The sequence below is a fragment of the Solanum stenotomum genome, chromosome 4 (assembly GCF_019186545.1).
Source record: "Solanum stenotomum isolate F172 chromosome 4, ASM1918654v1, whole genome shotgun sequence".
Lineage (NCBI taxonomy): Eukaryota > Viridiplantae > Streptophyta > Magnoliopsida > Solanales > Solanaceae > Solanum > Solanum stenotomum.
Window position 1 is genome coordinate 4,935,796 of NC_064285.1, and position 68,212 is coordinate 5,004,007.

Genomic DNA, 68,212 nt, shown 5'->3' on the forward strand with positions numbered 1-68,212 from the left:
CCGGTGCCGGTGAAATCTTCGGAGAAGCTGCCGGAGATGCTCCCGGTGCTTGTGCGAAAGCAGATCCAGCGATAAACGCCAACATTAGAGCAATAATCACCTTTGAGTATGCCATTATAGTTTTTACGAATGGGATTTTCGAGTGAGAAAAGTGGACTAAGCACAAACAGAGGAAATGGAAATTTGAGTTGTGGATACTTTTGATTTTGAAGAAAAGGAGAGGAGAAGAGTGTATTTATGGGTGGAAAAATGAAGATTTAGATTAGTAGTAAGTCGGTTTAGAATTGAAAATAGCACTCGTAATTAGTAGTTGACAACTCAACCACAGAAGATGTGACTGAGTCCAAGCTGGTTACATTTTTGTTTGCGTGTGAAGAGATATAAATTATTCTAACAAAAAATTGTTTGAATATTTCTTTGTACAACTACTTTTCAAATTTGATTTCTTATAAAATTTTGAATCTATACTATTAGCAAAAAATATGGTTTCCGTTATGACTGGTTTTCTTTTCTTTAAAATTGAAGGGATAAAATTGGGTACATATTATCTTCTTTAAATTTTACTTATAAATTATAGAGTTAAAAGTTAAAAATATATTTAAATTATCTGTATTTTTGAGTTTCACACCGTCAATATTTGGATTGTGAGAAACACACATGAAATATCACTTACAATGAGATAACGCGATTTATTCAAGATTAGTTAAAATGGTGTATATATGTTACTTACTCCCTCCGTCCCTTTTTAGTTGTCCACTTTAGAAATGACACACAGATTAAGGCAACAATGATTAGCACAGTGAAGTTACAATTTTACCCTTATGACAATTTTTCACTTCAAAATTACAACCACTTATTTGAATTCAAGTGAAATAAATTGGAGGGAAACAACATACACTTTTACAATTTTCAAGAAGTGTAAATAAGGGTATAATAGGAAAAAATTTGTTGTTCTTTCTTGATTTGTCAAAATGGACAACTAAATAGGGACAACTAAAAAAGGAAATATGGACAAGTAAATAGGGACGGAGGGAGTATTACCAATTAGTGGACGGCATAACACTTATTGATGAGACACGAGAACAAAGTTTATGATAGATTGGAGGTTTGAAGACAAATTTTGGAGTCCAAAACATTCAAGTTGAGCATGACCAAAAATGAAATATGGAGAAAAAATTCAGTGTTGCGTTGGATGAAGCTGACATAGAAGTAAGACTTGCCACATGGACTATTTCTAAGAGAGAAAATTTTAAGTATCTTGGGTTCGTAATTCAAGGAAATAGGGACATCAATGATGATATCACACATCGCATTTGGGGTGATATTGATGAAATGGAGGCTTGTCTCTGAGTCGTTTTACAAAGTGATGGTTAAACCGTCCTTTTCGTATAGGGTGGAATGCTTACCAGTCAAATTTACATGTTTAGGAGATACATGTTGTGGAAATGTGAATGTTGAGATAAATGTATGGATATACTAGGAGTGACAAGATTAGTAATAAGGTTATCCAAAAAAAGGTGAGAGTACCCTATGTGGCACAAGCACTACTAAGATAAATTAGACTGTAGACATTGAAATTTTGTAGGACTCTACAAGACGTGTTCAATTTGAGATGGAACTCTACAAGGTGTGTTTAATTCCAATTAGAATTCTAGGAGGCTACTCAACCTTAAACTTCGGTTCATGTCTATATAAAGAGTACTATACTTTCTTGAAAAGGCATCTCAAATATTTCACAAACTCATGAAATATTCATAAAGAGATCAAATCCAAATCATCTTAATTCGAGAAATACGCCACTAACGGTCCTCGAATTATGAATATCAAGTCCAAATCATCATAGTTTGAGAAATATGCCACTAATGGCTTTCAAATTATGTAGATCAAGTCCAAATCATCCTAGATCGAGAAATACGCCACAAACAACCCTCGAATCAATGAATAAATATCTTATGAGAGAAGATCAAGAGATCAACAGAATTATACCCGCAATCTTGATGAATAAAATTATGTTTCTTCATTTTTTTTGTAATTGCAATTTATTTTTTGTCACTTTAAAATTTGTTGCAAACATAATCATACGAAGAGGAGGATGCGGAAACACCCACCAAATAAGGCGATGCAAGAAAGCCCAAAAAAAGTTGAAAAAAATAAGATAATTAGACAAGACATGATACAACTTTATATTACCAACCACATCTAGATAGAAAGGAATAAAAAGCGCGTAGGCTAGAGTTTGTCTTGTCTTACTTTTGTTATCTATTGTCATACTCATATATTGTGTATTATATTTCGTTTATCATACTATTTTATTTTATTGTTGTTATCATAAGTTCTTTTGGTTATATTTATTGTTGTTGTTAATAAATTCCTCGTCGCTGAAAGAGGAATAAACAGAGACGATCATCACTCGCATAGTTGCATTATATGCTTGCTTAATTCAAACAAAACAAAGTCCAAAGAGGAAATCATAATCACATTGCTCTCCATAAATAAATAAAGAATTCCGTAATAGTATTCAACAATAACAATATATAATACAAATAAATCAGCTACCCTAACTCCATCAATTCCGGCGAATGAAAAATATTTCACAGATCAGAGATTTAGAGCATCAAAGCAGCAGCAAAGACAGCTACAACAGCAAATCCGGCAACTGCGACTCTGTTCAAGGAAGCAGAGTTAGGAGATTCAGTAGGAGAACCTCCGGGAGCGGCAGCAATGGATGGAGGAGAAGCAGCACCGGAAGGAGACGACGCCGGAGTCTCGACAGTTGGTGGAGCTGGTGGAGATGCCGATGGAGAAGATGCAGTAGTAGGAGCATTTGCAGGGGCAACGATAGGTGGTGTTGATGTTGTAGGAGGAGGAGTCGCCACCGGTGCCGGAGAACTCTTCGGAGAAGCTGCCGGAGATGCTCCTGGTGCTTGTGCGAAAGCAGATCCGGCGACGAATGCTAACATTAGAGCAATAATCACCTTTGAGTATGCCATTATAGTTTTTAAGAATGAGATTTTTGAGTGAGAAAAGTGGAAGTAGCACAAACAGAGCCTTAGAGGAAATGGAAATGTGAGTTGATTGTGATAAATTGAGAAAGAAAAGAATGTATTTATAGGAGTGAAATATGGGGAGTCGGTTTAGCAAAAAAAGGTAAAGTGATTTAATTATAATTATTAGTTGACAACTCAAGGACGGAGGAAGAAAACAGGAAATGTGACTTGAGTTTCCAGCTGGTTGTATGTATTTTTTCTTAGCGTGTAAGAGATAATTTTTTCTAGAAAAATAAAATTGTTTGAATGTTTCTTTTGCAAGTAGTACTTTTTATTATTCTATTTCATTTTTTAAAAATTAAACTATTTAAGTTTGTTCGGAAATTATGCATTTGAAATCTTCAATTTTTTGAAATGAAATTTATATATTTATAAAATAAAAAAAAAAAAAAGATTAATAAAAAACTTACCATAAAAATTGACTTATATGAATTTCAAGATCCGAAATATATTACAAACGAACGAAAATATTTGAAATTTATCTTTATAAACTCTTCTAAAAAGCATTTTGAATATTTTTTCGGAAAAAGAATCTAAAGGACAGAATTTTAATTATTGGCAAACATTATGGTTACCGTTATGATTGGCACGTTCTAGTCTGGCTAGCGGCTATTCGTTTATGCGTTGGCCACCTAAAAAAGGAGATGGAAGATGTTCAGATAGCTAGCTTGTAAAATATGTAAACTATCTAAAATATTTTGATATATTTTTTAGTTTAATTTTAAGATTCAATTTAATAACGCGTTAAGATAAATCATACAAAAAAGGAAATATTAATTTATCATGATAAAATGTTAACTATAGGAATTAGGAAATATTGCACTCATGGTTAGGATTTAAATTCTTATGAATTCAGTCTTTTAATATTGAACTCACTAAAGGTTATCTATTATACAATGTCAACCACTTCTTGATAAAATGTTGGGTAAATTACATAAATCTCATAGTTTTAATATGAAATTACAATTTATCCCTAATAAATTTCTAATTTAATTAATTTCTTAAAAATTAAAAATTAAAAAAATTGGATACAATAATTGAAGCTCGGATACATTAATTACTGTCTCGGATACATTAAAAAATAGCTCGGATATATAATATGTAGCTCAGATACATTAAATACTGGCTCGAATACATTAGTATGTAGCTCGAATACATTAAAAACTAGCTCGGATACATAATATGTAGCTCGAATACATTAAATATTGGCTCGGATACATTAAAGAAATAAGAGATTTTAGAAATTTTTAAAAGTAATACGGGATAATGGAAATAAGTAAAACAAAAAATGTGTATTTCTGTAATTTGTCCTAAAATGTTAGGAAGAATCAATTGTTGGACCACCAAGTTCCTAACTTATGCAGGAAGGGAGTTGCTAATCAAGTCCGTCTTGTTCATACAAGTGTATTGGTCACATTAAGATGAAAGTTTTATTTTTAAGTTAAATAAGATGAAAATTTTATTTTTAAGTTAAATAAGATGAGAATTTTATTTTTAAGCTAAATAAAATGGAAGTTTTATTTTTAAGTTAAATAAGATGAAAATTTAATTTTAAAAACAAATGGCACAATCATGAAAATGTACACACAAAATTTTTTAAGCTAAATAAGATGAAAAATTTATTTTTAAAAATGAATAACTAAAATTTTCAAAGAAAAAATAAAATAAAATAAAATAATATATATATATATATATATATATATTTTGTAAATAAACAACTTATTCTTAAAAATTAAGCAATGAATATAAGTTCGAATATGATAAACCAAACAAGCAATAAAAACTAATTTCAGTATAACTAATCACATCATAACTTATCCCAATATAATGTATTTCAATAAAATAAATTCCAGCATAACTTGAATTCAAATCAAACGGCACCTTAACATTATAGGTGGTTCAAATCTATTATTTAGTTAAATTTTAATATTTTTTTACATACAAATTTACACTTTAAATTGAAAGTTATGGATTTAATACATCCCTGCCTGATTATTTATGATTTATCAAAACATGTTTAAACCAATCGAATCAAGCAACAACAACAACAACAACAACAACCCAGTGAAATCCCACTAGGTGGGGTCTGGGGAGGGTAAATAGTACGCAGACCTTGCCACTACCTCGTGGAGGTAGAAAGGCTGTTTCCAAGAGACCCTCAGCTCAAGAGCATCAGATCTAAGTGACAGGACCAATCGAATCAAGCAATACCAAAAATTGATTATTAAATTATTAAATAAAGCTGTAGACTCTTATATAGATTTATAATCATTTTAAATAATTAGATCACTTTTAAATTTTATAAAAACAATACAAATAATATTTAACTATATTATATAAATTTATGTGTAAAATATATCACAATAACAAATATTTAATGTAGTTTATAAGTGGAGTGAGCATAATCTAGGTAATTAAAGTGAAGAATTATGGTAAATACTAGTATAGAAGATATGATAAAATATTTTTTAAAAGTAACTACACCAAAAAAAATTGTGATAATCAAAGTACAAAATACTAACATGAATTGTTGTGTGCACTGTGGGAGTGTTTCACCTTAATCAGAGGTTTCAAATTCAAGCCTGGGTATGGAGAAAATTATGTTGGGAGCGCCACCCCCGAATGGGCTCTGCATAGCGCGATTCAAAATTAGTCGAATCTTCAATGTGAGCTCCGGACACCAGATGGAAAATCAAAACCAAAAAAAAATATTGTTCTCGTATGATTTAAATCTTTATTATTTTAGTACACATTTTTTGAGCTCCATATTCATTAATATCATCGAACCAAAAGTTAGAAATATAGGAATGGTATTCATAAATGTGAAAGTACTTGCCTAATTTCATAGTCATTCGATGCTCTTTATTTTCAAAATAAAATAAAATTCGGAATTTGAGAACTCTCAATAAATAATATAAAAATTCCCGTAATAATATTTAACAATAAAAATATATAGTACAAATAAATCAACAGCAGAACTCAAAACTCAAAAAGAATTGGTAACAAAAACAGTGGAAAACAAACCCTAACTAATCAATTCCGGCGAATGCAAATGCCAAATATCTCACAGATCAGAGATTTAGAGCATCAAAGCAGCAGCAAAGACAGCTGCAACAGCAGATCCGGCGACGGCGACTCTGTTCAAGGAAGCAGAGTTAGGAGATTCGGTAGGAGAACCTCCGGGAGCGGCGGCGATGGATGGAGGAGAAGCAGCACCGGAAGGAGACGACGACGGAGTCTCGGCAGTTGGTGGAGCTGGTGGAGATGCTAATGGAGAATCGGATGGAGAAGATGCAGTAGTGGGAGGATTTGCAGGGGCAACGATAGGTGGTGTTGATGTAGTAGGAGGAGGAGTCGCCACTGGTGGTGATGCTACCGGTGCCGGAGAACTCTTCGGAGAAGCTGCCGGAGATGCTCCTGGTGCCTGTGCGAAAGCAGATCCGGCGACAAACGCCAACATTAGAGCAATAATCACCTTTGAGTATGCCATTTTAGCTTTAAGGAGAAAGGAAAGTGGAAGAAGCACAAGGAGGTTTAAGGGGTGGAGGAAATGGAAATATGAGTTGTGATTACTTTTGATTTTTGAAAAATGGGGAAGGAAAAGAGTGTATTTATAGGAGGGAAATGTGGGAAAAAATATTTTTTTTTATTTTAGTGAAGTCAGTTTAAACCAAGTAACGGAGTGATAAGTATTTTTTTCTCCTTAATTAGAGATCAAGTTAATTTTTAATTTTAGTGAAGTCGGTTTAAACCAAGTGATGGAGTGATAAAATATTTTTTCCTCCTTAATTAGAGATCTTACATTCAAGTCCTCAAGAGTACAGGATCACTTCTATTACGGAGTGATTTATCCTCCAATATGAAATATTTCAAGATAAATTTAAATTTAATCTAATTTTAATATAAATATTAGATATAAGATGAGAATTGTAAAAAAAATGAATTAAAAATAAAAAATAATATTTGAAATAAGAGTGTGGATTAACAATTAGTTGGCAACTCAACGACGGAATAATAAGAAAAAAGGGGATACGATTGAGTCCAGAGTCCCCAGCTGGTTTGATTACTTTTGTTTGAATGTTTCTCATATTACTTTTTAATAATACCATCCTCCATCACCCGGTTCAATTTATGTAATGTAGTTTAATTTAATATAATTTAAAAAATATAAAAGATTATAATTTAAAATGAGGACAGAATTTTAATTATTGGCAAACACTATGGTTACCGTTATGATTGGCACGTTCTGGTCTAGCGACTGGGAATTTAAAAATTCGTATATGTGTTTGGCCACCTAAAAAGCAGAGGTACCCTGGATTAAGAGAATGGAAAATTTTATTCATTTTTAAAACTTTTTAAAAAAATTGTTTTTTTAATTTTGACTTAAGGCAAAGTTTATTGAATCATGTAATTTTAGAAAAATTACATATAATATATTAAAATATCTTTAAATTTATTATTTTTAAATATGTCACGTGAAAGTTAGAACTAAAGAGTTGTCAAATAAAGAAAAAAATTCCTACATGTTTTAAAAATAAATTTAAAAGGAAAGCAAAACAAACAAATTAAAACAAAGATAAGGGTATGTGCGCACTTAATTATACTATCTCCATTTCAAACTAAGTGATATTTTTAGTCTGACCATACTTTAAAGAAATTACTCATTCCTAAAAGAGTTAGAGGTGTTTTTACTAACTTATCTCTAATTAAATGTCTTGATAAAAGAAGTAGTTCTTCAATAATGTAAAATTCATAAATTAAAACAAGAATAATTTCAAAAAAATAAGATTAATTCCTTCTTAAAAACCTAAAACAATTTATCCCGAAACAAAATGTTAAAGGTTAAAATACAATTTCTTCCTGATCAGAGGGAGTATCAATTTATTACTCTTCCATTTCATATTAGTTGTCATTTTTCATTCACACACTCTTTAAGAAATCATAACCTCAATCCTTTTAATGCTATCAATATTATTTACTTTCAAACAATTAATTTCGAGTAGAGTTAACAATTAATATGCCACAAAATATATGTTATTTTTCGCTTTTTGCTTTTTAAAATTCAAATAACATTTAAGATGTATTTCCACTATATTATATAATATTTCTCATATAATTGTTGAATATTTAAGTTTTTTAATTTGAGAAAGAGATTCACTCTCACCAATGATGACTTCCAACGGGAAACTACAGAACATTGATTCATGTGCTGTATAAATTAGTGTTGTTTATTAAACCTAATTATTATGATAACCTATTTTTTAAAATGTAATTAATAATTTATTGTGGGGTTGTTCTAGCTTTGCTTTTCCAAATTCAAGTGACATGTTAAGACTTTTCAATTGTTGAACAACTAAAATAGGTTGTAATTTTGATTGCCAGCCTTGGAAAAATTAACGTTTCTTTATCATACATGAGATATATTATCCTATAATGTGATCATGTAAACGACATTCTATATATATTTATGCTTTGAAAGTAGGAGGCGGATTTAGTTTTTAAATTATGATTCACGTGCATTTGATTGAGTAGAACTTTTACTTAGGAGTTCGGAATATGAAGAAAGTAAACACATGAAAAAGTTGAAAGGAGTTCAACAAATATTATATATACATAATTTTTTTTTTTAACTAAATGTAAATAATGTAATTTTTCATTTAAAGAACTCCCTCGATCTTATCTGGCTCTGCCACCGATTGAGTTGTTATTATATATCTTAAAGTAACAAGAATCAGTTTTCACTTAATACTTTCTTTTTTCACCGTTCAAGTAATAAATGAAGATTAGAATAGTATACTAAAATGCTAATTAATTATGATTATTATTTGTTCCATACATTTGACTTGAATAAGTGTTTTCGTAGATTACAACACAAGAATCAGATCTTAGATGGCAAGGAAACTCGAAATAAAAATAATCAATAGTGAAATTATATTTACTCAACTTCATTCATACTTCAAATTATACTCTTCATCACATGGGTAGAGAAAATATATTGGGTTACATTATTCTTTTTTTTGCCTAATTTTTTCACTTTCTCTCTGTCTTCCCTTTTTTTTAATATAAAAATAAATAAATAAAATTGTCCGTACTTAGGGAACTAGTGAATTCATCATTTTCTTTTTTAAAAAAATGAAATAAAGCGCAAGAGATCGCTTGGTGGAAGGTACTCATAAGAGAAAATAATAGTGATTATTAGCTTTGTTGTTATTGCTTTTGTTTGGTAGTGTTATTACCTTATTCAATATTTGAGGTTCCAATTTATGTTATGTTGTATGATTTGACCTGAAGCTTAAGAAAGAACTATTTATATTTTAAAATTTGTAATCTAAAAATTAAATAAATTATAGTAAATATTTATGTAATTATAAATTATTTCGATGAAATAAATATTTTAATGGAACACTTGTGGATTGGCATTGTCAGGCTCACATTACCTACCATTTTGTCTTTACTTCTCTTATTATAAGCTCCCATGCATTTACATGTGTGATTATCAAAGTTGCATACGAAGTCTTTATGTTTCCGTTGGTACAAATATTTTTTTTTAATTTACTTGTACGATGTTATTTAACTATTTAACGCTTAAATAAATATTTTTTAAAAACTTTTGTGATCTTAGGGGTCGTTTTTTGGTGTAATAGAGAAAAGGAGTTAGTCTCGGGATAAATTTTAAGTATTTTGTATTTTCTTGTTTGGTTGTAAAATTTTGGGATAAATTATCTCATGATCATGAATTAGTATCGAGATAAGTCATTTCTCATATTGGGTGGTATGGTAATTACGAGATAATTTAATATGAAATAAAATAGGTAAATGACAAATATATCCCTTTAAACCCTTTTTATACATAATTTTTCACATTTATGTATATTTACATTATTTTTAATACCATGTATAATAATATTCACTACTCCTTATTTTTATGATAGTTATTCATATTTTTCTATAAGAAAATTACACAACATATACATATAGTTTTTATTTATAAATTTATTTGACTAATTCTTATGTTTAAAATATATTTTGATTTCTCATAAATCTTTTTATCTTTAACAAATTTAAGAGGAGAGTTCTATTTTTAAGCTAAATAAGAAAAAAAGTTTTATTTTTAAATACATATGGTACTTATCATGAGAATACATAAACAAAATATTTAAGCTAAATAAAATAAAAGTTTTATTTTTAAAAATGAAAAACTGAAGCCTGCAAAGAGAATATAAAAAACTAAATAAAGCGAATGATAATTTTATAAATAAACAACTTGTTCTTAAAATTTATCAATATATATATATTTTGAATACAACAAATCAAACACTCAATAAGAAATTATCCAAACACGAATTATCTCATCATAACTAATCTTAACATAACTAATCTCAACATAACTTATTTTATTATAACTTATATTCAAACCAAACGATCTCTTAAAGTAAAAGTATATTGATATTAAAATATTATTTAATTTTATAATATTAAATATGTTATGTGAAAGTTACAAGTAAAAAAGTAGTGTTGTCAATCTCATAGCGTTATGAAAATTTCATGAATAAGATTAGTCACCCAACTTCTCAACAGCACTCTCGAAACCTACAAAATTTTGTCTTCTAGAACCTCTAAGAGTTTGTTTTTTCTTTTTAATAAAAAAATAAAATTATTTCCCCATTTGAAATTAAGTGGACCAAAATTTAAATTTATATTGCATATGACTAATTAAAAAAGAAATTAACCTTCGCTATTAAAATCTAGTTTTTCTATTTCTAAGATTAGAATTAGGGTTCGCTCGATACAAATCATAAATATAAAAAATAAACAAGCTTTTCTATTTATTTTCTTTATGTTCGGGGTAGGTAAGTAAAATTATTATTTTAAAAATGTGTATATAATTTAATTAAATATTATGTGAGGTGGGGGTGGGGAGGTGGACATGGAATGTAGACACAATTAACGTGGAATGTAATTTATCAATATATATTATTTTGAATACAACAAATCAAACACTCAATAAGAAATTATCCAAATACGAGTTATCTCATCATAACTAATCTCAACATAACTTATTATATTATACCTCATATTCAAATCAAACAATTCCTTAAAGTCAAAGTATATTGATATTAAAATATTATTTAATTTTATAATATTAAATATGTTATGTGAAAATTACAAGTAAAAAAGTAGTGTGTGTCAATCTCATAACGTTATGAAAATCTCATGAATAAGCTAAGTCACCTAACTTCTCAACAGTACTCTCGAAACCTACAAAATTTTGTCTTTCTTGAAAAGAGCCTCTAATATTTTTTTTAATAAAAAAAATAAAATTATTTCCCTATTTGAAATTAAAGTGGACCAATTAATTTAAATTTATATTGCATATGACTAATTAAAGAAGAAATTAACCTTCGCTATTAAAAATCTAGTTTTTCTATTTCTAAGATTAGAATTAGGGTTCGCAAGATACAAATCATAAATATAAAAAAATAAACAAGTTTTTTCATTTATTTTCTTTATGTTCAAGGTAGGTAAGTAAAATTATTATTTTAAAAATATTTGTATATAATTTAACTAAATATTATGTGAGGTGAGGGTGGGGAGGTGGACATGGAAGGTAGACACAATTAATGTGGAATGTAATTAATAGAACTTGTTTCATTTGATAAGTTATTTTCTTTATTTTAAAGAATTTATTTTTTACCGAAAAATATTTTTCAAAACATGTAACCAACTGAATATGGATAAATAATATATTTAATTTAATATTTTAAAATTGTATGGCTAGAATATCAAAATGTATAGACGTGCTTCCATGAGTTTTAAGAAAACGCGGATTAAGACAAATTCAATGTCTAAATATTCAAATATTGAATGTTGAATTTAACAAACGTCTTACGCCGCGTGGGTCCGATGTGTGTTATTTTCATTTATTTTCTCCTTTTATTGTATAGAATATTATTATTATTTTATTGATGAAGATTCAATTCTCCTTATGCTAATTTGTTTTTTATTAGGGCTATGTATCGGTAGATTTAGTTTGATATTGAAGCTTATCGATTTTACTTATCGGTTATCAGTTTGTAGACATGCCAACTTATCATAGAATCATTAAGATATTGTATTATTGATTTATTGGTTATCGATTGCAATCGATTCAGTATCGATCGGTTTAACCTTTAAGATTTTACAAACAAAAAAAATAATTATTGAAATTCACTTAGAAACAAGGTGACAAACCAAATGAAACATGCACATGAGTTGAGAGATTGCATTTTGCTAAAAAATAAACGCTGTCACATTATAGAATAACCTCGAGTTTGAGACAACTAGAAATAAAAGTATGAAACTAAACTATAAGTCAAGGACATTATATACAAAAATGTATAAATATAATTATTTTAATGACTATCGGGTTATTGGTTAGCTTGTTAAGAAAAAACTTCAAATCATTAAAAACCGACAACTCAATAATAATAAAAATCAAAATCGTTATTGAAATTGCTAAACCAATAACCTATTATATCAATAAATCAATAACTTTTTTCCAATTCATGTTATCAATTTCTCTACTTCTATTGGACCAACAACAAACTCTATTAATCGTTTCTAAATCCTTTTTCCTTTATATGTTTATAAGATTTTTCAATACAAACACAAAATACATGAAAAAGTTACTGAATTCCTGAGAACCTATAACGGGGATCCTCCCTAGCTACCTTCTAATGTTAAAAATTAAAATAAAAAAAGTCAATACTTTCAAGAAACTTGTTTTCTACTACTTCAAGTTTGAACATTTCCTCATTTTCCATACGAAAGTCGAAACACAGCTAAGTAAGCTTCATTCAACTTTTTTGGCTTGACTTGTATTTGCTTTCCATTCACTTGTAAGGTTTCCTCAAGTCAGAGAACCCTTGGGTCGATTTAGGAGTTTAAGTTTATGAATTTCGAATCATATTTTTTTACTTACTTGATTATAGTAATGTACACATATTAAGCGAATTTTTCCTATAATCTCGAGCTTGGTAAATAAGGCCGTGAAAAATTCTTTTATCCTAGCCTTATTGTGATAAGGGGAGTCACTCTTACGTTCTCTCTCTTTGGGTAACACAAATAAAGGGGTTGGCTATAACATATACCAAATCCTGAAACTTCAATTTGTAACTACGATTATAAAACATTTACCAAATTCCACAAAAAGTGAGACTCATGATTAAAAACGAATTTTGCATAAAGAAAGCAAGTTCAGAAATATATATCTAACTCTCTCTCTTTCTCTCTCTCTCTCTCTATATATATAATAATGTTTGAGTTGAAAATCATGATTTCAACCCGATCACTTGTGGAAACTTTCTTACATCAGGGCAAAGCTAGAGGGCATGCAAGGGAGCCAATAGATATACAAGACCAATTTTCTTTTTAATGTGAATACAAGTAATATATATTGGATCCTTTTTGACTTTTACGTGTGTTTGTCTTTTAAATTCCCTTAGTAAAAATTCTGGCTTCGCCAAAGAACTTAACATATTGAAATATGAGCAATATCTTATTGGTTGATGCACTTGAAAGGGAAATAAGGTCCTAATCCGTTTATTTCTTGCAGCCACATAAGCTAAAACTTTAGAAAAGACATAATATATAAACTCACATCTATGTCCTTCAATTTTGGGTGTGCTCAAATAGATATTTAAATTTGTATAAAATTGAATAACTAGACACACACATCCTGTTAACTTATGATATTCTGAATAATGACAAGTTGAATTCATATCGCAGGGAATCAAGAGAACGAAACACGAAAATCTAAAGGATCGCACCAATCAAGGAATAGATTGAACTCACAATCTGCAACAACCATGGAAATGGATCAACACACAATCAATCTAAAAGATTGATTCAATCATCCATCATTCAAAAAAGGAAAACAACACCAGGCAATCGATCAGGACAACAAGCAATTCACACTGAGTAATCTGCACAACAATCAGGAAAGAGAGATCAACTTGGATGGCAAGGGATCTCCAATCAATCTGCACAATACTTGGGAACGAGCAAATCTGTCCAGATTGCGGATATAAACCAAGATGCAAGGAAAGAGACAGCTCCTTAATTCATTAAGGAAAGAGTATATTCTGAAGATTACTGATAGCAGACAAGATTCAAGGAGATCATTAGACAAAGGAAGAAATTGATTTAGTCATGCACATGATATGGACATGACTCAGCAAATCAATTTAGATAAATCAAGGAATCAATCATGGATCCTTGATTCAAACTCCCTTGGGTTTCCGTAAAGGAGCATTCCTCCTCTCCTATAAAATCCCCTCTAGGCCTTAGTTGTGAAGTACGCACTTCACTTGAACTTATATTGTAATCTTCTTTTATCTTTCATAAAACTTTGTACACACTTGAGTGAACAATTGAAAAGAAAAGAGAAAGAAAGATCTGAGTGTAGGTTATACAGGTAGAGATTGTGTCAAAGAAGAAGGTCTGATTTGCATATCAGACTGGTCCTGTCTCTCAACTGGAACATTCTGCAACACCCAAGTTCTCAACAAGCTCTAAAGGAAACCCTTGAAACCCAAGGGGACTGGACTAGGCACCACATCGGTGTTCCAAACCAGTATAAAAACTATTTGTGTTATTTACTTACTGCAATATTTATTACTCCCTCTGTCCCAATTTATATGACTCACTTTCCTTTTTAGTCAGTCCCAAAAAGAATGACACATTTCTATATAAAGTAACAATTTAACTATAAAATATCTATTTTACCCTTAATGAAATGATTTACAGCCACACAAATTTCTATCATTCATTTTGGACCACAAGTTTTAAAAGTCTTCCTTTCTTTCTTAAACTTTGTGCCGAATCAAAGTACCTCATATAAAATGGGACGGAGGGAGTACTGTTTATCTATTCTACTAACGTGCAGGTGAGTCGACTGACCATTACAGGAAGTTGACTGAAGGAAATTTTAATTCACCCCCCCTCTTGACTTTCACGTCCTTCATGACAATACGTGTGAGATACACATAAACTAATTTGTATTATATCATGTCAGACATGTGTGTCTACTTGTTCAATTTTATACAAATTAAAACATCACCCCAAAGTTGGAGAATATAGATGTCAGCTGATGTCAAATTGAAGAGCACATTCATCTATTATGTATATTACCTTCTCAAACAAAAAGAAGTTTTGAATTATTGCCAAACTAACCTACTATCACCAGGAAGTAAGAACTTCAATATAGAAAAATGTACATGAATTAGAAGAGTGGAGGGCGAAAAATCTCCTTTATTTACCTCAAAATCTTCCCAAGTTGTGAGCAAGACAACAAAAAGGATTCTATATAGTCGACGAACCATCAACAATTAGCATGCTTTTCAAATTCCATAATGCACCTGGGAAATATCCCTATTTCACTGAAAAAATTGCAGAAGCTGCAGAGGCCTCGGCGATTAAATGAACAGGTTGACGAGCCTGCAGGCAAGCACCTATCTCGAAAGGGCGCAGGTCAGATCCATCATATAGAAGATTCGCACCAGGGTGAATCAATTCTTTACTGTGAGTATCATCTTGATCAACTCTAGTAGTTTTTGAAGGCAGTTCCTCAGCCTCGTAAATAGAAGGCAGGGCATATGATCTGCAAGTTCATTTTAGAAACCATGATATACATTAATTTAGAAAACGGAAACTTTTTGAGATAATAACTATTAGCTGAGTGACTATCTGAGAAATCAACTTTTGAAAGTCTTGGTTGACACCACAAAATTTGATCAGGACATACCTCAGAATGTAGCCATCAAAACTGAGAACTTCTGTACGACATCTTTGTCGATTAGCAAGTTTCAGCCTCTGGCTTTTGCTAGTGGGACAAGAAATGGGAGAAGAAGGATTAGCCAGGGGGTTCCACCTTCTACTCGCATAGGTCATAAGATGCCGGGATGCTGCATCTTTAGATTGTTCTTTCTGGTAAAGGAGTTTTGCGGTTGGACCATTGGCTTGATACTCAGCACAAACGTCTCGTAGTCTCCTTCTTAAGTCTTGCATTTCATTATGATGCTCTGTGAATAAATCCGTTTGGAGTAGCTGCGACGAGACTACTCTCTTACATATATTATTGCACAATTTTGGACTAAACAGTGGGATACCGAATTCTACGCTTAGTGGAACCCATTCATACATCTCATGATCATCAGGTGCAAGGTTTTCCAAGATTCTACCTTTGTGAAGTCTTAATAGACGAATATAACCAACGGTCCAAAAGCTCATTTTGTTTCCTAAACCAGATAATAATGAGTTCAAATTCAACATCTCTTTGTTGGACAATCCTAATTCCTCTCCTATCTGAGGTGTTGAACCGTCCGAGTTTTTCAAGGGCAAGGGGACATCCAAAGTAACAACTCTTCCAGCCTCATCAAGATCATATCTGCTGAGTGGCTGTACAAGAACAGCTGAATGATTGAGAAGTGAATTTACACAATGTAAAAGTATACTTCCTTTCACTAAGTTCCCTTCTGACTTCTTCCCCGAACCTCCAATAGAAGATCCATCCCATGACCATACAAGTGCTTTCTCACAACCAGCTAATGGTGCAGGAAGCATTCTTAAACATTGGCCTTTCATTAGAACAACAGAGAGAGGTCCACTAGCCATAGCAGAATATAGCACCAACTTCATCCAAGGTGTCATAGACAAGGGTGAGGGCGGTCCAAAATGAGCAGGGCCTTTAGCTCCTGGCAAAACTGAAGGAGGAATGGGAACCATGGATACGACAATATCATAGTCACGCTGAAATAGACGATCTAAAGTAGCCGGTGATAGAGCAGCCAAGCTTTCAATACGGAGAATATCCACACGATGATTCTTCTGTTTCTTTAAACCTTTCGCGATGTCTAAATCTTCAGTACATACCGACTTCTCATCAGTCTTAGTATATATATTATCACTGGAAGAATTACCAGATAGATGCTTTCTGTCATCAGTGCATTCCTTGGGTGTTCCAGAATGTACCGAATTCTCATCATTTATCCCAAACTCATTTGTAGCAGAATCTCCCGAGTTTTCAGTAACAGAAACGTCCATCAAGGAAGTAGTATCATCACTTGCACGAGAAATAATAGTGGTCTTTTTGACTTCTTCAGCTTGAACCCCTCCTGATGTTAGACATTCCAGAACATGCCGAAGGCTAAATGCATGATTCGCAAACTCCTGCAGTTCGCCTTCAAATACTGCCCCCTCAAGTGTGCTCAAATCACTACAAAGATCTGCAATGCTAGCATGACCTAGTTTTCCAGCTTCATATAACGTCACCGCATGAGATTTCAGACCTGAAGAAGAAAAGGGATGCTTCAAAGCACTATTGGGAAAGGATCACATAATATCCTAACAGCTGAATGGGATATGCGGTATACCATATAACGTTCAAACATATTACAATGACGAACAAGAAAGAAAGTAGCCTTTTTAAAGTAATCACTGTAAAACTTTTTTTCACGCAAGTATAAGGCGATACTTAGTAAGTCTTAATGTTCATTTGGTAGTGGACTTGAAAAAGTTAGAAAAGAAGCTATACCTGGTGATACAGATCCCATCATAAGATACGAAGTAATATTAGCATCAACAAGGAAAGCAATTCGACCATAACCAGACCCCGAGATATTATTTTCTGCCCATGGAATTTCTCCATGCTGCAAAGCATTGCTATCAGTGGATGCATTTGCAAAGACCAAGCTAGCATTTGAACCATCTTCCTCGTCGCTGAGGAGACATTTAGGTGACCCCGGGACATTAGAATCTTGAAGAATAGAAGATGGATCGATTAGTTTGATAGCCCATCCCAATCGGCAAGCAAAAGAAGCAGCATCTTGCAATTGAGAAAGATCAGCTTGTAATGTTGTCGATAACTCAGCAACAGTTGAATTCTCACTTGAAACCACAAAAACAGCATACAGCAACCTGGATAATGAGGTTTACATATTATATCTTGACCACAATCGATACAAGAAAAGGGCAGACCGGTGAACTAAGCTCCCACTATGCACGGGTCCGGGGAAGGGCAGGACCACAAGGGTCTATTATACGCAGTTTTACCCTACATTTCTGCAAGAGATTGTTTCCATAGGTTGAACTCGTGACTTCCTAGTCACATGGCAATAACTTTACCAGTTACCCCGAGACTCCCTTCTATTGACCACAATCTATATAATAAAGAAATATAATATGATAACTCCTTTGTTTAAGAGAAATGCCTTACTCCTCAATGGGATCTTCATAAGACTGCTCTCGGTTTGAAACGAACCCTTCAAGCCTGGAAACTGTAATAGACTAATAGTGTGTATCAACACCATAATGTCTCAAATAAAAAGATTTAACAGAAAGCAAAAGTGTGCAATAAGGCCAGAAGTCTTTTTGATATATGTAAAGTCAAGACAATTTTTATGTTAGATGAACATGTTATAGCAAATAGCTAGCTAGTTATTTTGAAAATGAAGACGTGGACAGAGCGTAAGAACGAAGACTAATATCCATTATGTTCCAAGTATAACTACTAGATGATGATGATCAAATATGATTATCAGCTTTCATTGAAATGAGAATGAACATCGTCAAGCCAAGAATGACTAATCAAGATAAGAAAAACTTGATAGTTAAAACTGTCTTAAAAAGTAAAAGATTAAACAAGTAACAAAAACACTTCTAAACCATATCTGAACTTACGAATTACCTTTAAAGCGATCATCAGCATAGACAGGAACATCAAAATACACTAGTCCATGTCGATGTAGACATCTTATAATTTCAGGATTAAAAAGAATGAAAGAATTTGCTTCCTCACAGATTTTATCTATTGTTGCCATTTCTTCTTCTGTCAATTTCTGTGAGAAGGAGAACAAAGAGCAGGAGATAAACCTCTCAATCACAAAGGAAGCGAAATGTTACGTTTTATGGAGTAATGTAATGTCTATGCCAACTTGCCTTAAATTCTTCCATAGTAAAGTTGACTAGACAAACTGCCCACCATGGCTCAATAACAAAGTCCACTGGCTGTGTGGGCAACAGTTCTTTCGCTATTGATTTGTTCAGTTTCCACATAATTTTCTGCCAAGCTCCAAAATTATGAAAATTAAGTTAGATAAACAACAAAAGAATTCACTCATCCCAACACGAGCAATCGAGCTTAGCATGCTGATCAGATTGTGGATATATCTCCAAGTTGGATGCTAACTACTTCGAATAAAGAGCCAAAGATGTAGAGCAATTTAGAAACTAAAGGAACACCAGTAGCATGATGTTCAACTAGCACATTACACTTGCTTGATGCTTCTATAGACAAGAATTGTATACTCCCTCCATCCCAATTATTTGTTTGTTTGGTTTTGACTTGACACAGAGTTTTAAGCAGAACTGTGACTCGACAAGAATTAGTATCAGTCATTTCGAAGAGCTGGTATATCCCACCTAAGAAAGTTCCTTCTTCACTAATTGACCGGTAATATTGAGAGATTTTCACATATTCAATGTTGGCATTAAATTTGCACACAGCACGTTTAGGCCATGTAAACCAAGATTAGGAGAGTAAGTTACATGGTACTGCATAGAAGCATCTGATGTGCGTAGAAGCAAATTTTCTATTCCAACTGTAAGTGAAATTGATCCCTTGGACCATGACTAAAGAGTTGCACAAACTATTATCTTATATATATCATAACATGTATTAGAACAGTGTAGCAGTTAGCATAACTTTTTTCCGTACAATACCTTAGACTTGCACTTATTCATGATATCGATAAATTCATTTCTTCCAACTCCAGTGAGCCGTAAGGCATCAGCAGCACTAAAATTCGGGATGCTGTCATAAGGTTGCTCTGCATTCATTATAGCAGAAAGTCAATAAACTAATTGAGAGAAGAAAGAAAGAAATGAGGACATGTAGCAATCCATACAAATTATGACGCTGAAACAGTGATCAAACACGGAGAACTTAGCCATTTGGACAATTTGGAAAAGATATACATTTATTTCTTAAGTGAAACAAACTCTAACTTTTAAGTGAAGAACATTAGAAACACAATCCACTCAAGCGATAGTATCAGAATTATCTGTGCTAAGACTTTTCTGTTTCAATAAAAGGAAAAACATGGACATTCTTAACGAGCAAATATTGCCTATTACCATTTTTCATGACCTCAAATAACATGTCGCAGTAGTATTTGAAAGGAGACATCCTCATGACACGGCAAAAATAATCCGCTAGGTGATATGGGAAGAGCTGCAGCCACAAATTAAACATAGTACGTTATCAACTGAATTTTGTTACTTGTTAGACATTCATATCAATTCCAAGGTACAAGTCTCACTTATCTGTCATGTGAAATAAATAAATGGAATATAACAATGCATCGGACGAAGAATCAAAACACGAAATATCCATTCTTATTGATAACATAGAAAAAGTAAATAAGCATATATATATTAGTTGATAAAACCTTTCTTTCCTCCTTGTCGATATCTTTTAGAAACGTAGCAGCATAATTGTAAGCAAATTATGCTGCTTGCAGATAAAAACATTTGTATTACAAAATATCTGAAATGATTTTCAAGCAATACTCACCGCTAAATTCCTTCGTAGATAACGCAACATTTCTTCATAGTATTCACCTTCTTTGCAAACTTTACTAGCAAAACAAGTGTTCCACTGGAGTCTCTTTTTTATGCAATGTTCAATTATCCTACATAAACACTAGTTAGTGGAAAATAGAAACCATAGGTTAACTTGAATGAATAATCATGAGCAGAGAAAAGATTCATACTGAAATATTACATTAGCAGTCATTTTTGGAGGATGCAACAACATAAATCACAATCACATAAAAGGTCACTCTAATAATGTGAGCTCACCAAATAACTAAAAACCGGAACCTTGTACACATATTGACTACGTTCATAGTTGTAGAACATCTCGGGAAATACAAAATATACCATGCCAAGTTCTAGTAATAGATGTGTGATATAAAACTAGGAACAGATCAAAGGTTCAATTACACATTTAATTTTCTTAATAGAATGCAATCTTTTATACTAGTACGCCATTTTGATGGAGAAAAGCAATAGGTTGTGTCTCTAGTTTAACCGAAGAATTTGAGCATTCAATCTAAATCCTTAAGGGGGGAGGTGATTAGGCAGGACATGATGCAACTTCAGCTACCAAAGGACATGACACTTGACAGAAGGGTGTGGAGGTCGAGTATGAGGGTAGATGATTAGTAGGTTGCCGAATTTGTATTTTTTTCTATCCATAGTGTTTATTCTTATATCTATAGTACTATACCTGTTAGTTTATCTTATCATCTTACGGCTGTTGATGTTGCTCCCTTTTCATCTCTTTTTAAGCCGCGAGTCTATAAAAAATAGCCTCTCTACCTTAAGGTGATCTGCGTGCACTCTACCTCCCAGACCCCACCTGTTGGGATTATACTGAGTATGTTGTTGTTGTAATCTAAAACTTAAGGTACATATGAAGTGGTGACCTTCATATACCCTATGTTGGACATTATACAACTCAACCATTGCACAAGTAGTATTTTACTAAAACATAACAAAACAAACCTTTTATGCCATTCTTCTTTGGAATTTAGAGCGGCTTGAAGCCGCTTTGGGAGATCCTCCCAGTTGTTTTCTTCTTTGATTGATTTTACTATCAGCTGTTCTTCAACATTTGCCAGTACGTGCATCATTTTAATTCCTCGCACGCTATGCAAGTACTAGTACCTGGAAGATATATATATTCAATTGAATCTCCTTCATCGGTAAATTATAAAATGCAAAAAGAGCTAAAAACATTTTTTCTATTATATATAAACTCTCGACACATGGGAAAAATCTTAATGTAGTAGTGATCACAAAGGAGGTTCAAATGTCGTTTTAGATCATAGGTTGAAATTCCAAATATGAAATTTCGGAATACATTTCTGATTCCGCTACTGATTAATTAATTAAAGACGGTAACTTACTGGTCAATAGAGGCGAATACAGTTTAAATTTCTGATTCCACCACAACAATGCATCAAATCATATTCAGAAATTTTAAGAAAGATTTTGGTTTAGAGAATTCTGTGAAATCAAAATTGAGAAAAAAAAAATGAAGATCCGAGAAGGAGGGAAGCTTTGAATTTACCAAAATGGGACTCATTCTTTTCCTTTTTGCTCGATGTGGTCGTTAGTTGGAGTTAGATTATAACAGTAAAATGTAATATGATGATCCCAATGAATGTTGGTCATTTTTTAAGTAGGAAATTCGCATACCTGATTGTTAAAGTATGTTTTGATAAAGTAGTTGATATTTTAAGTAAAAAATTTGTACATCTTATCTTTAGCTTAAATATGAAACTCAAAAAATGAATTACTATATATGCATAATTAGACATCTAAACTTATTTTTATAATGTTAATTGAACACTTCAACTTACAAAAATAATTCAAATGTAACTCTACGGAATACATTGAAGAGTTGGAATATTTAGTTGTTAATTACATGAGACTAAGGGGTGGTGGATCTAAAAAAGGTCCAACTTTGAATATAAATTACTTGCCAATTGTGGCTTATAAATTTGAATATTATTCATGTATTATGCCTTGAACTTATACTAATCAATATTCACGTGAATTCCAGTCTTCTTCCCCTTTTTCTTCCAATCGAAATCCTTCTCATGTCCAACATGCTCTATTCCTACGCTGAAATTTGGTGAACCGATATAATTACACAAATATTTTTATCATATTTATTAATTTTTCTTATAGTTTGAAATAATTATATTTTATCTAACTATTTAATAATTTTATACCTGATTTCAAATCAGATACATCTAGATAAATATTTTTTGCTACCAGATACACTGAAATAAGGAGAGATGCGAGCGAGAAAAAAAGGGAGATGAGTTAGATTTGTTTATGTATCAGAGATACATGCGAATCCACTAGATACACACCAGATATGTATCTGTTGTGATTCACATGTATTTGGGATACCAGCTACGCGAGTGAGATATGAGAGTGGTGAGCGAGATGGGAGGAAGGCAAGCCAAATTTTTCTATGTATCACAGATACATGTGAATCAACTTGGATACAATGTATCTAGAATAAATTGCACATCCTATATGTATCCTGAGATACATGTATTTAGACGCATCTGGATGCACCAAAATATGGTAAGATTCATAATACTGCAAACTAGTGTGTATCTAAGTAATTTACTCCTGAACTAGTGGGATTTCTGTAAGTTATCCCTGAAATTTCATTTATTAAAGTTCAAATATTATAAAGTAATTGACTTAAATTTAAATTCACATAAGTGACTAACAAGGGTTGTGGTGGAGTGGTAAGTACTCTTTCATTCTAAACCTGGAGATTTCAAGTTCAATTCCCTTGGGTATAGAATCATCTTTGTTAGGGATCGCTTTATCCCCCAATAGAGACTTTCCAACACAAATTTAAATTCATTCTGACTTCAATATAGATATCGGATACCGAATAAATTTAAATAATGGACCTTGCCATTTGACTTGAAGTGAAATTTTGAAATACTTCCACTTGTAATTTCTTGACATTTTCATTCATATGTTAAAAATAAAAATAAAAAAGGTTAAAACTTAAATGTACAATTTAAGCTCCTAAATAACCCTTATATAACAATAATTTAACTTTTCACCTACATAGCAATAGTTTTTTTACAAAAACAAAACAAATAAAAAATAAATAAGAAATACTCGGTATAAATAATACAACAATACACATTCCTATATTAAATAAAATTTCATTCCTTATTTTTCTCGTATTTTCGTATTTACCTTCCACAAATCTCTCAATAATTAATCCCTCAATATTTTTATTTCCTTATTTTTGTCCCCTTTTCTAATCTTCTTCTTAAACTACTAAGCAAATTGATTCTCTTTTTCTCTCCGCCCTTTTTTTTCTGAACTCGCTCTTCACTCGTCTCTTTCTCTTTTTTTTTTTTTCTTTTTACCTCATTTTATTTTCTGAAAAAATTTCTTTGTTTTTCTTTAGTTCTCTCCCTTCAATTTTTTTGTTTAAATCTTTTTTTACACCAACGTAGTTGGAACATATAACCAATAAGGATTTGTTTATTTTAATTTATTTGGTTATAATTTGGTATAATTTATTCATTATGGTAAAATTAAATTAGAATTATTTGAACTTGACACCAAAGTTAAATCATATTGTACACCATGTAAATTAATTTAATGATACTAAAAAATTGGTATATACTTGATTAGATTATGGTATTACGTATTATAGGGTTGTTACATAACTAAAATCAACTTTACCATCGATTATAAATCAATATCTTTTATAGTTCTAAACCAACATATCACCAAAAAATTAGTCATACCATACATCAAAGTATATATATACTAATAATACTATAACATATTGCAACTTTAAATCAACAAATTACCATTATTTTTTAACCAACAAATCCACCAATTATTTTTAGTTGTTATAGTTATTAAAATTTGAACTTGACACAAAGGTTACACCACATTGTACACCATGTAAATTAATTTGAGGTATATACTTGATTAGATTATGGTGTTATGCATTGCAGGGTTGGAACATATAACTAAAATCAACCTTACCATCAATTATAAATCAATTTCTTTTATTGTTCTAAATCGATATATCGCCAAAAAATTAGTCACACCATCCATCAAATTGAAATCAACAAATTATCAATATACTAACTATACCATCCATCAAAATATATACACTAAAACATATTATGGTTAATAACCAACAAATCACCAATTATTGTACCGGATCAACTACCAAAGTATATTCCCTAATACATATCACTATTTAAAATAACATATCATCAATAATTGTACCAAATTGACCACCATCCATCAAATTGAAATCAACAAATTATCAATATTTTAACTATACCATCCATCAAAATATATACACAAAAGCATATTACGGTTAATAACCAACAAATCACCAATTATTATACCGGATCAGATACCAAGTATATTCCTTAATACATATCACTATTTAAAATAACATATCATCAATAATTGTACCAAATCGATCACCAAAGTGTACACAAAAAAATGTATTTGAATTTTTTTTCGATAATTTATGGACCACATGATACAAATCATATTCACTATGATAATGCGGATCTTCTTCAAATTAACAGTTGTAATTTTTGATTTTGAACAAACAATCAGACTCTTGACATCGATATAAGCCTTCATCAAATGAGGACTCTTTCCGGGAGCATTATCAAAAGCAACTTTAATTTCTTACTCATAATCGATTTATTCAAGAAGTAAAAACAAAATTGTGTTGTAAGAGATGATTTTGAAAAGAAACAAAGAGAAATATTTTCAAGAAGGAGTTTCAAAACTTTTTCTTGAAAAAGATGAAAAAAAATGTGGAGCAATGCGTTTATCAAGGAAAAAAAAGAGTGTATCAATGGTATTTCTTCCGTGTAAGGTTAACAAGAAAGAGAAAGTAAAATATTTATTAAAGAAACGTATCCAAATATAATTGTGATTGAGATTCTAAAAATTAATTAAAATAAAAGATAAAATATGACTCCCAAAAAGTTAGTCCACTTACCAATAAAATAGGACATAAAATCATGTGGATTTTAAATTTATAATAAAATGTCATAATTATAATTAAAATGTTAATTTTGTAAATAAAAAGACTAAAATAATATTAGGTAAATTAAGGTCTTAAATAGTATATTCTTGTAATTTTTCCAAATAAAAATAAGTAAAGCTCATGTTCAATTACAAATTTACAACTCAAAACAAAATCTTATTTTTCTTTCAATTTCAAAGCAAATACTTTTTAAATTTCCAACTCTAAAGAAATAAAAGCAATTTCGTTGTTATTTCTATGTGTATGGGCTTTATTGACTGCTTTGCCAACTTTGAAGGGTGACAAAGTTTAGTGGTTGAATGAGTTGCCGTTGTTGGGAAAGGAGGGCGCCACCTTAATTATTTTTGCTTACTTCCATATATTTGTCATCTTCCAAAATTTAAAAAATAAAGTCAATGAACATACTCCCTCTGTCCCACTCCCTCCGTCCCTAATTATTTATCCACTTTTAAATTGACACACCTATTAAAAAAACAATTATTGACATAATGAGTTTACAATTTTACCCCTATTAATTATGAAGTGGATCGATTAAAAATTTAAGATTTTCAAGAAATTCTACCTTTTTCAAAGTAATTAATTGAAGGTATAATAGGTAAAATTATTTTGTCCTTTCTTGAAATGTCAAATGAACAAGTAATTAGAGATAACTATAAAATGAAAAGTGGACAAGTAATTAGGGACAGAGAGAGTATCTTAGAGAATATTAAAAATGAAATAAATAAAATCAGTGATTTTAAAACCTTTTGTTTAAAATTTAAATTAAAAGTTTAGAGATAAGGAATTTAAACCTTTTTGGAAGGGGATATATTTCTCATTCGGTATCTGATATCCATACTAAAATTTAACTAAATCTGAATTCGCACATTATAGAGCTCATTTTTGGTGTGGTACTTTCTCAGGGCATGACTCAGAAATTTCTAGTAATTAAAATGATGGAATTTCAATTGTCCCGTGACCGTATAATTTTAAAATGGAAAATATATAAGAAATATGAAATTAATTATTATGGTCCAAAGTCATCATCACCGTCAAATTTCATATACCTATTTTTTAGCCTTACGTTTTTCTCCACAAAATCTTGAAGTAGAAGTATTAAATAATAGCATGGGATATAAACTGTAACTTTTGCATATATATATATATATATATATATATATATATATATATATATATTTTTTTTTTTTTTTTTAATTATTTTTTTTTAAAATTTTATTTTATTACACATTGTGATAAAATAATTTAATATAGTGTAAACAAACAAGTATGTTTTCCTCTTCATCATTAGACTGTGCTTCAAGTTTCTATAGAAATTTAATTTACATATGTCGATAGTATAAAAAGTCTCTACTAATAGTGTTGTTTAATTAATAGTCTACTAAAAAATTAATTATTATTTTTATCAAATTATTCATTATTTAAATTATGCACCGACAATGAAGAAGTTTTACACCATTAATATATTTTAATTTTGTGTAGTAAGTAATGACGCTTTATATCTCTGCAAAGCGTAAGGATATTCATATTACAAATCTTACAATTTACCTTATTTTATATTGTTAATTCTATATATTTATTATGGACGTTTAGATCTACTTATATTTTAGGAGGTAATTTTCACAATTAATAGTAACAAACATTGCAATTCCGATAATGTAAAAACTAGTCAATTATCATGAAATTTCAAATTTAAGAAAATGATATCTCTTGACCACTTACAAAATGAATAAAAGAAAATAATCCTTTCAAATCTGTTATGCCTAAAAATAAAAATACATCTACATAATTCGAAACTCCACAACAATAAATTTTCAAACATCCTGAAAAATGGTTGACCCGCGCTACAATAACTTTTCAATGTATAACTACTCATTTAAGTAGTTTGATAATATATATATTTTTTGTATATATTATCATGACATATATCAAAATTATTAGTCATAACCTAATTATGTAAATAATTTTGCACCTACAAACCCACTTATTCCTACTTAGACCACTTTCCTTGCCTACCAAAAATATTGACCATTCTATTTTTAATTTCAATTTTCTATCTCTTTATTTATTTTGGGGCCACCTTTCCAAATCTCAACAAATGACAACTCGTCAGAAAAAGTCATTTAATAATACATTTTCATATTATACGAAACACACCATGAAATTCACATGAAATATCAACGAAACCACCATGCATCTTAAATGTTTCATTCTATATATATACTCTCTAATCCCTCCCAAAAAACGAAAAAAATTACAAATAAAAACCAAAACCATTATATTATTATGGAAAATAAATGGAGAATTTTCAAAAATCATCATCAACAACAAATCAACAAAGCAAAAAAGCCTAAAACAATTATCATATGCAAAAAACATTCAAAACACCAACAATCACCAGGAGTTTGTTCTATTTGTCTAAGTGAAAAGCTCTCTAAGCTTTCAAAAACTTCACGTATTATAAATACAACTTCTTCTTGTTCTTCTTCATCGTCGTTATCTTCTTTATCATCTTCATCTTCTTCTGATGTATCATCATGTTCTTCCCCCGCGTATCGAAGGATGAAGACTATGGCTACGTTGAGAAGTGGTGGTGGTAATATTAATGTGCTTACAAAGAGTAGGTCACTTGTTTTTGTTACAACTAGGAAAGATGGAGAAATTGAGGAGAATGGGAAGAATAAGGATAAGAAAAGAGGACTTCTTTCTAAATTGCTCCATCCAAGGAAAAACAAGAACTAGTAGAGACGGAGATAGATTCTAGATTTGAATTTTATTGATTCGAGTTCATGATTAATTGTATCATAATTTATTTGATTTATTGGGTTTGAAATTGATTATTTATACTTATTTAGTTAATATTTTTTTAATAAATATACAGAGTCTACCCGTAACAAAAGAAAGGGTGACAACTTGAATCATCAGAATTACTTCAACATGAGATTCAAAAGTTTTCTTTTTCTTTCATTTGTGAATTTCATCATGTAATACCTAATATAATTTCGAAATATATTATGTATGAATTATGATTTACGGTAAGGAAAATTGTAATATGGCTATTAATATTCTTAATTCAAGATATGCTTGAGACAAAGAGACCATCAACTTGTATATTCTACAAATATTAATGTTCATACTTATTTAATTTACATGTTGTATATAACCTTCAAAATTAAGTTTGGGATTGTATTAATCCATTGTTTGGTTATTGGGGTACTATAAAAGATGAATTTAGCGACGGACAAATTTTTTAGCTAAACATCAAAATCCGTTGCTAATCCTATTTAGCAATGAATTAGCAATATATTTTCATTAGGTACGAACAAACTAGTGACGGACCAGTGAGCAGTTCGTAGCTATATTAGCTAATATTGGTATAAATTTAATTTTATACGATAAAAAATGTTGGTATTATGTATTATCTATCACATATCGGAGGTAGGATTATAATCCTAACCTTATTTTGAACCAAAGGGACTCTTTAATAGTATATAACAATATGATTCAAATATTTTTGTGTCTAACATTATATATAATTGTATTATGTATATCCCAAACATAAGGGCATACAACGTAATGTACAAATTAAAATTATTATGCCTAGATTTTTTAATTGATGAATTTTGACAAATACATATATCCGAGTAACAAAAGATCTATTGAAAGCAATTTTTTTACTACATAATATAGAAATAAGATCAACGTATATTTCATCTTTCTTAATTTTTATTCGTAGAAATTATACTAAATATGGTATGACAACTTTTGAGATCTATAATATTGTTATACCTTTGTTTTTACGTACGTTGTAGAAGCATCTTTTTAGTACTTTTGTACGGAATGATGAGTCAAATATAATTATAATTCTGAGATCTAACACCACAACATAGATGTACTGTCTCTAGGTTGTTGTCATGCTGGTGAACAGGTGAAGTGTCGACAATGACTCTCCAAGAAACTTCTTTAAAAGCCACAAGTTTACTTGTTTGATATTTGTATTCGTGTCGAAAAGTTACGTTGCATATTGAAAATATAAAAAAAACTTCCAAGCAAATATTATTTGATTAATTTTCAGAGTTCGAACTTAAAGTTTCTGATTTTTAAAATGAATGAGTACTTGTCATTTCACTATACTTTTATTAGTGCAACATGATTAATTTGTTTTTCTTTTGTTTCAATTTGTTTGACGTTTTTTATATTTCAGTATTTTCTTAATGGAAGTATTTATAGCCACATAAATGTTTTGACTAGTTTAAATTCAAAAGTTTTATAATCATATACTCCCTCCATTTTATATTATTTGACCCCTATACTAAGTATATATATTTCATTTTACTTGTCCAATTTAGAAAATTAAAAGATGTTTATTATTTTCTTCCAATACTACTCCTATTATTAAATATCTACATAAAATATCAATAGTCAAATTTAGATTTCTAAAGCATAATTAATAAAGCTGGTTTAGTAAAATAAACCCCTAGCTATGTAAATATTATAATTTAATCTTTCCATTTCATTTTACTTGGCCTTATATAAAAAATATATGTGTCATTTTACTTGTCCATTTCAGCAGATTAAGAAAGTTGTAATTTTTTTTTTTGGAAAAGCTATCTAATTAATCAAACATTCCTAGTATATTTACTAATTCGCTCTGTAGTTTGAAATAGTTACATCTATATTATTTCACTAATTAATTTTTCATATCAAATTTTAAGTCAGATACACTTGTACATGTATTTTTGCTATCAAATACACTAAAATTGAGAGAAAGGCGAGAAAGATAGTTTATGTATCCTATATACATACAAATCATATTAGATACATGTATTTGGGACACTTGATACATAGGAAAAGAGGTGAGCGAGAGAGGGAGAGAGGAAAGTGACGAGCGAGATAGGAAAGAAGCGAGCGAGAGAGTCAGATACATGTGAATCTACTTGGATATAATTATCTAGAACAAATTAAAATTAATTTTGACTCCATGTATCCGAGATACATGTATCTGAAATCCAAATTCTGATAAGATTTGTAATATTGGAAACTTACGTGAATCTAAATAATTAGCTCCTAAACTAGTGAGATTTGTGTTGTTTATCCTTTTTGTTTTGTCTCATACTACCCTTAGTACTCTCTCTGTCCCTAATTATTTGTCCATTTTTCCTTTTTAGTGGTCCCTAATTACTTGTCCATATTTTGACAATCAAGAAAGAACAATTTTTTTTACCTATTATACCCTCAATGAATTACTTTGGAAAAGGTAGAACTTCTTGAAAATCTTAAATTTTTAATTCATCTACTTCATAATTAATAGGAGTAAAATGGTAAACTCACTATGTCAATAACTATTTTCATAAACAATAATTAGGGACAAAGGGAGTATCAAATAACTATATAATGTAGTAATAGTCAAATTTACAGTTCTAAAATATCATTATTAAGGTTAGTTTAGTAATACACTTCTAACTAAATTTTTTTAAAGACTATATCAAAACAACAGAGATCAAATAACTTGAAACAACCGCAGTTGTTAATACCACATTTCTTAAAAGTCTTTTTTCTTTAGTAAAGTTTATGCTGACAAGTCAGTCATATACTAGGACTTTTAAGTATTTCATGATTTGCTTTTTCTGCAGAAATTAAACTTATTTATATATTAAATGTTCAACATTTTCCATGCATGCTTAGAAGAAATTTTCAATTATAATTATGGTAAGTTCTCAGCAATTTCCTATAAGATCTATTAAAGTTGAGTACTCTTGCACGCCTAGAAAAAGAAACAAGAAAAAAAATCATGATGCCAATCACGCAGCAAATGAAATTGTATTTATTCTACAATGTCATTCTATAATCCAAACCACGTGTTCTCTTTTTCAACATTAATTAATTATGTGGGTACATTTTGTATAGAGATTTTTTCTTTTCATAACAGGTGTATTGTCATCACAAATAATTATAATTGTTTATCTATATATATATATATATATATATTAGGCGTGAAAATAAAGTCTCTTATAAAATTTAAGAATATTTTTTTAATGGTGTGACTTGAAAAGATATGAATGTGAGTTCGAAAGTGATAGTACGACACACAATGTTAAAAATAGATTACATCATTTAATACAATTGTCTATTTTACCTTCACTGATAATAATAAAAATTGCATAACACTCTATCTTTTTACATCTCACTTAATAGGATTTTACCGACTATGTCACTTAGGGAAATAATTCCACGATTTTGTCGGCGTATCATCTTTATTTCTTGTTATTATAAGTTTACTTGTTCCCCCAGAAAAGGATCTCAACTTGACCAGCATGCTTGGTAGGCTACCTCCTTTTCCTTTTGTTTCTCTCCAAATTGTGTTTTCTTTACATTTGTCATTCAACTTACTCTGTTCCAATTTTTTTAAAATTAATTTTATATATTTGTAAAGTACGTAAACAATATTAATATCTCAATAATTGACAATTCAGAATAATTAAAAGATACTGTCTCCGTCAATTTTAAATTGTCATGTTACGCTTTTCAAAAGTCAATTTGACTAATTTTCAAAGTGAAATTAGATTACATTAATACGATGTTTTAAACAAAAAATTTAGATATTCAAAAATTATACGAAAAGTACTATAAATTGCAATTTTTTGCATATAAATATGATGAAAAAAATACATTGTAAAATGTTAGTCAAAATTCTTATCATTTGACTCTAAAAAAGAAAACATGACAATTAAAAACGGACGAAGGGAGTATATGAAAAATTTATGATCAAAGATAAACTTGCTGAATCTCAAAATCTGAAAAGTGTCACATTAATTGAAACAGAGGAAATACTATATTTGTACGTGTCCTATTTGTTGGACAGGGAAAACTTAAAATAGGATAAATTTTAGGAATCACATACTTTTAATATGAAATTACAATCTATTCCTCTTTAGTTTGTAATTACATTAATTCCTTAAAAAGTAACACAAACCGGATACATAATATGTAGCTAGGATACATTAAAGATTATCTCAGATACATTATAACATAAACCGGATACATAATATGTAGCTCGAATACATTAAAAACTAGCTCAGATACATTATAAAATAAACCGGATACATAATATTTCAGTAATTTATCCAACTTAATATAGTATGATAATCTTGACTTTATGAGGTTCCAACTTTCATAGTTGGGCCTAGTGTTGGTCATTGATGGGCCATTTCCACAAATATAACACAAGTTATGCCTTACAAAGCTTAACAAACTTAGGTAGAAAATGATCAGAGACACTTTTATTGGGTAACTGGATAACTAAACCATTAATGATTGATAATTAATAACTCGATATCCGGTTTGATAATCAAAATTGTATTAGTTCGATTATCAGTTTTTTCTGCTACAAACCTAATAATCGATCATATTTATGTTCAAATAGAACTGACCGATAAGTATTCTGATGTCCATAATGTGTCCATAATGTATGCATCTATAAGCAATTTTAGCCAAATAATATTACTTAGAAGGTTTCGTATTGATTTGGCCCAAACATAGGAGTGACAAAGGGAGGTTTAGGCAAAATCTATGCTAAGATAAAATGAGTTGAATCAGTAAATGAGTTATTACTCAAAAGGTTAGTTGGTTGAGTTAAAGTGAACTAATAATACTAGATGATAACATAGCTCTAGTCAAACTCTTTCAAATTTTGACTTATTTATTTATTTACCAAACAAAACTAATAAATTTCTATTTTCTTTATAATAGTATATACCACATATATATCAAACAAGAAAGATCTATTAAAATATATTGCTAACATTTTTCATGGGTCAATTTGAATGACATATACTTATCCCAAATAGGTTAAATTTGGATCACTAATATATATTGACGCAACGAATTAAATGAGTCATATTTTTATGAACTAATTTTATGTTTCGTGTCTACACAAAAAAGGAGGTAAATTTGTTAGTTGGTTCATGTCTTCTACAAATAATTCAAAGTGAAGGCTTTTGAGTAAAAAATGAACCGAACTATTTCACCATTAATGATTGTTATTCATAAACTAAGTCCATTTGGCACTAGCATGTTTATTCTTCATTTCTTGGTGCTTTAATAATTAGTATATAGTTTAGGTTAGTTGGATATTCTTGTGGTTTAAATCTATTCTATCTCCATATAATTAGCACTAAGAATACCAAACTTTTAAGTGCTTCTTTAATATATTTTAAGCTATATATGTAATTATGCATAAGTGTAATTCTCCATCCTAAACCCATTTTTCAATTCCAACAACTCCAATATCACCTTTACTATGTCAAGTAAACCAAAAGGCCAAGTATATATTTGCCACGATTTTTTATTTTGACACTTTAATTATGACTTGCACACCTATTAGACACTTTAATATTAAATATTTGTAAAAGAACACAATTCTTGCATTAAACTTTTATCTGTATATATCAATCAATGGCACAATTGATACATTATGTATCAATTGTTAACCTATTGATATAAAAATTATCTTCCACTTGTATCTCAATTCCATGAGGTTTGCCATTATAAGGACTACTATTTCATAATTAAATTTATAATTTAGTTGACTAAAAATATAACTAATCTTCGAATAAAATGGTAGAGATTCCATGTAAAATGGGAAAAAGATCACAATACCCAATCCAAAAAAGAAAATAAAGAAAAGAATCAAAATGAATCGTAAATATATAGCACATTAATAATAATAATAAGATAGAGTTTTCTTTTTCTATTCTTATATACTACTGGCTTTGAGTTTACTATTTTAAAATATATAATAAAATTATTATTTATAATAATAAGAATTGAATCTAATTAATAAGATGTTGATATTATTGTAAAAACTTTATTTATTAATATGATAATTTGAATTGTTTAGTTCTAAATTCTAAATATTTATAATAAATAGTAAATAACTTGTATTTTTTATATACATATATATAAATTAGTTTTTTTTTCATGATTTTAAATATCATTTTACACCTTATCGATAAGTTTTTTTTGCATTAAAATATAACAAAACCTCAAAAGAAAAAAAGTTTATTAGTTGACAAAAAATGGTGGTTAAAGTTGTAACCATTTTAACAAAATTTAAAATTAAATTTATAATTTGGTTGACTCAAAATAGAACTAATCCCTTATATCAGGTAGAAATTCAGGTAAAAAGGGAACAAATATTACAAAACCTATATTGTGAAACACAAAGAAAGTCATTATTAGTTCATAGAGACTCATAAAAAAAATATTATTAGTTCATAGAAAAAAATATGCAGAAGAAGAAAAGAATGTGGAAGAGGAAGTTGGTGATTTTTCGAAAGTTGCTAAATTATGTTTTTGCCGTTAATGTTATAGCTTTTGTGACTCTGCTATGTATGCATGTTCATGTCCCTTCCACTGATATAACCATTAATCTTTGTAAGGTACAAAAATTAAAGAAAAAACTCTGTTTTTTTGTTCGGTTTTGTTGATCTTTCATTTAAGTATTTTTTGTCTCAATATGGAAAGTATTGATATTGGATAAGTATTTCTATTAACATTTATGTTTTGGGATTCTTGATATTGGAAAAATACTTTACCAGTCCTTTCTTTGTTTTTTTTTTCTTGTTTAAGATAAATTACTTTAAATAGGAAAGAGTCGATTTTAAGTATTAGGGTAGATTGTTAGTAGGAATAGAGGGTGTCTTGCTTAGGTTTGTTAGTGTGTACTAGTCGTACACTAGTTTCTTTCTTGTAAACTTTACAATGTTGTTTTATTACTACTATGCTTTTCTTCGTTTATTACTTGAGTTTGATGCACTTGAACTTGGGGTTTTTCGGAAACACTTATTTACCTCTATGAGGTCGTGGTAAGGTCTGCATACACTCTACCCTCCACATACCAATATAGTGGGATTTCACTGGGTATGTTGTTGTTGTTTAAGGAAAATTACTGAATATTTGAATGAAATTGGCTCAAACTGAGTCAAATGGATATAAAGGATTCATATAGTCATCCCAAACTAGCTTGGGATTGAGGTGTACTTATTGTTATTTATGTTATTTAGGCTTTGATCATTGTGATTTTAGTATTGATCAGTGATCTGGGGTGTCTTCAATATTTGTAGCACAATGACTTTTCGTACCAAAGATTGAGCGGAGAGCGAATCTTGACTCAAGAACTTGCCACGCCCCAGTTGTCGAAATCTCCAGTTACTGCTAGCAAGGTTATATGCACTTACAAAACATATTAGAGTTAATTTTTTTATATTTCATTATATGAATTTCTCGAGTACAATAGCTCAGTGTTTTTGATACAAAGTACTAGTTATATATCTTTCATGTTTTCACTCCTTTAGATTTGACAGAATTGGACTGTGGAAGATTTATGGAAATCGCCCCCAAATAAAGACTATGTTCATTGTGTTGCACCAAGTTCATTATATAAACGTGAGTCATTTCTTATGAAATTTTTAAAAATAGCTTTAATTCAGCCTTGTAGCAAACATATTAGGACTATTCTGTTGCTTATCGTTCATAGTGCATTTTAATCTCCAGCTCCTCCAGAGTCTCGAGGCTACTTGCTCGTTCATGCCAATGGTGGACTCAATCAGATGAGGGCAGGGGTCTGTATTTTTCTACTCCCTTATCCTATTAATCTGTCGATTTCTTTTTCCAAATTGAGAAAATTGATTTATGATCATAAGAACCAGTATTATGCCGATTCACTCTTTCCCTTCCCCTTTCTTGTCCTGTTTCCTGCTTTTAACGTGTGAAATTGTTATATGTCCTTTTGAATGAATGGCATAATTTTGGTTAACAGAAATTTCGTATATGTTTCTAAATTCTTGTGATATAGTAACATTTATTAGTTTCTATTTCAGTTACTTCACTGAGGTAACATCATTCCATAAGCCAGCTTAGACATGTTTTTTCGTAAATCATTTCTCTCTAGCTAATCGTTTTTAGGTGAATACTTTTTTTCATTATGTTGAGCAGGCATGCTAAGTTTAGACAAGTTTGTGCATAATTTGTTCGGCTTTTCATTGTGTTTGCAGATATGTGACATGGTTGCTGTTGCTCGTATCATAAATGCTACTCTTGTAATCCCAGAGCTTGATAAGGGCTCACTTTGGAAGGATTCTAGGTGTGCAAAATGATAATTCCTTTGCCATTTCACGCTGCATAGCGTCTTTTACATCCTTTTTTTTCTTCGAATTAATCAGTTGTGTATGTTGATTGACGTACTAACGCCTTCCTCCTAAACTGCAGCAATTTCTCTGATGTGTTTGATGAAGACTATTTCATTAATTCTTTGGCAAATGATGTAAGGATTGTCAAAAAGCTACCGAAACAACTTGCATCTGCAACTAAAGTAGTTAAGCATTTCAGAAGTTGGTCTGGTGTGGATTACTATGAGAAGGAGATAGCTAGCATGTGGGATGAATACAAGGTATTTCACACAGAGGCGGAGTCAAGATTTTTGATTTATGGATTTTGGAACACAATGTTTTTTTATTTACGGGTTCTGAATAGATTATTTATACATATGAAATGAATTTTTTTTTAATACAAATACAAGGTTTGAGCCAAAATTACTGAGTTCTACCGAGCTTGTAACTTCAATAGTGACTCCGCTCCTTTCTTCACACAAATAAAACACAAACAAAAAAATGTTGTTTTTGGCTAATTTACCCAACATTTAACATTTTAGGTGATTCGAGCAGCCAAGTCTGATTCAAGATTGGCAAATAACAATCTGCCTCCTGATATTCAGAAGTTGCGTTGTCGTGCTTGCTATCAAGCCCTCCGATTTGCTCCCCCAATTGAAGCGATAGGAAAGGTGATCATGTTGTTGAAACTTATTTTTTTTTGTTTTAGTACAATCTCCGCCCGTTAATTATCAAACAATCATTCATATCATATGCTTTTTTTTTTTGCAGTTGCTGGTTGATAGGATGCGATCCTATGGTCCATACATTGCTTTACATTTACGCTACGAAAAAGACATGCTTGCCTTTAGTGGATGCACACATAAGCTATCCCCAAAAGAAACTGATGAATTAAGGGCAATCAGGTAGGTTATTATGACCTGAAATTAGAACTCAGAAGCATGTGCTTCTGGTAAATGCTTGCACTACTCACTATTTTTCGTGTTGTTTAGTTCCTGTGGGATGAAGTTTTTAAGTCGAATACTCAAAATTTTAAGGATATAAACACAAAATTAGCTGAAGAATATGCAGAGTCACAAAATGATCGAGTCCAGAATTACTATGCAGACCATGGAGGCTATCCATGTTATATCAGTTTATGTTTACAGATTGATACTGATGACAGCTAAATTTCAGCATAAGTACTGGTCATGTTTAATCATCTTTTCGACAAATGATGTGTGTACACGTTCTTATTTGTACTGTACAATAGATGTATCGATAACATATGACCTAGACTATTTGGATTTATTAGTGAGTTTCTTTTATTTCATTGCCTCGTACATTTGTAGGGAAAGCATCCCATGGTGGAAAGTGAAAGACATTAACCCTGTAGTACAGAGAGCCAAAGGCTATTGTCCGTTAACTCCTAGGGAGGCCGGATTGTTCCTTTCTGCTCTGGGGTTCACATCGAACACCCGGATTTATATTGCTGCTGGAGAGATATATGGAGGTGATTCTCATATGTCTGATCTACAGTCGCGTTATCCCTTATTATTAAACAAGGTTTGTCTCTCTTTAATGTTTCGTGTTATTTCTATGAGCATAATTTCTGTAAAGATAGAGACATGCATGTTTGCCCCTTGAAGATGCAGTTTTTATTGAACAGGACTCATCTTTGTTACCTAATTCGATATTTTTATCTCCATGTTCATGTCTACTACATGCTTATAAAAAGAAACAATTTCGTGTTTTGTCCATGTTACAGGAAAAGTTGTCATCTGATGAGGAACTCAAACCATTCAGAAAGCATGCATCTCAATTGGCTGCAATAGATTATATTGTGTCAGTTGAGAGTCACGTATTCATTCCATCCTACTCTGGGAATATGGCAAGAGCAGTTGAGGGACATCGTCGTTTTCTTGGGCATAGGAAAACAATATCTCCTGATAGGCAAACATCTTTTTCCTTGAACATGCATTATCAGTATTAGTATTTCGTCTGCTACAAGTATTAGAATTACCTACTAATATTTAATTTCCTTGTATCTATCAGGAAAGCACTTGTCCGGCTTTTCAACAAAATTGATCTTGGTACGATGAAAGAAGGGGAGGAACTCTCAAATCGCGTTATTGCTGTTCATAGAGGAAGGTATGACAAAGTACAATTTGTTCATTGATGTTCTAACAAAGAAGCAACAATATGTTACCTAATCTCGTTCCTTTGGTTTTTGTTGCTCAGGCAAGGATCGCCTAGAAATAGGAAAGGACCTACTACAGGAATCAAGCCAATGGATAGGTTCCGTTCAGAAGAGGCATTTTATGTAAATTCGTTACCAGATTGCTTATGTCAAAGGGAGTTGTCGTACACAAACGATTCTCATGCTATTGCATAGTCTAAATGACACACCAAATCAATATTCTATGTCTAGAGAGAACAACCTGAACTTGTGTTGGTGGTGCAGTTGGGATCACCACTCTCTAAAAATGCTACCCTGCATCCGTGTCATATCCTTAAAAAATGTATCAATAATGCAATTGATGAATGTGTTAGATGTATATATAATAGACGCAATTATAATTAAATTGTTTTTGGTAATTTTAGTTAAGTATAGGATTTCCGTTGAAAATGAAACTTTCCATGCCGGGTAAGCTGATCAAACTGAGAATAAGCTATGTCATATTTTGTGTACAATGTTTAGAAGCACGAAATCAATATTCTATTTCTATAGAAAACAGCCTGAACTTGGGTTGGTGCTGCATTTGAGATTATGTATGTTAGCTCGATAAGTGACACATATAATGGAACGGAGGGAGCAATAAATTTTTATTACATTTAACATATAGTTATTGATTTGTTTTATACACTTGAGTTCAATTTTTATACATTAAATTTGCACTGAAAAAAATCTTACCATTGTCGGTGCAAACTCTTGTGTGCTTATTAAATTGAAAATGACTTCACGACTGATCTGAGTACACAAATCCCCAAAAAGCATCATTTTTGGGATGAGGTGGGTGGTGTTAGTATAACAAGGAAGACGGACCATAGAAGAAAAAGAACAATCCGGTACACAAAACACCTCATGTTAGTATGGTCCAAGGAAGAGCCGAACCCATTACTCATTGACCCACACAAAGACAACTTTACGTTGCTCCAAGGCTCTCCGTCAAGAGGAAGATAAACAGTGTGATGATTAAAAAACAGAAGGATTTATTGATGCTGATTCTCTAACAGAATATTTGAAGTGTCACAGGTTCTACTGGATGGATGATTAACAAGTATAAGAGTTGAGTAGAGATATTTGTATTCTAAGTTATCACAAGTAAGGATCCTAAACAATTCACTCATTATAAGCTTACACTAAATCCATTAGAAAGGCAAAGCATTATTGGTCACAATTTGCTCACAGAGAACTCTCCCTATTCATTTGAAAGTTCAGATGCAGTAGAGTTGGAACCAAAATGTGCAGTTTACAGTGGTCCTGGAAAGGTGCCATTCTCCCTCTGCTCATTCCATCTATCAATCTGCAGCCACGATTAAAGCAAAGCATGTTATCGTCAAAAGGAAAGACCAAAAGAAGCTGAAAAACATGAGGAGATTGTCATGAGCATGTAAAGAAACACATTATCCCCTAATGTCTATGCTGCCTCTTTTCGAGGGATGAGACTTGTGAGGTCTAATATCACACAGTGACCAGAATATATCAAACTTGCCAACAATTCATTTGCCCCTCAAAATAATAGACATGCTTTCATCATCTGTTTATTTCTAGAATAGGCACATTGGTTTCATCCGTTGCTGCCCCTAAGTACCACCCAATCACTTGATCATAGAGAGATTCATATCTTCGAACTACTGTGGTGTTGACTTGTTTAGTCTCAAAAATTATGTCAGAGCAGGGTTTTTTATTTGAATCACAGTTTTCACGCAATGGCAACCACACAGCTTGCTAAGCCAGATCTAACACAACCACAGCCCCAAGTATGGATGATCCAAGAACTTCGGAACTCATCTGCAATAATTTTGCCATGCAATTGGAACACCACTCTGTTAAAACCCTCAACCCGTCAGCAAATTATAATCAATATCAACCCAATACAAAGCTCTAGAAGTGATCCCAAGACATCTCTTAGACCAACTAAACTCACCACTACAGACCACTTTTAACAATACTCGACTCCACAGAAGTCAATACCCAATTGGTCTCTTTAACTCTCCAAATTTCACCTTTGTACTTCCATCATCTGAAAAGAGTTTCAAATCATTTATGTTTTTGTATAAAGGGTTTGGTGTCGCATTTTGGGATTGAACTATTATCAAGAAAAAGCATCGAGAATCTTTATTGCTGACTCGCAAAATGCTAATAAAGCAAGTTTTGGATTCAAAATACTTTTAAGAGTTGGTTTTTCATACCACAACTATTTATTGTTCCATTTATCTACCTAAACTGAACACACCTAAATATTGAATTGATCAAATATTTATTCCCAATCGACAACAGGTGCGTGTAGGCCAACTTAGCATCTAGGTTTGTTCTATTAACTCTACTTCTAAACCAATTGAGACATCAACATTTAAAAATTTCGTGATTTCTGTTCTCAATTAATCAAATTTATAAATCAAGACTATTACTCCACTTTAGAACCTGAAGACTTCTGTCCAATCAAATCCAAGGGAGAATTGGTATTATAAGTGGACTGGTACCTTCTACTTTACCCCATATTTGCCCATCGTTTAGTTGAACATCCGGATTACAGCATGTGTATAACCAAAAGCATATACATACATACATACACACACACAATATGTATATACATATAAATATGTATATGGTATACACACACACACACACACACATACAAAACATACCCATTCACCAGGGCAAAGGGATCGGTAATACTTGGCAAACTTGTCACATTCAGGAGCACCTTCACCCTTTGCAGCTATGCATCTGAAAGATAAACCAACCAAATAAAGTTGATACTTCAGGGATAGATTACGAAATCAGATACAAACACAAAAGAGCAAACGCCTATGTCTACTGACCGATGATATTCAATATATCTTGTGAAGCAGTGCCTTGTCTGATTTGTAGTAGGGAAGCGGAAGTCAGCAGGCGCAGTCTCAAGCTAGTTGACAGTCGTGACAAAAACCACACACAATCAATGGATAAGATATAGCCCATAAACAAAAGATTGTCCAGTCAATCTAACCTTAATCTCGGGGGTCTCATCTGCGGATTCTTGATTCTCATTCTCAGAAGTATCATCTTCAGTACTTTCTTCACTGTCAGCCTCTACAGGAGGAGAGGCTTCATTGATTTCTGGTGCTGTTGAGTCAGAGGCTCCACTGCTTTCTTCATATGTGGGAGGCACAGCTTCACTACTCTCAACCGCTGGGGTTTCCTCAGTTTTTGGAGTATCTTCCTCAGATGGAGCAGTTGAAGAGGTCTTAACCTCAATTTCTTCCACTGGATTAGCCACTGTGGTGGATTTCTCTTCTTTCATTTTCAGTAAATATTGCTGCACATTCAGGAGTTGAAGAAAAAAATGTCATTTTCGATGAAAACATCTAAGAAAATCTCAGTGGAACAAACTAAAAAAAATAAATCAACTCTGGCGTCAATCCAATTTAGTGAGATCCGATATATGAATACTCTACAATCTACACATGTTCCTTTCAATTACAAAATCATCGCAGAGATGAATCATCAACTATCAAATGAAAAAAAAAACACGATTTGACGACCAAAAAATCAATAGAAGATAATGAATAACTAAGTACCTCAGATAAAGATGGAGATTTTGAGTTGTCTACTTCAGCCATTGACGATGGCGTAAGCTTATTGGTAGAAAGTTGGAGTAAAGTGAGTGTGTAGAAGCTACGGGACAATGGAGGTAACAAACCGGGAGGCTATCAGTCGTTAGACACGTTGGAGATATGGCCTATGGGCTTTATTGGTTCGCCGTCGATAATGGGCTTTTTCGTTTTTCTTTTAAGTGGGCTTATTTACGAAAAATAATCGTTTTTATGTCATCATTTAAATTTGTGGAATTTTCACAAATTGCGCTACTTTCTGCTGATAACCAACATGTAAATACCAAGAAATAAGGTTTGATCCTATTCATGGAGATTACGTAACTATTCCAAAAATGGAAAGTTCGACACTATTGCTACATACATAGCGATATTTTTTATAATTACTATACATAACAGTATTACTGAAATTCGCATTCTGTAATTTGTAGACAACAAAGGAAATGCATCTGTCAATGAAAGTAGTGGTCATTTTCTCAGATACAGTCGCAAGTAAATGTAGTGGTCGTGCAAGATTTGATGCCTCACTCAAATTCCATATGACAATCATTCAACAATGAGCTCTGATAGAAATTGTACTTTGCTTTATAACGTGGTATACACTTTAGTTTTGCACCCACTTTTTTCATCATAGTTTTATTTAAAGACGTGCAAAATTAAAAATATCAGAGGGAGTAAATTTTTTCTCTACTACGAGTTCAAATTATACACACTACGTTAACTAATAGACCATACCTATGTATCATAACCAAAGTTAAGATGGAAAAGAAAGGTTGTTTGAAACCCGATTGTTGAGCATCACTTTGATATACCATTTTATAAATCCAGTTCACAAATACAACTGAAATGCTTTCATAGAAACTAAGCACCAGAAAGAACCACATTAAAGTAAAGATGAAACAATTGAACATCAATATTCAAAGTTGTTCGTTGCCATGGATAAGAGAACGCTAAAGGGAAACCCGAAACACAGGAGAAAGGAAATAAAAAGAAGCAGCTTCTCCCATTAAAAACAACCAGGAAGAAGTCAAATGATAAACTGAGGACCAGTTTCCTCACTGTTGTTCATTGTCGGGTTTGGTTTCCTTAATTTCATCAGCACCATCATCCTGCAATCGAGACAGGTGTTTCAAACACGTGATTCGAGTTATACAACTGATAGATTACAAGGAAACAACATAAATCAAAAGCTATTTAGAACAACAACTGAGTTAATTACCTGCATATCAGAGGTCCAGAGAGTGAGATTGTCACGAAGAAGTTGCATAATCAAAGTGCTATCCTTGTAAGATTCTTCTCCCAGTGTGTCCAACTCGGCAATTGCTTCATCAAATGCCTGGCCACGCAAAAGATAACAAAATGAAAATGAAGGTACTTTTTCACAGTCGAGATGAAAAAAGAGATACTAATTTATCTATGCCTAATGAAACCCCCTTGTTTGAACTGAAAAACATAATTTGCAACTAAGAAATGACTGGGCCATACGAAGAAATTCTTACTTGTTTAGCAAGATTGCAAGCACGGTCAGGAGAGTTCAAAATCTCATAATAAAACACAGAGAAGTTGAGAGCCAGTCCAAGTCGGATTGGATGTGTTGGGGCAAGTTCAGTATTTGCAATATCCTGCAGGCATTGAGACCAAAATGAGGACACATAAAGATCAACAACGTTTAACATCAAGAGGGAAAGAAATTTTCTTGGCTACTTTTTCGCGAAAGAATAACAGTTAACTTTTGTCGAGTAAGATAGAGTGAAACAAACAAGTCGCGTGAACTTAAAGGAGAAAAACAAGAGGTATAAAGCTTAAATTCATATATAATACTACTGCTTAAAACAAGTACTTGTCATAATTTATAGTACTACTAATTAACTGAGGATCACCTCTGAACTTTTGAAATTCCATATTATTTCATTTGGCCTTTGTTTTGAGGTAAAAAAGGGTTCTTTATCTAATTCACAATGGGATATTATTTCTTTGATCCAAAAGGTTGAGGGAAGTAAATTAACATACTCTTAATTCAAACCTAAATCTAAACTTAATTAACATCAGATCTCTAGGAACATGGAAACAATAAATATGGTCTGATCTAGAAAGACATATATTCAACACTGCTGCTTAATATGTTTACGACTAATTAATCGAGGATCATTTGTGACCTTTTGATAATTCTGTATCCAATTCCAAATGCTCAGAGAATTAAATCAAGACACACTTAACATCCAATTTCTGAAAAATATGTCTTGATCTGGACAAACATATATTCCCTTCGTCTCAAATTGTTAGGAACTTTCTTTTTGGAGGTGGTACACACCTCTAAAGATACTTATGATTTGTTAGACATATTTAAGCTTATGTATCAAAAGATCGTAAACAACCTCTCTACATCCCAAATAACCAATTGTGATTTGTGTCTGGTCAAAACAGGAAATTGTTTCCACAGTCTTCTCCCTACGATCTCACCTAATTTACATGTACAATTTATTTTAAAATTTAGATAAAAATCCGATTAGGAAAATCATATTATGCAGATATTATTAACAAATTGCCTAACAGATCCATGAATCTTCATCATTTCATCTAATAGATCAAATACATAAGAATAAATATGGTATACCTGAGCAGCTTTGTAGGCAGAGAGAGTGCTCTCAGCAGCTTCCTTACGTTCAGCTCCGGTCTTAAATTCAGCCAAATAACGATGATAATCACCCTTCATTTTAAGGTAAAACACCTTAGAATCGCCATTAGAAGCTGAAGGAATGAGATTAGAATCAAGGAGCTTGAGAATTCCATCACAAATATTAGAAAGTTCAGATTCAATCTTAGATCTGTACTCCTTTATACATTTAACATGTTCCTCATTTCCCCTCGACTCCTCCTTCTGTTCAATGGAAGAGATAATACGCCACGAGGCTCTACGAGCCCCGATAACGTTTTTGTAAGCAACGGAAAGGAGATTCCGTTCCTCAACGGTGAGTTCCTCTGAGCCTAATGAAGTTGAAACTTTCTCCATGAACTGCACCATTTCTTCGTATCTTTCAGCTTGCTCAGCAAGCTTCGCCATGTACACATTCTCCTCACGCGCCATAATGGATTCAATATTTGGGATCTCTTTTTGTTTATGCTTGTGTTGAAATGGATTTTTTTTTTTTTTTGAGATCTGAGAATAGTTTGTGTGTGTTGAGAGGATTTAAAACTATGTGAGAACAAGGGAAATTTGTTGTTTGGAATTTTTTATTGGTGTTGAAATTAAGGGGATGGGAGAGATTTTAGGATTTTTTTAAAAAATAAAAATAAATTGTGAGGATGAATATGAGCCGTTGGATTATGGAATTTTTTGGAAAAGTAAGTAATTGACAACTGGATTTTTGGAAGATGTGAATGTACGGATATGGGCAAAGAGATATTTGGGTCGAAATTGGTTACGTGGGCTATCACGTCCGGCCCGTCTTTTGACCAATCTATGTGGTTTTTTTACGAGAAACTATGTAATTAGATATTTTCTCCGTCTCTAATTACTTGTTTTTTTTAGTTATTCTTAATTAGTTATTCATTTTGACAAATTGAGAAACAACAATTTTTTTTTACATATTATACCCTCAATTATTGATTTCTTAATATGTGTGTTAATTCAAAAGTGGACAAGTAATTAGGGACGTTATTACATATATTTTTAAAATGTTATGAATCTTTTCATAAATTAAATTGTTTTAAGATATATCTAGATATATGTAGTTTTGCTATTAGATACACTAAAATAAGGAGAGATGCAAGTTAGATAGAAAGGGAGGCGAGTGAATTTGTTATATATGTATTGAGTATTTAATATGATTCATTTATATCTGAAATATTAGATACATAAAAGAGTGGCCAACGAAATTTGCTATATAACTAAGATACATGTGAATCGACTTGTTTGGTTCGTATGTGATCCATCGATTTGATATTTAATAAATGTCAGGTCAATGGATAAAATCATGATACGTGTATGTCCGTTAGTATAAAGGGTATATATGTTTTAGTTTTTCGATAGCAAAGGCACCAATGTCCTAAAAATATGACGAAGAATATTTGCATTTTATTTATGATAGTTCGAAGATATATTTATTTATTTTCCCAACAAGTTGACAAGAGGGTTCAAAAATCTACTGGGGGAGGCGGACTACAATGTAAACTGTAGGTTCACAAAATCAGTACGTTTCTTCTGTTCAAACTTCATACATGTATGAAATCAAGGATGGCTGATCAAGCCATTGACTTTAGTTTCATATATCATTCGTCAATTCTTGTAAATCATATTATTTAAATGATGAGATCGAATCTTTATGCTCAAAATCACGATTTAAATAGTCACTCATTTGATATCATCTAGAGGTGGAAACTGCCATTCTAATTCTTATGAATTTAATATTTTAAAAATAAGATATGTTATTTAATATTACAAATAAAATAAACAAATAACTATATAATTAAACATATCTCTATCATATATACTATTATTAGCTATACTTTGAAAATATTACATATTTTATTATTAATTAAGAATTTTCTATCACATACTAAGAAAAATATATCTAGATAAATGTATTTTTACTATCAGATACACTAAAAATATGGAGAGAGGTGACCAAATGGGGAGGGATGTGATGGAGATTTGTTATGTATCCCAGATAAATGAGAATCATACTAACTACATGTATCTGTGTATATCTTGTGTGATTTATATGTATCTGGAATATCAAATACATAAGAGAGTCGCGAGCGAGATGAGAGGGAGGTGGGCAAGATTTGTTACGTATCCCAGATACATGCGAATCCATTTAGACGATATAATGTATCTAGAACAAATTACATCCTAATTTTGATTCAGTGTATTCTGAGATACATGTATCTGACGTATTTGGATATACTAAAACTAATAACGAAATCGGGGAGGCAGCAGTTCAATTTTATAAGGAGCAATTTTTTGAGGAGAGCAGAGCAGAGGATTATTCAATGCTAGAACATATTCCTAAGTGCATAACTACTGAAGAAAATGAAGAAATGACAAATCTTCCTGATCAAGATGAAGTCAAAAGAGTGGTTTTCAGCCTTAATGGAAGTAGCGCATGTGGTCCAGATGGCTTTACTGGTCATTTCTTTCAAAGCTGTTGGGAGATAATTGGAGAAGATATTACCCAGGTGGTGAGGGCTTTCTTTTGTGGTCAAGAGCTGCCCAAGTTCGTCACTCACACAAATTTGGTGTTGTTACCCAAAAAGGCATCAGCAAAGCATTTTACAGATTTAAGACCCATAAGTCTGAGTTCCTTTTTAAATAAAATTATCTCTAGGATGGTACATGAGAGAATGGTAGTGGTGTTACCTAATATGATATCACCAACACAATCAGGCTTTGTTAAAGGAAGAAGTATTACGGAGAATATCTTATTGGCACAGGAGATCATAAGAGACATCAACAGGAGGAACAAATATATTAATGTGGTAGTAAAGTTGGATATGGCCAAAGCATATGATAGAGTTTCTTAGATCTTTCTGACAAAAGTTCTTAGAAGTTTTGGCTTTGCAGAGGCAATCATTAATATGATATGGAGAATCATGTCTAACAACTGGTATTCAGTTTTAATAAATGGCAAAGCACATGAATTTTTCCAATCATCGAGAGGACTGAAGCAGGGTGATCCATTATCACCTACCCTGTTTACTATTGCTGCTGAGGTGTTAGCCAGCGGGCTAAACAATTTACACAGGGATGACAGTATGAAGGGTTATGGCCTTCCAAAATGGAGTCCAGAGATAAATCACTTGTCTTATGCAGATGATACCACCCTATTTGGTTCAGGGGATAGAGGTTCAATAATTAAAATGATGAAGGTACTAAGAGATTATGAGTTGGTGTCTGGACAAAAAATCAATAAGGAGAAAAGTTTCTTTTACCTTCGTGATAAGACTCCTTTGATTGTAGCCATCAGTATGCTAGATTAACAGGAATAAGGCAAGGAAATTTTCCTTTTACCTATTTGGGCTGCCCAGTGTTTTATGGAAGAAGAAAGATCAGTTATTATGCAGACATGGTTAAAAAAATAGCCATGAGGATCCTTACATGGCATAACAGATTTTTGTCTTTTGGTGGAAAGTGGGTGCTAATCAACAATGTACTACAATCCATGCCTGTGTACATGTTATCAGCGGTAAACCCGCCCAAAAAGGTATTGAAGCAAATACATCAAATTTTTGCTAAATTCTTTTGGGGAAATCTGGGAGGAATTAAAGGAAAGCATTGGGTGGCATGGAAAGAGTTATGTTTTCCAAAATTGGAAGGTGGTCTGGGATTTAGATCATTACATGATATAAATGATGCTTTATTTGCCAAACTGTGGTGGAACTTTCGAGTGTCCACATCATTATGGGCAAAGTATATGTGGAACAAGTACTGTAAGAAGCTCCACCCTGTGATGGTTACGAATTCTGGGGCATCACAGGTATGGAGGAAAATGATCAGCATTAGAGAGGATGTGGAGCATGAAATTTGTTGGCAGATCAAAGCTAGGAATTCTAGCTTTTGGTTTGATAATTGGATAAGACAAGGAGCTTTATACTACACAGAAGGGGAAAGAAAGGGCACAAGATGAGGAGATAGATGTAATGACCCTCTTGGTCATTTTTGTGTCTTGCCTTCTGTGTGTCGTTTAGAGCGTTCCTATAGCGACCCCAAGTCATTTATGACTTGCTGGGACTGACAGTTCGGTCACCTGGTCGTTCGTTTGGTCTTGGTGCGAGTTTTTGTGTTTTGGAGCTTATGAACCTTAAACGATCATTTTCGATCAAAAGTTCAAGAAGATGATATCGGAATCCAATTCTGACGATTCCATCAGCTCTGGAAAGGTCATTTTAGGCTAGTAGCATGGTCGTCATGACTCCCGAGGTTTTCAGTGTGAGTCGGTGCGATTAGGCGTTTTAACTTTAAGTTTAAGCCTAAGTTTGACTTTGGTCAACATTCTGAGTAAACGCGCTCGGATGAGAATTACGTCAGCGTGGTTAGCTCCGGAATGTCGAGTTTGGTCTAGATTGACCCTTCTTTTGTGTCTGGAGGTTTTCGATATCTTTCCGAGCCCTTTTGTGGGTTTTGACTTAAAAGGGCTTTTGGAAGTGGGATCCACTTTTTATCGAAATGACCTCTGATGAAAATTTTGACTGCGCCGTTGAGTCTGGAATGTCAAATTTGGTATGATTGCATATCTCGTTTGCGTGCACGGGGTTCCGAACGAGTTCGGAGCACCCCGTCGGAGTTTTTAGTTTTTGGGAAATTGCAGATTTTCTGCAATAAATGCAGAAAAACCAGCAAAAATTCCAAAACTTCAAACCCTCATCTCTCTCTCATCTCTCAATCGATTTGGGTGATTCAAAAGGCTAAGTTGTCAGATTTTTCAAGGACAACGTGTTGGTGAGCTCGGATAGTGATTTGGAGTTCCCGTTTGAGGTAATTTTCGTAAAATACCTGCTGCCTCACCCTTTTTGTGAGCTTGATTTTGGGAATATTTGAGACTTGATATTTCAGTCATTCTAGGTCCGATTTCAGTGATTTTTGAGGCTATCTTGAGTGGTTTTTTGAGGAGAACATTGTGGTGTTGTCAGATTTTACTGTAGATCGTCCGTTTTTGGTAAATACACTGAATTAACTGCTGTCCCATTTCTATTTTTTGAGAAAATTTGGGTTTTAGTTGCATGTTGATATTGTGTTGTTCCCGAGCCCCGAATTGTGTCCCATTTTGGGACATGAGCTGGGGGAACTGGTTAGGACCCACTTTTGGGGTTAATTTCGAAATTTCCTGCGCGGGTCCCACGATTCCCGTTTTGACTCCAAAATTGACCCATCTCCGTTTGTTGTGATTTTGGTGTCTAAACGACCGTATTAACGTTGTGAATCTATTTTTGATAGCGGGACAGCGTTTCGAGACCGTTCGAAAAGGGAAAGCTCCGAATGAGTTATTTTAGAGCGCGTGTGATCGGCCTACAGGTAGGCTACGGTTTCCCTCTCTTAGATTGAGCTTGAGAGTGTGAATGCATGTTGATTAGTTGGGATTTGGGTTGGTAGTTATTTAATCACGTTTATGTGTTTAGAAATCATGTTTTCGGCCTATTTCGGGAATTATCGGGTAACTGTGAGCATGCTTTGTGTTATTAATGGACCCTCCTCGCTATGTGGAGTACTTGCATGCTTAATTATTGTTTATTTGAAGCATTTGGGCCTTAGTTTAGGTTTGACTAGGGCTTGCCTTAGAAATACATGATTCGGATCCGATAGGCCTTAGTTTTGCTCCGACGTCGCTCGGCCAGCTTAGATCCCTGTAGACTGGTGTAGCACACTTGAGTCTGATAGATTGGGCCTTAGCTAGGCGATACGCTTGCTCCAACTTTACTTATCCTTATTTTTCCCCGATGTTACGGCTTCATGAGTTACGTCGGCGACACTAATTCTACTTCACGATTTGAATTGGATTTTCGATTTGGTTTCAAGGACTTACATTGATTGGCTAAGTATGGACGGCGTTCCACGGACATTTATAAGTGTGGATCGATTAGGACTCTTTCAGCAGCTACATTGGCACCTTTATAGAGCATTCGGTTAGAGTTCCGACCTCTATTGCCCAGATACTTATATAGAGCATCCGGTTTAAGGTTCGGCCTCTATTGCCCAGATACTTATATAGAGCATCCGGTTAGAGTTCCGGCCTCAGATATTTGATACTTGTGATTGGTTACTTGGGTACTTCTGCTAAGCATCCGGTTCGAGGTCCGGCCTCCGTACTGTCAGATTCTACTAATTAGGGTTGAGGTTCTGGTTTGATATTCTTCGTTCTTGGGTTCTTTTATGCAATTCTCTTTAGTTATAGTTATTCTGTGTACTCGTCGGGCTTATGGGGGTCCGTTCGGGTTTTTATTTAATTTGCACACGAGTGTACCTTTTGGGCTTATGGGGGTCCAGTTAGGTGTAGTTAGCTTATAGATTACTTTAGTTAGTTCTTTGTACAATCGTGTGCATTCCATTGCTACTTAGATTTCCGCTCTTGACCCTCGATTTGTATTATTCCTTCTTTTCATATTGCCTTTACTTTTCAAATTCAGTTTGCCTATGAAGCCTACTGGGTACCTGTTGTTTTGGTACTCATGCTACGCTCTGCATCTATTTCATGATGCAGGTGCGGGCACTAGTAGCCAGCATTAATCGAGCTTGGAGCAGACTGATCCGGAGACGGGAGTGAGCACACGACGTTTTGTACTATTTCAGTCTCTATCTGTATATATAGACTTGTCTTTTACCTTTCGAGACAGTCCAGTCTCTGTTGTCTACTTTTGGGACTTGTACTCATTTTGTTAGTAGCTATGTACTAGTGACTTCCAGGTTCTGGGAGGGATCTTTATTTGTATATATGTTTTTGGTTTGCTTTCGCCTGTTTATATTGTTATTTGTCTACTCTTGTTTAGTTTCTACCCTCACACCCATTACTTGTTGTTTAGGGTTACCGGTTGGCTTACCTGCTGGTGGGTTATAGTAGGTGTCATCATGACTTGAGAAATCGGGTCGTGACAATAGAAGTGAAAGATTTTATCACCAATGGAACATGGAATGAGATCAAGCTGAAGAATTTTATATCTGGGGAAATGGTGCAACATGTTATTACAAACATCAGACCTAATGTTTCAGAGGTATGTATTGATAAGGCTTGGTGGAGAGGCAGCACCAATGGAACATTCACTGTTAAATCAGCATTCCATATGGTGAGATGCAAAAGAGCAGAAGAAGAATGGAGGAAGTTCATGTGGGTCAAAGGTTTGCCTATTAAGATTAGTTTCTTTCTTTGGAGAGTATGGAAAATGATAATTGCTACAGATGATAATCTAAAAAGGAGAAGGATGCAAGTGGTGTCCAAATGTTACTGCTGCAAAACTGGGGAAATGGAGACTATGTCTCATCTTTTACTTACAGCTCCCATAGCCTAAAAGCTATGGAAGCAGTTTGCTTCATGTGCAGGTATCATTGTAAATGAGTTAACCTTACAACAACTCATATTCAAATGGTGGGAACACAGAGCATCAAGCAAGCTAGACTACATTTTGAAAGCAATCCCAGCAATCATTATGTGGGAGTTGTGGAAGCGGCGAAATGCTCGAAGACATGGAAAGGAAGTAACTTATAACAGGTTGTATAATCAATGCCAATTAACTATACATCAGTTAGTAAGGTTAAGATTTCCATGGATTAGAAGAATTTCATATCAGTGGCCAGAGATGGTGGAAAAGCTACAGAATTGCAAACCTACTTTACACTATCATTTGGTCAGTTGGAAGCCACCAAGTGACGGTTGGGTTACATGTAATACTGATGGAGCCAGCAAAGGGAATCCGGGGAAAAGTTCTTATGGGTTTTGTCTAAGGGATGGAAATGGCGACCTTATATANATATCATTTGGAGTTTAATATCTCAATTTAAAGAGGATTTGGTTAAGTTTAGAATTGATTTTAGGAGAAATATTAGATTGAATTTCGAAAAGGATGAAGTTTACGAAACTATATCACGTTTGTATTAGATATGTTTCATAATTGTATTAAAATTGTATTAAAATCATGAATAATACATCCTACATTTATAATACATATTGCAAACTTCACTCCATTTTTAATGATATGAACTAAAGTAATTTAGGTAACACACTTATAATACATCACACTCGTTCTTAGTGATACAAACCAAAAATAATTTATAAGGCACATATAATACATGTTTTATTCATGAATAATATAAGTTTAATTCAGTTTATAGATCGTTGTCTTGTCTTTCGTTAGTTACGTTTTTCATTCTTTCTTAATTATTTCTTCTAATTCAACTTTAATATTGTGTAATACAATTTTAAAGGAAGTTTAATTTATTTACTTGTTTAATATTAGTGTAATACAATTTTAATCAATTTTGCAATTTATTAGTTGATATTTTACATTTAATTACTTGTGAAATTCATTGTTATACAAATTCATTCCGTTTACAGATCATAGAATGCTCTTTCGTTTGCTACATTTTGCATTCATATTAATTCTCTTCTAATTCAACTTTAATATGTGTGGAACACATTTTTAATTCAAATTTAATTCATTTTGCAATTTATTATGTCTCTTCATTTGTTACGATTAGATTACTTGTCTAATTAATTAATTATTAATAAAAATTTATTTATTCTACGAATCATTGACTATATGAAAGAAAATAGAGAGAGAGAAAGGGGAAAAAAGCAAGAAGGAGAGGGAAAAGTGCAACAAAAAGAAAAAAGAAAGAAAAAACAATAGAAAGAAAGCAAGAGAGAAAAAGCAGCAGCAGAAAGAAAACAAGGGAAAAAGAACAATATGAAGAAAAAAGGGGAGAAAGAGCGAGAAAAAAAAATAAAAAATTAAAAAGGCGAGAGAGAAAAAGGAGAAAGAGGCAAAAGAGAAAGACAAATCTAATAAAACATATAATATTGTTATATATTGCTATAAATGGTAATAATTAAAGAGTATATTTAAAATAAGTAATTATTTTTTAAAAAGGATCCACTCAAGTAATTTTTCCAATTTAATTTCTTGTGGTTTGTTTGAACTTTTAGCCCATTAAGGCATTAATAAAAGGACTTCAAGTCCAAAATTATTATTTTTTTTTTTTAAAAAAAAGTCTTTATTTGATTGTCTACTTTATTATTAGACATAGACATCCGAACTTTTTTTTATTACGTGGCTAATTTTCAATTTCCACGCTGATATTAGTGAAAACTTTAGCTGCACCCAAAAACACGTTTTCTTGTCTTCTTTTGAGTCAGTGTTAAGTCTCAATTTTTCCAAATTATTTTTAGTATGAAATTACAAGTCAAAGGAAAAAAAAATTGCTTCTTTTGTGAATTGTGATATCTGAAAAATCTTGAAATCCCTCTTTTTCTGTGCTTTTTTTTTTGTTAATATGATGGAGGGTTATGAGTTTGTGAAGGATTTGGGTTGTGGTAATTTTGGAGTAGCTAAGCTTGTGAGAGATTATAAGACTAAAGAGCTCTTTGCTGTCAAGTTCTTTGAAAGAGGCCAAAAGGTCAGCAAAATTTAATGATTTTAGTCATTTATTTGTTTGTTTTTGGATAATGATTTTATGTGATATTTCAGATTGATGAACATGTACAAAGGGAAATTATGAATCATAGATCATTGAGTCATCCAAATATAATCAGATTCAAAGAGGTAGAGAGTTTGTCTCTTACTCATTCTTCCTTATTTGTTAAGTAATTGCTCGTTTCGTTTTAATTTGTTTGTCTAGCTCTTTTTAGTCCTTTCGGTCCATTTCAAAAATATATTATTTTTTAGCAACTCTTTAAAATGTTTATGACACTAGATTAAAAGCATTTTGGTATATAGTTTCTTAAACTTCGTATCAAGTTAACAGGACAATCAAATTGAAATGAGGGAGTATATTGTTGATTCCTCGGGGAATTCTAGATATATATACTCTGTTGCTATGAAAGTGGCTTTCTTTTTTTTACCCGTCCCTAAAAGTGCTCTCTTTTTTTGACTCGAACCCACACCCTTACCATTGGATAGAGGGTGTTTAACATTCGAGCAATGTCCTACGAAAGTGGCTAGATTAAGGTACTTGTAGTTTTAAAGTTGTCTAACCATGTAATCATATTTTTTTTCTTTTTTGTCATAGCAATCTTGTCTTCCTTCTTTCTCTCTTTCCTTTTTTTTTTTTTTTTTGAAGAAATGGCATTGTTGTTCTTGTTTTTATTCTTTTGTTGCAGTTTGTGTGACACATTTTTCTTTGTAGTCCGTTCCAAAAAAATGACACGCTTGTGGAGTTGAAAGCAATTAACTTTGCACTTCCTATTTGCCTGTAATGAGAAAGTTGTATAACCACATAAATATTATGACACGTTTGAGACGTAAGTTTCAAAAGTTTTATGGTCACACAAATGGTATGACAAGTTTAAGACCACTAGATTAAATGATCTTCATTTTTGTCCCCTGTCGATTCAAACTATGTCGCATAAATTGGAACGAATGGAGTAATTATTTTTAGGGGGTTAATACTGAGTTGTACGTTAGTTCTGCCTCTGCTTTGAAGGACTCTGCATCTTGCAATTACCAGAATGCAACATTTTGATTCTTATGGAAATGAATTTATCGATCCTTTTGATTTATTTTGTGCTGGCATTCCTTATGACTTCTAACAGTAGGTTCAACGAACTCGAGTGAAATGAAGTAAAACATGTAGTTAAGCATCACGTATGTTGATTTCAATTATGTTTATGGCTTTTTGAATTAATGGACTCACCTCGACCAGGTTTTGCTGACGCCTACTCATCTAGCAATAGTAATGGAGTATGCGGCAGGAGGAGAACTCTTTCAGAGGATTTGTAAAGCTGGAAGATTTAACGAAAATGAGGTAATAAACGATAATTAAAGTGTGATTCTTCCCGCTTATGACTTGGCTAGATCAAAATTTTCATTTTACAGATTTCTATTGATTATTATTTACTTCTGACAAACAACTCAGTGTGTGTTGTGTGTGCGTGTGTGGGGGAGTGTCATTCTTCTTATTTACCCGTCTTCATTGCACATCCACGTCCCTTTTTGTATAGATACTCCGTAGAGTACTACGTGTTGACGTAGTTATGGAGGCAGAATGTAAATGCTCTTCACTGGAAACATGGATTACAAACTTCCGAGTACTAATGACATATCAAATGTTGAAATCAAAACTGGTTATTGTTTGAAAGTTCTCATGTTTCGAGTTCATTATTCACGATGTTTGTATGTGTGTGTGCATGTGGACATTTTAATTTGCTTATTTATTTTATTTTTGGTCAGGCAAGATTCTTCTTTCAACAACTGATATCAGGGGTTAGCTACTGCCATTTCATGGTAAAACATTGATATTAATTTCTCACACTTTCAAGTTTCGTTTCGTTTTTGTTTTTCTTAGACCTGTTATGCTAATTGCTTTTTGGTTGCAGCAAATCTGTCATAGAGATCTCAAATTGGAAAATACGTTACTAGATGGAAGTACTGCACCTCGCGTAAAAATATGTGATTTTGGTTACTCCAAGGTCAATATAATCTTTTGTCATACCTTAATTCTAACTACAATTTTAGATTTTCGTTGAGCTCGTGTAACAGACTTCACTTGTCTGCAGTCATCTGTCTTTCATTCTCAACCAAAATCCACTGTAGGGACACCAGCTTATGTTGCGCCGGAGATTTTATCAAAGAAAGAATATGACGGGAAGGTACTAGTCGTTTCATGTTCTCGTGCCAGCAGTTCCACAATGGTAATATCATTTAACCTCTTTTTCCCTCTTGTTAATTATTGAGTTCATAGGTTGCAGATGTTTGGTCTTGTGGAGTCACTTTATACGTAATGCTGGTCGGAGCTTATCCATTTGAAGATCCCACTGATCCGAAAAACATCAGAAAGACCATATCTGTGAGTATATGAAAAAACAATCACTTCTTTTATATATATAAAGTCAAACTTGCTTTAACTTATAAAAAGAGGAAAAAGACATGTTATAAATCGATTTAATGCACCATTCTGATTGAGTTTAATCCTCCGTAACAGAGAATATTGAGCGTCCAGTACTCGATTCCACAAAATGTCCAAATTTCCATGGAGTGTCAGCATCTCTTATCCAGGATTTTTGTGGCAGACCCTGAAAAGGTAATACTATAATACTCTTCTGCCAAAAAAAGGTATTATATCATCATAAATCCTGTACGTGAATTGTTGTTTGGGTTTGAGTGACATGATCAGTCGATCTCGAATCACATATTTACCTCATCATATCAGTAGAGACGAATCTAGGATTTGAAAATTTTGACTTTCTTTCAACGACATCAAGTTAATATAGTGAGTTCACAACCATATATTTATAGATATTTAGCGAATTCAGGCAAAAGTTATTCACGTGAACCCACATATTACATTGTAAATATGCCTCTGCATCTTAGTATTTCATATCGATAATCACAGTTGTCCTAGGCATTTCAAGTTTTCATTTCACTACATTATACTTGGAAGGAAGGAGTGGAAGTCGCGTATTAGGGTAGAAACTTTGTAGGGGTAGAGTGTTGTCTTGCCTTGCGAAGGTTCCTTGTAGTTATTGTCATATGTTGTTTATTGTGTTTTGATAATCACACTATTTGCTATTGTTACTCATGTTCTTCCTTATAAACATTGCACTACTTTTCTTGTTAACTGCTATGCTTCTTCATTGTTTTCGTCTTTTGTGCTCGAGTTTGATGTACCTAAGCCGAGGATCAATCAGAAACAACCTCTCTACCTTCATGAGGTAGTGGTAAGATATGCATACACTCTACCCTCCCCAAACCCCACTTAGTGGGATTTCACTGGGTATGTTGTATGCTTGGACATGCCTCCATGTGTAATTTTTTTGAGTCCTAAGCTAGCGCCTGTGTGTTCGGAATAGTCTAATCTTATTAGTGGCTTGCTGGTTCTTTTGCAGAGAATAACTATCCCAGAAATTAAGAAGCATCCTTGGTTTATGAAGAACTTGCCTGTCGAATTCATGGAAGAAGGACGGAACGAGTGCATCGATGTAAATAACCCGAGACAGAGCATGAAAGAAGTATTGGCAGTAATACAGGAAGCAAGAATTGCTTTGCAGGTTCTAGCAAGTTCATCTCAAGGCATTATGGAAGAACTTGATGAATTAGATGATGCTGATATAGAAGATATTGAAACAAGTGGTGATTTTGTTTATTAATTGTAATGTGTGGACAATGGTGTTCACTTTACCAAAAGAAGTTTTGAGTCTATAATGATGTAAATACACTTCCAATGCCGGGGGCGGATTTAGAGTATCGACTATCTAAGTGTGGATTTTTGGGAACATAATAACTTTTGCGCATGACTATGTATTATATTGAGAAATAGAGTATATATAACAAGTACTATTTATTAATTGGAAGCCCGATAACAAATTAGGTAGTCTCTTAGTCCAATGACAGAAATGGAACCTACTTAAGGTTTGTTGTTCTCTTCGATAAGGGTTTGATATCTCTTAGAAACTCATTAATACTGAATTCACACTTTTAAACTTTGAAATAAAAGAAATGAACATACGTTATTTTAACGTGAAAAATCTCTAGCTCATAGGTGCGCGCACGATTTAATCCAATTTCACTAAAATAAAGAGTCAAATACAAAAATTTGTAATCTAAGAGATTTAAAAGGATAGTAAATAGAATTTCATGTAGTAGCAAGTTGTTTAAAGTTTCACCCACCCAATAGGTAGTCCCCCCCAACCCCACTCACCATTCAAATTTTGAACCACTACTTCTAAAGAGTTAGAATTTAAATGATTTATCAACCATATAAATGAAACCTTTGACATAATAGACATGTCATTTGATTTGGTGCTCAACATTTTTTGTATGGACCAGTTTTTATTTTTATTTTTTTGGACCAGGCTGAAAGGGAGATTTAATTGTCTTGCAAGAGAGGGGGAAAAAAACTCAGAATAGAATTTGTTATTCACATGTCTGGCGGATGCAGAGGTGTTGAACCCCTTTGTTGAAAAGTCCTATAATGTAAATAGGACAAAGATGATTTTTTATTGGCACGCAGTTAGGGATGGCAATGGGTGGGGCGGGTTTAAGGTTATGCGGAGTGGGGCGAGGCGGGTTGAAGTGGATTCTTTTTAGGGAAAATTATATGAAATAACAAACAATTAATTCAAATTAGATGATATAGCCATAGTTTATTTTATTTGTAATTCGCAGCAAGCATCCATTTTTTTGTCATCTGATTTGGTATACAATTAGTCATTTTCGGTATACAATTAGCCATTTTATACATTTCGGTATAAAATGTGTTTGTGTTTGTATAAAGCGAGAGAAAAGTGTATATACAAATACAAATACATATATTTTCGTCCTATACACTTATAATTATATAAATACAAATCTTATTATACAAATTACAATGTATAAATGAATTTATACAAAACTGAACAATTTGTATAAAATTTGATATATCTAGCGAATTATACAAATCAAAAGCTCCATAGCAAACATAAAATTTGCTATGGAGCGCAATTATGCAAATTATAGTTATAACATACAAATATGATTTTTATGTTTGCTATATGTGAAAAAGTTGCTTTTTTTTTTTAAGATTAACGCGGGGCGGGGCGGGGCAGTTGCGGGTATATGTGATTTTATGTAGGTTTAAATTTATTTTTAATCTTTAAATGTTATAAGAGTGATAAAACATTATTAATTAAGATAATTTATTTAAGGCTATGAAAATATTTGAGATAATAAAGGAAAATGTTCAATAAAAAATAATTTAATTTCTTACATGTTTTCCAATTGACCTCTAAAAAATAAAATTTCAAGTCACTATCCTATTAAATTAGTACAACTTAATGAAAAAATGAATTTATTTTTATGAATTTTATTTTTAGTATAAAACTTAACTAGAAAAAGAAAGTATTAAAAAAAGTATGTGGGGCGGGTTCATGCCGAGCGAGTCTATGCGGGGCAGGGCGGATTAAAAATTGGGAAAATTACGCGTATAAGCAAAAATATACTAGTTAATTACTTAACATAGCTATAGTTTGCCTTAATTACAATTCGTGACTTACTTTTAGCTATAATTACGCAACTAAACTTTTTAGTTTTGTATAATTCGCACATTTGTATAATTCAGAATTTGTATAACTTTTGTATAATTCAGAATTTGTATAATATAATTTGTATAACTATTTACACTCTGATGTTTGTAATTATATAAATTCGTTATTTCGAGTTTATACAAAAATAACTGAATTATACATTATNTGATTTTTATGTTTGCTATATGTGAAAAAGTTGCTTTTTTTTTTTAAGATTAACGCGGGGCGGGGCGGGGCAGTTGCGGGTATATGTGATTTTATGTAGGTTTAAATTTATTTTTAATCTTTAAATGTTATAAGAGTGATAAAGCATTATTAATTAAGATAATTTATTTAAGGCTATGAAAATATTTGAGATAATAAAGGAAAATGGTTCAATAAAAAATAATTTAATTTCTTACATGTTTTCCAATTGACCTCTAAAAAATAAAATTTCAAGTCACTATCCTATTAAATTAGTACAACTTAATGAAAAAATGAATTTATTTTTATGAATTTTATTTTTAGTATCAAACTTAACTAAAAAAAGAAAATATTAAAAAAAGTATGTGGGGCGGGTTCATGCTGAGCGGGTCTATGTGGGGTGGGGCGGATTAAAAATTGGGAAAATTACGCGTATAAGCAAACATATACTAGTTAATTACTTAACATAGCTATAATTTGCCTTAATTACAATTCGTGACTTACTTTTAGCTATAATTACGCAACTAAACTTTTTAGTTTTGTATAATTCGCACAGTATAATTCAAAATTTGTATAACTTTTGTATAATTTAGAATTTGTATAACTATTTACACTTTGATGTTTGTAATTATATAAATTCGTTATTTCGAGTTTATACAAAAATAACTGAATTATACATTATACCCGCTAATTATACAAATTTGCGAATTATACTGATCCGCGAATTATACAAATGAGACAGCTTAAACTATAGCTACAACCCATAAATTAAATATGCAAACTATAGCTAGGAAGCATAATTAAATTTATTATTATGGCTATTTGTGAAAGTTCCTCAAAAAAAATTTGCGGGTTAAGCTCAATCCACCCCACCCTGCCCCCGCCCTGCACCACCTCATTGCCGTCCCTACTTATAGTATTAACTTGTTGAATTTCCTTTGCATACAATTGTTTCTTTAATCCCTGGTTCCTCCACTATACATACATACTAAACCAACATCGCTTGAAAAGTAATGCAAAATAAACATCAATTTACGATTGAAAATAAACATCTTAAAAGAATCCCACAATCCAAGACGAGCCAAACTCATTTACATGACAAAGTTGTTATAAAAATTACCACCTACATAAAATTATGCATACATCACTGAATATATACCAAAAAAAGTAACACTAATGTTACTCAAACTTGGTCTGGCAGGGTAGCATGTTTGGTTTTTGTAAATACACTTCCAATGTCGAGGACGGCTAGGGTTTTTGTATAAAATTTTTTTCACATTCTCTAGTTCATATTAAATGAACTGTTCGAATATGACACATTCTTTAAGAAAAATATTTGAGATATAATTTTAAAGTTACTTTCCGCTATTATCTTTTTGATTATTTATTAAACTATTCTCCTAAAAAATATAATATAGATAAATATTAAAATATTTAAAAACTCATTAAATGAAAGATAACTATGATTTTTTTTAATCAATAATTCACTTAATTTGGACTAACCAGAGTATATATTTACATACCTTAATGGGTTGGATCTCCTTAATTTGCTGGAAAATAATATATTATATAAATAGGGTAAAAGTTGTTTGTTTGTTGTGGTTGAATTTTCTTAGCATAAGAATTTGTTTTGTTATTCCTGGCTTCGCCTGCATACATTATCAACATGTCGACATCTTTAAAAAGTAATGCAAATTAAAACAAACATTAATTTATTAAGATCGATTGAAAATAAACATTTTAAAAGAACCCAATGACCCAAACACGTACACTAGCATAGTTGTAATACTAATAAATTAATTTAACATAAAATTCTGCGTACATCACTAACTAAATGCATTTGGAAAGAAGACAAATGACACTCAAACTTGGTCCGGTGGATTAGCATATTTGGTTTTTGTAACCTTGTTGGTTTTATATTCTCCATAGAAATAAGAAGCAAAACCCCAAAGACACATAGTTAAAGCCATCCACTTATCAGAATTGAAGGTTTCAGGCAAGAAGATAACAGCAAATATTTGTTGTATTGGAACAAGAAGTGCATTTATTATCCCTAACAATAGTGATGAGGAGCAGAAAATCATCCCTAGATTTCCAATCATCATAATTTGTAGAGATATTGCTGATAGTGCTAATATCATATAGTACTTGTTTTGCCCTAATCCAAATTCTTCAGCTTCTTTAGTGATGGCCTGCATGTTTTACAAAAAATACGACATGATATATTCGTCAGGTCATTCAAAAAGATATTTATAGACAAGCATTCTTACTATGTGAAATTTTTAATCTTGCAAATTAAATAAGACAGACTACCTGCTATAACATGTGAATTAAGGACATGATAGTTTTGTACGTGTTCTTTACATGTACAACATGATGTATATGTCTTGAACTCTTAAAGAAAAAGTACTTCCTCAGTGTTAAGTATCTTAGGTTGACTCGAAAATCAAAAGAGATCATCTCTTAATATTGTGATCTTAAATTAGAGATATTGTTCTTTCTGGATGAGATGGATTACCTGAAAATCTTTGTAGATAATCATTGCGACGATACAAAACAAATTAAGCTGACAACATGGATATAAGAAGCTGCATTTGCATGACAAGATCAAAGGTGACAACAACTCCAGCTTTAACATGACTATGTTCAACTCCTGCATTTATAAATCCATGAAGAGCCGCACCAACAAGTGTCATCACAAACCCTAACGTGTATTGTTGATTCGATTCATTTATCGGACGACCTCCATTCTAATATTATCGACCCTAGCATTATCAACACCACTGCGTTCATGGAATAATTCGTGAACTTATGTTTCACCATGAAATAAGCAAAAATCGCGGTGAATGCAAAGGACGTTGAAGAGAGGAGAGAGGAAATCGAAACAGGAAGACATGACATACCAAAAGTGTAAAGGTAGCTACAAATACCAAGAAGGATGCCTAAAATAGCACTAGATATTGCTAATTTAGGTGTGACTAAAAGTCTATTATATATGAGTATTATTATTGGTAAACTTTTTCTTTTTTATGACATAAGAAATTGAAATTGGTAAAATCAAGATTGGGAATCCTGCTGTTAGCAAAAAAGATTGCAACCATTTTCTTTTTCCACCATTTAAGTAGTAAATTCTAACAAGTAATACACCTGATATTTGGCCAATTGAAATGAATATACAATTTATGAGAATAAGAATTGACTTAATGGTCATGAAATTCTTGAGTTTCTTAGGCTTATACTTGCCTTCTTGCTCTATTTTCATGTCCATATTTTTTTGTGATGTGTTTGAGAGTTATTTGTGTGTATATATATTTATTAGTATTAGTAGTACTAGTGCAAGAAATGAGAGGCTCTCATCTATTGAGTGATACATATAGGCAAAAGAGGAAAAGTACTACTACTATATATTAATTTGACTTTATATGGGGGTGTATTTGGAGAAAAATGTTTTTATTATTTTCAGGCGTTTGATAGACGAAAATAATTTTTTTGAGAAAGTTTTTTTATATTTAATATTTTAATTAAATAATAAGTAATTACTTCTCATAAAAATTTACATTAATAATATAATTCTTCATGTGGTCATAACCCTTGAGTTTCTTAGGCTTATTGTTGCTGATCTCTTGCTCTATTTCCATGTCCATATTTTTTTGTGATGTGTTTGAGAGGCATATATTCAATTAGTAGTAGTCCTAGGTAAAGCAAGTTGCAAGAAATGAGAGATTCTTATTTGATGAAAATATTGAGTGATCGATACACTTCTGTACATATATGCCAAATATTTTAGTTGACTTTATATGTGGGTGTAGTTGGCTGTTGAGGGAAAATATCTTTCAAAGAAAATGTTTCATTAAGGAAGTTATTTTTCGGCGTTTGGTATGATGAGAATCATTTTTTTGGTTAATATTAGTTAAAAACTAAAAATTAAAGTATTACTATCCAAAATAAATAAATAAATATATATATATATAAGAAAATATATAATATAAAACGAGAAAAAAATTGAAAGAGGAGGGTAGGGGTGATCACGGGTCGGTTTGGATTGGTTATTGGTCAAAACCAAAATCAAACCAACTTAATCAATTTTAAAATTATCAAAACCAAACCAAACCAAACCAAATATAATATACATTTATCGGTTTGGTTGTTATCTGTTTCAGTTCGGTTTGGTTCGGTTATTCGATTATTAACCATACGCAAAAATAAAAGAAGGAAGAGATCGTAACATTTTCAATCCTACAAAAAATTTTCATAGACACTTAGATACATGAAACTAATAAGACAGATCTTTAAAATTGTTTATAAAAATATTATATTAAGTATCACTACACCAAAAGAGACCTTTAGAGGCAATTGATTTTTCTTTTAGCGTCAATAGTTATTGCCACAAATACATTTACTGGCATTTAATTAAATGCCATTGGGTCCAATGTCACTAAAGCCTTTAGTGGCATTTATATCGGGTGCCGGTAAAGACCCTTATTATTGCCGCTAAAAGTAATTACTTTTAAGTGGCTTTTATTTAGCGGCATTTACTATTGCCATTAAAGCTACTTTAGAAACAAGCATATTTGTGGCATTTAAATTCACCTTAATTCACATATTTAACCCTCTTTTCTAACATCAAAAACAAAATTCACAAGAGAAATAAGTTCGAAGGTAGTAAAAGAAGAATTATCAAACTCAAAACAATGTCATTCACTTAAAATAAGAACAAACAATCTTTAATACATTCAATTTCTTATCTTGTAGCGGTAAAGAAACTATGAATTATCAAAATAGAAAAAATGTGTTCAACAATGGAAAAAATAAGGCAGTTAAGCAAGTGTATGTTCCCTAATGCAAAATGTGACAGCTTTCTGGATCAGTGTGTCATTCCTTGAACAAGCTCGCCATTTGAATGTGTATGCCACTGTACACATATAGCGGTAGATGGTTAGACGACAAAAAATTGACATGCCAATTACATATCTTACTCACTAAGATCTAAGTGACTAAAATTCGATATAGAGACACAATAGAAAAGCACCACGCCCATGGTCCCGTCATGTACCTATTTCAGATATAATATTTCATATCACAACTAAGGAATCAACTGATAAGCAATAGCCTCGTTAGAAAGAGGAATAAACTAAAGTAATGCTTTTTCAAATCCACCAAGCAGTTCATAAGTATGACGTCCTGTCAAGTCTAAAGTAGTTTATATATGATGCCCATGTTCAATGTGTTTTTATGTAGTTCCATGTTTGTATATTTTGGAGTCAAAGATTTAAAATGGTAACATGGTCGATCAGATTATCAAGAATGAACTATAAGCACCCACGATACATACATTCCATGAATATGCATTCAACTATAGATACATCCTTAAAAGTATGTTACCTAGAAATGTAACAAATAAAGCATTTCATTTCTCCTGTTCTTCTATTTCTTTTCTCCATTTTCCATTTCAAGTTAACTACCTTAATCAATAATAAGAATTTTTGTTCAAAGAGCACCATCAAAAGCAGTAGTTACAACCTCACCCTCTATCATACAAACTCGGATACAACAACTTGTGATGCTGTAATTAACACAGTATAGGAAAATATTAAGATTGAGCTCTGAATTGACACATTTGGAAGATCACTAAGTAGCTACGAATGAACCTGAAGGAAGTTCTTCACCATGGTGATGTATCCTCATGTCTGCTCTTCATTCCCTCAAGCAAAGAACTACCTATATATAAAGACAACAGGTAGTTTTAGTTAGTTTCACTTGCCCTGGCTCGAAAAAATCTGAAATTCAACATACTCCATCAAGACATTAGCATTTACACCCCCTTCATCTTGATCTCTTAAAAGCACTTAACCTAGTGAAACAATAAAATTACATTATTCCTAAATTAGGATCCTCTATAATCCAATTCTTGCAATAAACAGAATCACTCGTTTAACATACTTGACTTCTATTAAGAGCCCTTTTGATTGATAAAGAAATAAGACATTTACACTAAGAATAACAGAAAATAGCTTGGATAAAGAAGGAGGGATCCAATGGATTGACAACCAACATAAAGTTAACTGATTTATGATGAACCCACACAAAATGGTATTACATTAACAATTGACACATAACGAGATTGAACTAGGAATGCAAACAAGTACAAGCCATAACAATATGAGATACATACAGGTTACACATGCCCAGTATTTTGGTCTTCTAAGTTCAGCACCCAAAGTAACATCAATAGAACGTACAGAAGTGTAGAAGATTACAAACAAAGTGATACTTAGTCCTTCTGCGAATATATATCCTCTATTCACAATTGCTCATTGAATGAAATACAGTTGTACAGTGTGCAAATGAGCTAGAGCAGACCAATACCTATGTTAATGTTCATCGAATTTCTAGAAGGAATACGAGTGAAAAAATGTAGGTACATTAGGAACTTGAATATCAGATTTTGCATAAGTGCAAAAAGTCTCAAGTTCACCGCATAAAACTGTAAAAGTACACTCTATTGATTCAGTAGCCTGACTTCGGCAGCAGAGATCACGAAAAGATTTAGCCTAATAATTGAAAATTTGAGTTTTATATGAAGAAATACAGTTTCAATTAACTACTAAGTTTAGTTGTTTACCTTCAAATAGGAGATCAAAAATCGAACTCCACAACAGCTAATTTGGTTGCTATCTGCAATTCTGCACTAATTTTATTGGACACAAGATCATACTATGTGATATAGAAACACATGCATCAATTCAAACAACATAAAAGATAGAACTCTAGAACATACATCCATACAAGGCCCAACAATTGAATAAAATGGATATTAGTAGTCCCCAAACCGCATGGCCGTACAGTTCGAATTCAATCCGATTGAATATGAGGCAATCGGCGATGATGAATTCGCTAATATGAATACAAACTGCTGACGGTGAGCTTGTGAAGAGATGTCGACGGCTTTGATTCGTCATTCTTCTCATCAATATCACTGATGTACTGAACTCCGCCGCCGCTGTGCCGAACTCCACCGCTGTTGTGCTGATTTCCGCCGCCGTCGTGTTGATTTCCATTGCTAACCATTTGAATTTCGTTCAAGGGAGAAGACGGAGGAATGTTCAAAGTAAAAAGGAATTGGGGCAAAAGTAAAAAAAAAGAAAATCAATTCAGTGAAAAGGAAATGGGGCAAAAACTATTATACCCAATTTATTTTTAATTGCCGGTGAAAAGTACTTGATATAACGACTAAGGTTTAAATGCCGGTAATTGTATAGTTTATATGATGTATAGCGGCAATTTGTTTATTGCCACAAAAAGCATTTTTTATTGTAGTGTATGTATAATAACAAAATATATGTATATAATTTGTCGGTTCAGTTATTTCTTCAGTTTTTTTCGAACAAAATCATAACCAAATCAAATACTATCTGTTTTTAAAAATCTAAAACCAAACCAAACCCAAATAAAATCGATTTATTCAATTGGCTTGGTTTGATTTTTCAGTTTGAATCAAGTTTTATCTAAACCGTGAAAATCCCTCGCGGAGGGTTATGTGGGGCGAGGCAGAATTTTGTTTTAAAAAAATAATATAATATCTAAATTATTATTTGAAGGAGGTGGTGGGGGGGGGGGGGGGGGGGG

At 32.1% G+C, this 68,212-nt stretch overlaps 7 protein-coding genes and 2 pseudogenes across 7 annotated transcripts in view; 2 read left to right on the forward strand and 7 right to left on the reverse strand.

Annotated features, from left to right (window-relative positions):
- LOC125862013 (classical arabinogalactan protein 5-like) overlaps positions 1 to 214 on the reverse strand; it is a 638-nt gene extending 424 nt beyond the window's left edge. Inside the window, exon 1 of the mRNA XM_049541980.1 lies at positions 1 to 214. This exon is cut by the window's left edge and continues 424 nt beyond it. Within this exon, the coding sequence (XP_049397937.1) occupies positions 1 to 115 (115 nt within the window). The 5' untranslated portion in view covers positions 116 to 214.
- Positions 215 to 2,459: 2,245 nt separating this feature from the next.
- Positions 2,460 to 3,096, reverse strand: LOC125862014 (classical arabinogalactan protein 5-like). Its single transcript, XM_049541981.1, has one exon. It carries the CDS (start codon positions 2,988 to 2,990, stop codon positions 2,607 to 2,609), a length of 384 nt encoding a protein of 127 aa, XP_049397938.1. The 5' UTR covers positions 2,991 to 3,096; the 3' UTR covers positions 2,460 to 2,606.
- A 2,861-nt stretch (positions 3,097 to 5,957) lies between these two features.
- On the reverse strand, positions 5,958 to 6,625 carry LOC125862012 (classical arabinogalactan protein 5-like). The gene has a single exon (XM_049541979.1). The coding sequence runs from the start codon at positions 6,535 to 6,537 to the stop codon at positions 6,127 to 6,129; it is 411 nt and encodes a 136-aa protein (XP_049397936.1). The 5' UTR covers positions 6,538 to 6,625; the 3' UTR covers positions 5,958 to 6,126.
- An 8,833-nt stretch (positions 6,626 to 15,458) lies between these two features.
- On the reverse strand, positions 15,459 to 21,786 carry LOC125862566 (uncharacterized). Its single transcript, XM_049542674.1, has 10 exons — positions 21,654 to 21,786; positions 20,659 to 20,776; positions 20,220 to 20,316; positions 19,806 to 19,912; positions 19,023 to 19,145; positions 18,772 to 18,922; positions 18,301 to 18,361; positions 17,620 to 18,002; positions 15,832 to 17,374; positions 15,459 to 15,687 (listed from the first exon to the last, which is right to left on the reverse strand). The coding sequence occupies exons 1-10, from the start codon at positions 21,779 to 21,781 to the stop codon at positions 15,459 to 15,461; spliced, it is 2,940 nt and encodes a 979-aa protein (XP_049398631.1). The 5' UTR covers positions 21,782 to 21,786.
- Positions 21,787 to 35,021: 13,235 nt separating this feature from the next.
- Positions 35,022 to 39,276, forward strand: LOC125862865 (O-fucosyltransferase 7-like; annotated as a pseudogene).
- Positions 39,277 to 40,079: 803 nt separating this feature from the next.
- Positions 40,080 to 42,776, reverse strand: LOC125862684 (cytochrome c oxidase subunit 6b-1-like). Its single transcript, XM_049542808.1, has 5 exons — positions 42,669 to 42,776; positions 42,098 to 42,406; positions 41,931 to 42,013; positions 41,754 to 41,835; positions 40,080 to 40,408 (listed from the first exon to the last, which is right to left on the reverse strand). The coding sequence occupies exons 1-5, from the start codon at positions 42,708 to 42,710 to the stop codon at positions 40,355 to 40,357; spliced, it is 570 nt and encodes a 189-aa protein (XP_049398765.1). The 5' UTR covers positions 42,711 to 42,776; the 3' UTR covers positions 40,080 to 40,354.
- Positions 42,777 to 43,483: 707 nt separating this feature from the next.
- Positions 43,484 to 45,917, reverse strand: LOC125862683 (14-3-3 protein 2). The gene is made up of 4 exons (XM_049542807.1): positions 45,316 to 45,917; positions 44,201 to 44,323; positions 43,921 to 44,037; positions 43,484 to 43,810 (listed from the first exon to the last, which is right to left on the reverse strand). The coding sequence occupies exons 1-4, from the start codon at positions 45,784 to 45,786 to the stop codon at positions 43,757 to 43,759; spliced, it is 765 nt and encodes a 254-aa protein (XP_049398764.1). The 5' UTR covers positions 45,787 to 45,917; the 3' UTR covers positions 43,484 to 43,756.
- An 8,613-nt stretch (positions 45,918 to 54,530) lies between these two features.
- Positions 54,531 to 58,646, forward strand: LOC125862677 (serine/threonine-protein kinase SAPK2-like). Its single transcript, XM_049542801.1, has 9 exons — positions 54,531 to 54,801; positions 54,873 to 54,947; positions 56,047 to 56,148; positions 56,574 to 56,627; positions 56,720 to 56,812; positions 56,900 to 56,992; positions 57,085 to 57,189; positions 57,325 to 57,423; positions 58,229 to 58,646. Exons 1-9 carry the CDS (start codon positions 54,679 to 54,681, stop codon positions 58,487 to 58,489), a joined length of 1,005 nt encoding a protein of 334 aa, XP_049398758.1. The 5' UTR covers positions 54,531 to 54,678; the 3' UTR covers positions 58,490 to 58,646.
- A 3,802-nt stretch (positions 58,647 to 62,448) lies between these two features.
- On the reverse strand, positions 62,449 to 63,848 carry LOC125862866 (purine permease 1-like; annotated as a pseudogene).
- Positions 63,849 to 68,212: the final 4,364 nt, after the last annotated feature.

Excerpts from the sequence above, each read along its gene's own strand:
- LOC125862012 (XM_049541979.1), bottom strand. The coding sequence starts at position 6,537 with ATGGCATACTCAAAGGTGATTATTGCTCTAATGTTGGCGTTTGTCGCC.
- LOC125862566 (XM_049542674.1), bottom strand. The coding sequence starts at position 21,781 with ATGATGCACGTACTGGCAAATGTTGAAGAACAGCTGATAGTAAAATCA. Across the intron at positions 20,317-20,658 it reads ATCTACGAAGGAATTTAGCG|CTCTTCCCATATCACCTAGC; the intron begins GTGAGTATTGCT and ends TTGTGGCTGCAG. Across the intron at positions 15,688-15,831 it reads TTTGATGGCTACATTCTGAG|ATCATATGCCCTGCCTTCTA; the intron begins GTATGTCCTGAT and ends ATGAACTTGCAG.
- LOC125862683 (XM_049542807.1), bottom strand. The coding sequence starts at position 45,786 with ATGGCGCGTGAGGAGAATGTGTACATGGCGAAGCTTGCTGAGCAAGCT. Across the intron at positions 44,324-45,315 it reads CTGCCTACAAAGCTGCTCAG|GATATTGCAAATACTGAACT; the intron begins GTATACCATATT and ends CAATGCCTGCAG. Across the intron at positions 43,811-43,920 it reads TCTGGACCTCTGATATGCAG|GATGATGGTGCTGATGAAAT; the intron begins GTAATTAACTCA and ends TCTCGATTGCAG.
- LOC125862684 (XM_049542808.1), bottom strand. The coding sequence starts at position 42,710 with ATGGCTGAAGTAGACAACTCAAAATCTCCATCTTTATCTGAG. Across the intron at positions 42,407-42,668 it reads AATCTCCATCTTTATCTGAG|CAATATTTACTGAAAATGAA; the intron begins GTACTTAGTTAT and ends CTGAATGTGCAG. Across the intron at positions 41,836-41,930 it reads AGATATATTGAATATCATCG|ATGCATAGCTGCAAAGGGTG; the intron begins GTCAGTAGACAT and ends TTTATCTTTCAG.
- LOC125862677 (XM_049542801.1), top strand. The coding sequence starts at position 54,679 with ATGATGGAGGGTTATGAGTTTGTGAAGGATTTGGGTTGTGGTAATTTT. Across the intron at positions 56,628-56,719 it reads TTAGCTACTGCCATTTCATG|CAAATCTGTCATAGAGATCT; the intron begins GTAAAACATTGA and ends TTTTGGTTGCAG. Across the intron at positions 56,993-57,084 it reads AGAAAGAATATGACGGGAAG|GTTGCAGATGTTTGGTCTTG; the intron begins GTACTAGTCGTT and ends TTGAGTTCATAG.
- LOC125862014 (XM_049541981.1), bottom strand. The coding sequence starts at position 2,990 with ATGGCATACTCAAAGGTGATTATTGCTCTAATGTTAGCATTCGTCGCC.